General features: G+C 38.9%; 1 pseudogene; it reads right to left on the bottom strand.

Moving 5' to 3' along the window:
* Window positions 1-44,700: 44,700 nt before the first annotated feature.
* LOC101323704 (eukaryotic translation initiation factor 3 subunit E pseudogene) lies at window positions 44,701-46,792 on the bottom strand (annotated as a pseudogene).
* Window positions 46,793-72,089: the final 25,297 nt, after the last annotated feature.

Raw genomic sequence — 72,089 nt, 5'->3', positions numbered from 1 at the left:
ATAAAGGTATGGCAACATAAGAAATGTTCAATCAATATTAACTATAAGTTCCAGAGAAGGAAAGGGTATTTCTTGAAGTCACATACTTGTCGAAGAGCAAGTTTAAGGCCAGCTCACTGTCAAATTGATTTTTATGTCAATGCTCTTTCAATTTCCTGAGATCATTAAACTATGGCCCACGGGCCAAATCTGGCCTCTTGTCTGATTTTGACAAGAGCCACACTCATTCAGTTAGGTACTGTTGATGGTTGCTCCAGTGCCAACATGGCAGAGTTGAGTAGCTGTAAACTGCAGAGCCAAAAATATTTACCAAAAATCCTTTACAAAAAAGTTTGCTGAGCCTTGTGACTAGGACTTGATTTCAAGTCTAGATCACTTAGGGAGACTGAGTTAGCTTTACTATAATCCTTCCTCTACCCTTAGCGGTCTTAGTCAAAAAGGTAAAGGTTTAGTGGTGAATTCTTACCTTCCCAAGTCTTAGTTTTGGTAGCTTAAACCAAAAACAAAAATAAAACAAGCAGGAGAGTAATTTGTTTCCTGTAATGAATAGACTTCAGATTCAAAAGGGTGTTCAGAGTTCCTCATTCAGGTCTTCCAATTCCATGCAAATCTCAAATTTCTACCCTATTTTGCTCTCTACCAATTTGAGAATCTCTAAATGCAGTTAAAATTTATAGGCACCCCTCCTCCCCATGCAGCTATGTTTTCTTTATCAGGGTCAAGGAATGACAGTGCTAAATCTGTCCTTAGCACCCTCTTTGCCCAGATGGAGAAACTGATGTCCAGACAGGGACACTCTCTTGTCATAGATCCCAAGCACAGTGTTTTTTTTTTTTTTTCATTAAACTAAAACTTCCCCCATGATTTACTTTATGTTGCTCAACTATTTAGAGTTTCAGTGGTGGCAAGTAAGATCACAGATTTAGAATTTTACAGTAAGAATTGTATCCTTTATTAATTTTTTTTTTTGGCCGCACTGTGCAACTTGCAGGATCTTATTTCCCCTGCCAGGGATTGAACCCTGCCTGGGTAGTGAAAGCACCGAGTCCTAACCATTGGACCACCAAGGAATTCCTATTAAATTATTTTTTAACTGCTTTGCTGGGAGAATGAAAGTCAGTGCTCACCAGCCAGGGATGAGAACCAACCACCTTATTTGAGTTCCTTAAAATATTAAAGTTATAGACTTACTTTCACACACAATTATAAATATTCCTCTGAGATTGCCTTTTTCGCCAAGAGGTGAGAAGAGGCCCTAATGGACTCAAAAGTAAAGGAGACCGCATGACACTGGGAAAAGGGAGAGGAAGGAGGTCCATGCAGCCATGAGCAGCAAAATTCAAAGAGGTCCTTGGAAATGTTGCTAATATACATTTGGAAGAAATGGTGAATTTATCTGGAAAAAAAATTATGATCTATAAAAGGGTTACATTACATTTGACCCTTGAACTGCAAGAGTGTGAACTGCATGGGTCCACTTATATGCAGATTTTTTTCACTAAATTTGTACTCCATACAAATTATACTACATAATCTGAGGTTAGTTGAATGTGCATATGCAGAACCACGAATACAGAGGGCCAACGGTAAAGTTACACATGGATTTTTGACAGTGTGAAGGGTTGGCACCCCAGCCCCTGCATTGTTCAAGGGTTAAATGTATTTATTAAGGATATATCTTTAGTTGGGACTTTAAACTCCAGCCCCTCAACCACTCCCCCCCTCATTATTGACAAAAGGCACTGTCATATATTCTGCAGGGCTGATGGATTGATTGCTTTCTCTGTGATTCACCGGTCTGTGGATATACAATAACATATTCACATCTATATGTCCACTAGGCTATCAATTTTATAGTGATGATATAATTGTTCATCATCCCAGTCAGGTCCTCCTCTGACTCCTGAGCTCTCTTAGGGTCAATCAACAAAGCATGAACACTTGAGAATCTCTCCTGTCTCTGGTATCCAGATTCAATCAGTGACCAAATCTTTTTAGTGTTTCCCTCTGAGTTATTTCTTAAACCTATCCTCCGCTTTCTATTTCTATGATATCACTCCAGTTCAGACTACCAGTAGTTCATGTCACGTTATTTCTCATCTGCGTATGGTCCCTCCTAATTCTAATCCTGTCAAACTACCACCAAACCAATATTCCTAAAAACAGTTTTGATCAGGTACCTCTCCTGCTTAAATACCTACAATATATCTCCTTTAAAGTCCAAACTTTTAATCAGGCATTCAAGCAACATTCTTTCCAATCCCATTTCTAGGATTTTGTTTTCCTCTTTGAAAACAAGGAGGAATAGCCTGCGTTTCATATGTCTGCATGTGTTGGGGAAGAAGAAATTTTCCCTTCTAGATTCTTTTGGCTGGTCTAAAAATTAAATTGACATGAGAAACATCAAACAAAAGTCGAAAAACATGAATATACAGGAGAGACCCAGGTAAAATGAGTAACTTGCCCAAATGGTCAAAGACCGCACCTTAAATATCATCTTTAGCTAAAGGCAAAAGAGGATGTTCGGGGTTGTAGTTTGGGACTTCAAAGGGGAGGAAGGTAATTTACATGGAAAAGCAAATGTTAAGTAAAAAAATGTTTGCTGGCCGTGCAGAGACAATTGGACACAGACTGGACTCTGATATCTAGGTCTTGCCTGAGTTTCCCCCTCACCACACCTAGCCCATATTCTTTGCAGACATCTCTGATGATAGCTCTATTCCTGGAACAGGCCTTTTATCTAAATTAGTTAGGCAGCCAAGGGGGAGGTAGAAAGAAAGGCCTCCTTAGTCTTCTGGTTCTTAAAAATAATCAGCCTAAATCAATCCTCATGCCAAAGAGGCACAATTTGGGCTGGCAAATTTGGTTCTCCTACAGGGACAATTGGAGGAGATGGACATAGTGAGAAGTGAGGAAAAACCATCTGTCTTTGGTGCTATTAGATTTGTGCTTTTCCTGATCAATACCACAAGTCCTGAAGTTATTTGTTCTGTCACTAAACCTTGATTGGCAGTACCTTGAGATCTGCTATAGAGGCCACAGAATAATAGCTTTTCTCTCTAAATTAAAATTGCCTCAGGCAGTAAAATCTTAGAGGTTACCTTTGAAGCAATTAATTTGCAAATCTGTTGTTCCATTTATAAAACATTTTAAATTACCCATATTTTAAAAATCACTTTGTCAACTGAAGGAAAAATGCACAATATTAAGAGCTGTAGGTTTCAGCTTTATTCAAGGAGCTTACTGAGGACAACAGGCTGGGAAACAGCCTCTCAGTAGCTCTGAGGGAATTGCTCCAAAAAGGTAGGGGGAGAAGCCAGTATATATATGATCTCTGGCTAGGGAATACACTCAGTCAAGCACACATCTTGGTAAAAGAAAACTGCTAGTCACAAGGAACAGATATCTCAGTCAATGATTTCAGTTCTTTTCTATGTATGGGAAGATGAATGAATTTGGGTTTATTAAAATTCTTCCTGAGATATACATCTAACTATCTAAGGGGCCTGTTTTTCCAAAGCACGGAGTGCCTCATTCTGCTTTTCATTTTGAATTCCTTTCAGGGTGCACTGTCTGTCAGTGACTGCAATAGCTTATGACTTAATCCTTGCAGAACTGGATGGTGGGCAACATTCTTTATTTTACAGCTTTAAAACAGCCTCTGAAAAATACTTGATTGATAACTTTTTAAAATGTAGTCAATTAAATACCCTAAAATTTTGAAAACTACATTTACAAACTTAATTTCCCTTTCAAGTATTTTAATTGTTTGATTTAACAAATAAATAATTTTTCAGTACTAATGAATTTTCATAAATTTAGCAAAATTGATAAACTTATCTGTCTTAGATATTGCAATTCTGAGAATAATATAGCAAAATATCAACATGAAGGGATAAATGTAAATCAATTATTCAATTAACCATTTCAAATCTATTTATGAGGTTATAATTTCAATTAACTAAACTTCCTTGTTTATTATAAATATATGAAATTACAAATATGCACACCCTACTCTTTCTTTTGAGATGTAACTGGCATACCCTAAATATTTTAAATGTACAATTTCATAATTTTGGACATATGTATACATATGTAAAACCATTACCACAATCAATGAAATAAACATGTCCATCACCCCCCAAATTTTCTCGTGCCTCTTTGTAAAGAATTCTCAAAACTCAATAATAGAAACAGGATTTCAAGCCAAATTGAAAAATGGGGAAAAGATTTGAACAGATATTCGACCAGAAAGAAACAATTAGCACATAAGCACATGAAAAAATGTTTGGCATCATTAGTAACTGGGGAAATGAAAAGTACAACCACAATTAGATACTCTCACACACCTAATCGAGTGACTATACAGTAAGTCCCCTACACACGAACCTTCAAGTTGTGAACTTTCAAAGATGCGAACGTGCGTTCACATGTCCAATCACATAAGTTGGTTCATGTGTCTGGTGTACATTGTCACATGTGTGCATCCTCTACAAATGGTTGTGCTTTTGTGTACTTTACTGTACATACTGTATAGAGTACAATAATATAGTATCTTTATTTCAAGCCCAGGATGTCTGGAAGCAAGTGTAAAAGCAGCAGTGATGTAGCTGGTACTGTATTGTACTTTTCAAGGTACTGTACTATAAGATTAAAAATGTTTTCTTTACTGTTTGTGTTTGTTTGTTTTTTATGTATTATTTGTGTGAAAAGTACTATAAACCTATTACAGTACAGTGCTATATAGCTGATTGTGTTAGGTGTGTATCTAGGCTAACTTTGTTGGACTTACCAACAAATTGGACTTACAAACGCACTCTCCGAACGGAACTCATTCGTATGTACAGGACTTACTGTAATTAAAAAGATTGACCATACTAAGTGTTGGAGAAGATGTGAAGGAATTGGAACTCTCATATACAGCTTCATGATGCACAGTGGTACTGCAGAGTGGAACACCACTTAAAAAAAATAATTTGGGGGCTTCCCTGGTGGCGCAGTGGTTGAGAGTCCGCCTGCCGATGCAGGGGACACAGGTTCATGCCCCAGTGTGGGAAGATCCCACATGCCTCGGAGCAGCTAGGCCCGTGAGCCATGGCCGCTGAGTCTGCGCGTCCGGAGCCTGTGCTCCGCAATGGGAGAGGCCACAACAGTGAGAGGCCCGCGTACCGCAAATAATAATAATAATAATAATTTGGCAGTTTCTTTAAATAGTTAAGCTTACACCTACTATTTCTAGCCATTCTCCTCCTAGGTACTCAAGACAAATGAAAGCATACTTTTATGTAAAGACTTGTGCTGGAATGCTCAAAGCAGTTTTATTGTAATAGCCAAATACTGGAATCTACTCAAATGTCCAACAACATTTGATGGAATGTATCAGTAGTCTGGGGAGGGAGGGAGGAGTGGGAGAGATAAGTTACAAGGGCCTTACAGAAAAGTTTGAAAGTTATGGAAATATTCATTGTTTTGATTGAGGTGACAGTTTGATGGGTGTATGCATGTGTCAAAATCTACCAAGTTATGTACTCTTAACTATGTGCAGGTTATTGTCTATCAATTATGCCTCAATCAAGTTTTTAAAAAATAAAACAATTGATCCAGTGCCAGTTAAAAAGCCTTTCATTTTTATTGCAGAGGATCAAGAAGATCCTCATTTTTTGGCTGTCAAGGAACACCTATAAAAACAGATAAAATTTTAAAAATAATTTATGACTCATGTCAAAATTAGACCTTGTTTCATATATCTGTTACTACCATTCTCACTTTTTAGATTATATAGAAACCACATGTATCAATGCGGATATGGCAGGTGATGCTGCATTGCAAACAATCCTAAAATCTCAGTATCTTTGAACTATAAAAGTTATTTTTTAAAACATCACATGGCCATTGTGGATCAGGGACTCCACTTATTTTATGACTCAGTGACCCAGGCTGAAGAGGACTCACAATACTGAATGCTGCCAGGTAATGCCCAGGCAGGGTGCTCTGGAGGGAACTTACAGTGAAATGCTCAGCCCAGAAATGACAAAGCTCATCTCCACTCGAAACTCTTTAGACAGAGGAGCTAAGGCGTAAGGTCCCACTCAAGTTCAAGGGCTGATTCACACCCAGAGCGTGACAGAGCAGGACTGTGAGGTTTCATCACACAACTCAGAAGAGCCTGCAATTTTAAACTTATGATTTATTTATGGAATTTTCCATTTAATATTTTTGGACTGCTCTTGAAATAGTTCACAATAATCCTCATTTATCTGTCATGATAAAGGAGTACTACAAAGAGAAGATAGCCTTCTGTTTTTGTTTGTTTGCTGTGTTTTGTTTTTCATTATGTTTTGCTTCACTGTTCAAAAACTAAAATTCTCATTTATTGAACTGAATGTCAGGGACCTTCAGGGTTAGTGTATACTGATGAAGAATCATGCCTCCCTTTCATGTTGGTCACCAGTTTCATTCACCTACCATATAACATTCTTTCCTTTCTTTCACTTTGAGCACACCTCAATTTAACAAAGTCCTGTTAACTCAAACTTAAGATTCTCTTTGGAATCCAGCACCTACTCTTTACTGCCATCAACACCACGTTAGTTCACATCCTCATTCTTCTCAAACCCGGGTCATTTCAATTGTGTCTATACTGATTTCTGTGCTTCCAGTCTCTCTCCTCCTTCTCATCACACACAGAAGCACACACAGGGTCATCTATTTGACATGAAAATATTATTGTTTCACTATTTTCTGAGTAATAAAGAACTGTAAAGGTCTTGAAGTAAGGGAAAGTTCACAATCATTATGATTGCATAAATGTTCCTCTTAATCTAGTCCAGGAGACCCTGCCAGTCTCCTCTCCAGTAACTGTCCCTCACAACAACAAGCTACACCCTCACACTAGTCTTTCCCCAAATCCAGTAATTTCTTACAGGTCTCCTTGTCTTTGTTTGTGCTATCACCTGTGCTTGGAATGATTCCCTCCCCTCTGTCCATTTGACAAATTGTCCATTTCCTGCTTAACTACTCAAATGTCTTCTTTGATGCCTCTTGACTTTCTGAAGTAGAGACATCTCTCTTCTCATGCCCATAAAATTGTGTGTTTTCTCTAACATGATATTGGTGATATGACACCTAGTCACATGTGTGAGTGTATATAGAGGTCTTCTTTACTAGTATTAGCTTCTCAAAGTCTTCACTATGTCCTTTTCATCATCTTGCCCAATATATGTGATACCCATATATATGATATGCAGTATATGTGTTATAATATGCTTCCTATATATTATACACAGTGCCTTGCCCAGTGGCTCGTAATGAATGGATACAAGCAAAACATCCAGTGAATGTTTGTGGAATGAAAAAATGGGGTCGATGGCATTAATCCAAAGAAGTACCTGAACCATAAAGATCTTTATTTGAAATCCTAGGTGCATTCTATAGGTAATGGGTTGGGATTTGGAGTATTTAAGAAATCTAAGCAAGAAAAATACCTGATTTTATTTATTTTCTTTAGAATTTAACTTTGACAACTTTGCCAAATATGGATTAAAGAGGAAGGGTGAGGCTGGAGACCCAGGCGAAAAGCAATAGATCAGACCACTTTCAATTAAGTCAAGTAACCATGGAAATGGAAGGAATAGAGACAATGGTTATTCAGAAGGTAAATTTAATAGAATTTAGTGATTAATTGGATGTAGAGAGTGGGGAGTGAAAAGGCAGAAAAGATTAAATTCCAGAGTTCTGGCAAGTTAGAATGAGTAGATAAAGATCCACAACAACACCAGGGATATACAAGGAAGGGCATATTTTAGGGGTAAAATTATCAGTTTTGGAAAGGTTGAATGAGAGATTTCTGAGATAGGCCTAGTTACTAAGTCACAACACCAAAATATTACAAGTGCTATACTAGGAATATGAATAAGGAAGGTTTTTGTTCAAAAATGAATTCAACATATGGCAAAAAGCATGACACATCCAATTACCTATAATACCATGTAATAAATATTACTCTAACAGCTTAGAGTGCAATAGAAACAAAGGGAGGTAACAATTAAATCAAATCAAATCTGATGAGAACTTCACAGTGCACGTTAAGTTAGAGCTGGAGTTTGAAAAGTAAATTCATTTTTGTAGGAGACAAAAGGGACCTGGTTCTGTCCCCACAGGGCTTGCAGTTGCTCAGAGTTGGAGATAGGTAATTAAACAGAAATGTCATTGGAATTATAATGCAGTGTAATAATGACAATATCAGTGCTGGTTGGGACAGGAGACATTTTAAAGAAAAAGGTCAATAAGAACAAAAATATTATAAGGCATACTTCTCTATGACCATTCACATAGACATTCAGAAAGTAGACATCCAAGTCCTATATCTGGTATCCACCATCGAAACTAAATATTAAGAAATGTTATCCCATCTGTGGAGACATTTGGGGAATACAGTGCACTGGGAAACATACAATGCTAGCAACAGAAATTAATCGTTAGACTTTTGCTGAGCTTCCTTCACTTCTTGTCCAACCCACCAAAATAACACAGGCATCTGGTGAGTTCCTGCTTTTAACCACATGATATACAATTCTTTCACTGTAATTGCAATAATTATTCCGTGAAAATGATTTTAATAGGCATCACATTCTCAGGAAGATGCTCGTTGAGCATTTCTTGAACATGAAGTTGAAAAAACAAAAGTTTTAATCTCATTTATCACGCCTTATGATAATCTTTTACTTTCTTTCTTTCTGATGGATGATTTCTCATATAAGTGTATTTTGCATTTTAAATCAGTACGTTTTTCCCATATCTGACGGGGATCCACCTGCAAAGGGCACTCAAATTTCTCTCCAATTGGGAAATGATGGCACATTTAAAGTTTGCAATGCATCCATTTTCTTGTAAAATAAGGTCTGATTGATCATTCATGAGGCAATCTGCTCAAGTAAGGAAAAAGAATGAAAGGATCACAGGGGCAAGTGGCATGTCTGCCCCTCTGTCTCACTTCTGTTGGGCTGGCCATCGCAGAGGGGCAAGCTATCTGGCTTTCTGCACATGCAGCCCTTGAATCTGTATGTACTGGTCACACAGGTGCTCCTTCAGGCTTATCCTGCCCAGGTTCTGGGCCAGTCATTGTCCTAGTCAAGAGAAGTATAAGGCTAAGGGACCAAGGGAGCCGTCCTGCTCCTACAACCCTAGGCTCATTTCTAGTAGAGCATAATATAAGGGAAGTCTGAGCCTTCCACTCCAGTTCTGCCATTGCTTGCTTCCCCATGGAACTTAATGAGTAACTCCTGCATTTGAACTTTAGTTAGCTTTTCTATAGAATCAGAAAATTGTACCACATGGTCTTTCAGTCTCTTCTGAACTGCAACATTTCTAATAGTTAAGAGTAGACGTGCTACAGTAAAATAAAAACAACCTGGATTCAAACCTCACCTCTGCTACTTACTTACTCAAATGTGTTGATGAGCAAATTATTTAACATCTGCACCTTGCTTCATACATCTTTAAAATGAGGATAACAATAGCACCTGTTTCATAGAGTTACTATATAGGTTAAAAGACACAATGCATACACAGCTCTTAGCACAGCGGCTGGTGTACAGTATTTGCTCAATAAATGTTGGCCATTATTAATATTATGATTACCTGTTCTCCAGGGTTTTCCCCCACATGTCAACTCATATTGGTTAGCCCTGTCTTCTGAAGCTACCCACAAACCTCAGTATAGTTCTACACCCTGTATGTGGCCAGAGCACCTAGACATATCAGAGCCCTCTTTTAAACTACCTTTGCGGCCCTCCTAGATTGTGTGCCCAACTCATCACAGGTATATTAAGTCTCAAAATCTCACCTCTTCCTGCTCTACCCTGTTTCACTGAGAGCATTAGCCTTGGTTCTGACATAAGTCTGTGATGAATCCATCAGCTGGGCTCCTGGTAATGACTTTGACCACAAATTGACATCATCTATCTGACAAACTGGGCTTTGTACCGAAACAGGTTCTGGCAGCCAAGTGGAACTGTTTACTTCAGACTGAAAGAGCAGGGTTTTAGTTCACGTTCCCTGAACCGCGCATTCCCATTCAGTCTTTTGCATTTCAGCTCCATGCTCTTCATCTACCCACTGCTCTCTGATGTTGTGCCGTCTGCTTTAGCACACAGCATTCTCTCTGTGTCATGGGAAACTTCCAATGAGCTCCTACGAGTGCTCTCAGTAGGGCTGGCCTCATTATACACTAAGTCCCCTAATTTCTATTGCAAAAAATCCTTTCAGAAGCTACTTCCCTCTGAGGGGTTAGAACTGGCATGTATCATTTCTGTATTAGTTCTATAATCAGTAACTTTAAATTCCTGACACTTCCCTTGTCAGTCTTCACGAGTAAATCTCTTATTCATCATCACCAAGCAAAGTATAAAACAAATTGATCTAGCCTGCCTATTTCAGAGAAAGTTGACAATAATGATAACGGTTATGTTGAAAATTAGTAGGTAATACTTATAAACACTCACTATTTTCCAATCTGCCAAGCTCTATGTCAAGCCCTTTTCCTTCATTTTCATTTAATTCTCAAGTAACACTAGGCAGTAGCTACCACTTTATCCCCATTTTAAGAGTGAAGAAATAAAACAGAGGGCTAGTGAGTTAAATTAGTGAAATTAATTCACCCAAGGTAACACGGCTAGTTAGTGAGTACTAGGATTCAAACACTGTTCTGTTTGACTTTAAAACCCACAAAGAAAAAGGAAAAAACACACACGCACATGCCTAATTCTGACACAGATAGGTATTACTAAGAGGCATAAGAGTAGTATTGGTAGAAGTTTGTAGGTGTCTAAAGAAGAACGAAACACCTTCCCGCTTAAAGGGAGAAAGTGGGAATGTGCATCTTTGGTATTTGAGCTTAGCTTTGAAGGATGGAGAGAAATCAAAGGACTAGGACAGAAAAAAGAGCAGGGACATCATGGAGATAGGAAGCCATAGGACATATAAAGTGAACATCTTTATTTTTGACTGGAGCCAAGCTTACCCATAAATAATTGATGAAAAAACACTTTTGAAAGAAATACTGGGACCAGAATGTGGGATACCTTTAATATTAGGCTAAGGATGGCTTCTGAGTAAAGTTTTACGCAGGAAAGAAATGCATTATCATATTATCATATTTGTGTTTCAGGGAGAGTCTTCAACTAGGGAATGAATGATGTAGTTTGAAGAGGGGAGAATATAGGCTGGGAGATGAGCTAAGTTATTTCAACAGTTTGGGTAAGACTTATGAGGGTCTAAACTGGGGTGGGGTGGGAGTGGATGACATTAGGAATGGAGAAGAGAGAACAAAGATGAAAGATGCTTGCTTCCAACATTGTATTAAATATAAAAGACTTTGTCTTCAAAAACTTCATAAGCTTCTTGGGAAGAAAAGGTGTATAAAAAACAAAATCAAATTATTTAAAATTTGGCAGTAAGTGGCACAAGAATACAGTGGAAGAATATATCACCTAAGGTTGAAACTTCTGGGCAACATTTTTAATAGAGGAGGTAAATTGAACTTAACCAGGGAAACTTTGACAGTGTCTGTAGACCTATTTGATTGTCACAGCTAGAGGGGGAGTCCTACTGACACCTAATGCATAGAGGCCAGGGATGCTGCCAAACATCTTAAAAAGCACAGGACAGCTTCCCTCAACCCTTACCCAACAAAACAATTACCCAGCCAAAAATGTCTATAGTGCTGAGATTGAGAAAGCCTGCTTTAAATGATTGCCAGGAATTTGATAGACACTGGGAAAGTTGACCCTGCTTCCTCATTGTAAAATGGAGCAATAAGAGCAACAGTATCTCCTTCATAGGGCTCATGACAACTTTAAAAAAGATGCTGGGGCTTCCCTGGTGGCGCAGTGGTTGAGAGTCAGCCTGCCAATGCAGGGAACACAGGTTCGTGTCCCGGTCCGGGAAGATCCCACATGCCACGGAGCGGCTGGGCCCGTGAGCCATGGCCGCTGAGCCTGCGCGTCCAGAGCCTGTGCTTCGCAATGGGAGAGGCCACAACAGTGAGAGGCCCGCGTACCGAAAAAAAAAAAAAGATGCTGGTTAACTATTTATCATATGGTAAGTGTTTAATAAACCTCTATTGAATATCATCAGTTTTTTTTTCAAAAATGGGAAACTGAAGGGACAATAAATGAATTCACAATGAAAAATTTCAGCTCATCTGAAGTCACCCTCTCTGCTACCAAGTCTAAAATATGTAACCTCAGTTCTGACCTCCCTACCAGACTCCCTTCCCACCACATGCCTGCCATTTTCATTTGACTGTCTCACCATTTTTCCAAACCAAACCTATATAAAATATAACTCATAATCCCCTTACTAACTCACCTCATTGTTTGTAGCAAAGACACATTCCCTTAGTTACTGAGTTAAAAGAAAGACAATGAGTGTGATTCAGGAAAACTGTCTTCATGATTCCTGTCTGTTACTAATATGGTGTATGCTGTGCAGCATTAGCAGTTCTGTTTCTTTTCTTGGCCTCAACTTCCCAACTGTAAAGTTGAGAATGTTACCTGAGATGATCCTATAGGCTCCTTCCAGAACTAATATTTTATCACTTGTAGTGAGACTTACTTTCTTTCTTTCTCTCTCTCTCTCTCTCTCTCTCTGCCAGATAATGCCAACAGTAATGTCAATTCTTTTCTGGAAATATCACTCACATCTGCCCACTCTTCCCCTGTCCCAATGGAAGCAGACCGAAGCAGGTGCTTGATGGTTTTTAAAAGGTAATATTGCAACAAATTCCTAACTGGGTTTCCCCCCTCCAGCCTTTCTTTTCCAATCCACTCTACATGCCACATGCATCCTCTTTACACAAATCATTTATGCTCCACACCTGCTCAGAATGCTTTGATGGCTCCCAACAACATGAGTCATTCACTAAAACGCTTCCACCTGGTACCCAAGGCACTCCATGATCAAACCCGTCCCCCTTTCCAGTCTCATCTCCTATGGCTCTCCTCCATATACTACTCTCTGATCCAGACATTCTTTTCTCCTCATCAACACTCTAGCATGACATATTCATTCCTTACATGTTTCTTACATTGTTATGCCCTCTGAAATGCTTTTATGCATATCCAACCATCCCACAAATCATTCGGAAATATTAATCAAAGGCCCACTCAGACATAGCAAACACATAGAACACTATAGTGAGCAAAAAAAAAGCATGGTTTCTGCCCTTACAGAGCTGGCAGCCTAGAGGGAGAAATGGACATTTCTCAAGTAGTCTCATAAGTAAATGTGAAATTGTAGCTCTGTCGAGTACTCTAACTAAGAGGCACATTGTGCTATTGAGACAGGCAGACAAGAATGCAGCCATTTTAGAAAAGGACCAGGGAATGGCCTTGGACAAAATAGGCCCTGGAAGCTAAAAAAACAAAGGCCCACGGGGCCTGAGACCCAGAGGAAAAAAAGAAACGGGCTCGAAGGAGTAAAAGATTAACTTTACCTCTGTTGCAATAAGGAGTATACCTAATTGCCACAAGACAATAAGCTCAACTACAGATTTTAACTTTATCCATTCCTATGCTCTCTAGAAGAAAATTCTCATGCATTTCTTTTCCCAAGGAAAATCAGTCCCTATTCCTGATAGCTACCATGGAGCCACAGGCTGCTGATCAAAAACGTTTGATGATTTCTGAAAATTATCAGTGATCAATGAGAGAAACCCTCCCTACTGTTATTAAAGCAACTCGTCCCTCCTATTCAGGGAACTGGCATTTCTCCCTTGTGCACAAGCGATCGCTTTTAATAAAAAGCTTGCTTGCGGCTAGAGAGAAAGATGGCGGAAGAGTAAGACGCGGAGATCACCTTCCTCCCCACAGATACATTAGAAATACATCTACACGTTGAACTGCTCCTATAGAACACCCACTGAACGCTTGCAGAAGACCTAAGACCTCCTAAAAGGCAAGAAACTCCCGCACGTACCTGGGTAGGGCAAAAGAAAAACACAGAGACAAAAGAATAGGGACGGTACCTGCACCAGTGGGAGGGAGCTGTGAAGGAGGAACGATTTCCACACACTAGGAGCCCCTTCGCGGGCAGAGACTGCGGGTGGCGGAGCGGGGAAGCTTCGGAGCCGCGGAGGAGAGCACAGCAACAGGAGTGCGGAGACCAAAGCGGAGAGATTCCTGCACAGAGGATCGGTGCCGACCAGTACTCACCAGCCCGGGCGGGCAGGGACTGGGAGCTGAGGCTCGGGCTTCGGTCAGAGCGCAGGGAGAGGACTGGGGTTGGCGGCGTGTACACAGCATGCAGGGGGTTAGTGCACCACGTCTAGCCAGGAGGGAGTCCGGGGAAAAGTCTGGACCTGCCGAAGAGGCAAGAGACTTTTTCTTCCCTCTTTGTTACCTGGTGCGCGAGGAGAGGGGATTAAGAGCGCTGCTTAAAGGAGCTCCAGAGACGGGCGCGAGCCGCGGCTAACAGCGCGGACCCCAGAGACGGGCATGAGACGCTAAGGCTGGTGCTGCCACTACCAAGAAGCCTGTGTGCGAGCACAGGTCACTATCCACACCCCACTTCCGGGGAGCCTGTGCAGCCCACCACTGCCAGCGTCCCCTGATCCAGGGACAACTTACCCAGGAGAACACACGGCGCGCCTCAGGCTGGTGCAACGTCACGCCGGCCTCTGCCGCAGGCCCGCCCCGCACTGCGTGCCCCTCCCCCCTCCCCTCCCCGGGCCTGAGTGAGCCAAAGCCCCCGAATCAGCGGCTCCTTTAACCACGTCCTGTCTGAGCAGAGAACAGACGCCCTCAGGGACCTATACACAGAGGCGGGGCCAAATCCAAAACTGAAACCCTGGAGCTGTGAGAACAAAGAGAAAGGGAAACCCTCCCAGCAGCCTCAAGAGAAGCGGATTAAATCTCCACAATCAACTTGACTACCCTGCATCTGTGGAATACCTGAATAGAAAACAAATCATCCCAAATTGAGGTGGACTTTGGGAGCAAGATATATTATTTTTTCCCCTTTTCCTCTTTTTGTGAGTCTGTATGTGTATGCTTCTGTGTGAGATTTTGTCTGTATAGCTTTGCTTTTACCATTTGTCCTAGGGTTCTGTCCGTCCGGTTTTTTTGTTTGTTTTTTTACTTAAACAAATTTTTTTTCTTAATAATTATTTTTATGTTAATAACTTTATTTTATCTTACTTTATTTTATTTTATCCTCTGTCTTTCTTTCTATTTTTTCTCCCTTTTATTCTGAGATCTGTAGATGAAAGGCTCTTGGTGCTGCAGCCAGGACTCAGTGCTGTGCCTCTGAGGTGGGAGAGCCAACTTCAGGACACTGGTCCACAAGAGACTTCCCAGCTCCACGTAATATCAAATGGGGAAAATCTCTCAGAGATCTCCATCTCAACACCAAGACCCAGCTTCACTCAATGACCAGCAAGCTACAGTGCTGGACACCCTATGTCAAACAACTAGCAAGAAGGAACACAACCCCACCCATTAGCAGAGAGGCTACCAAAAGTCATAGTAAGTCCACAGACACCCCAAAACACACCACCAGACGTGGACCTGCCCACCAGAAAGACAAGATCCAGCCTCATCCACCAGAACACAAGCACTAGTCCCCTCCACCAGGAAACTTACACAACCCACTGAACCAACCTTAGCCACTGGGGACAGACACCAAAAACAAGGGGAACTACGAACCTGCAGCCTGCGAAAAGGAGACCTCAACCACAGTAAGATATGCAAAATGAGAAGACAGAAAAACACACAGCAAATGAAGGAGCAAGGCAAAAACCCACCAGACCAACAAATGAAGAGGAAATAGGCAGTCTACCTGAAAAAGAATTCAGAATAATGATAGTAAAGATGATCCAAAAGCTTGGAAATAGAATAGAGAAAATGCAAGAAACATTTAACAAGGACCTAGAAGAACTAAAGAGGAAACAAGCAATGATGAACAACACAATAAATGAAATTAAAAATACTCTAGATGGGATCAATAGCAGAATAACTGAGGCAGAAGAACAGATAAGTGACCTGGAAGATAAAATAGTGGAAATAACTACTGCAGAGCAGAATAAAGAAAAAAGAATGAAAAGAACTGAGGACAGTCTCAGAGACCTCTGGGACAACATTAAATGCACCAACATTCGAATTATAGGGGTCCCAGAAGAAGAAGAGAAAAAGAAAGGAACTGAGAAAATATTTGAAGAGATTATAGTTGAAAACTTCCCTAATTGGGAAAGGAAATAGTTAATCAAGTCCAGGAAGCACAGAGAGTTCCATGAGGATAAATACAAGGAGAAACACACCAAGACACATATTAATCAAACAATTAAAAATTAAATACAAAGAACACATATTAAAAGCAGCAAGGGAAAAACAACAAATAACACACAAGGGAATCCCCATAAGGTTAACAGCTGATCTTTCAGCAGAAACTCTGCAAGCCAGAAGGGACTGGCAGGACATATTTAAAGTGATGAAGGAGAAAAACCTACAACCAAGATTACTCTACCCAGCAAGGATCTCATTCAGATTTGATGGAGAAATTAAAACCTTCACAGACAAGTAAAAGCTGAGAGAGTTGTTCAGCACCACCAAACTAGCTTTACAACAAATGCGAAAGGAACTTTTCTAGGCAAGAAACACAAGAGAAGGAAAAGACCTACAATAACAAACCCCAAACAATTAAGAAAATGGGAATAGGAACATACATATTGATAATTACCTCAAATGTAAATGGATTAAATGCTCCCATCAAAAGACACAGACTGGCTGAATGGATACACAAACAAAACCCATATATATGCTGTCTACAAGAGACCCTCTTCAGACCTAGGGACACATAAAGACTGAAAGTGAGGAGATGGAAAAAGATATTCCATGCAAATGGAAATCAAAATAAAGCTGGAGTAGAAATTTTCATATCAGACAAAATAGACTTTAAAATAAAGACTATTACAAGAGACAAAGAAGGACACTACATAATGATCAAGGGATCGATCCAAGAAGAAGATATAACAATTGTAAATATTTATGCACCCAACATAGGAACACCTCAATACATAAAGCAAATACTAACAGTCATAAAAGGGGAAATTGACAGTAACACAATCATAGTAGGGGACTTTAACACGCCACTTTCACCAATGGACAGATCATCCAAAATGAAAATAAATACGGAAACACAAGCTTTAATTGATACATTAAAAAAATTGGACTTAATTGATATTTATAGGACATTCCATCCAAAAACAACAGAATACACATTTTTCTCAGGTGCTCATGGAACATTCTCCAGGATAGATCATATCCTGGGTCACAAATCAAGCCTTGGTAAATTTAAGAAAATTGAAATTGTATCAAGTATCTTTTCTGACCACAACACTGTAAGAGTAGATATCAATTAGAGGAAAAGATCTGTAAAAATTACAAACACATGGAGGCTAAACAATACACTTCTTAATAACGAAGTGATCACTGAAGAAATCAAAGAGGAAATTAAAAAATACCTAGAAACAAATGACAATGGAGACACGACAACCCAAAACCTAAGGGATGCAGCAAAAGCAATTCTAAAAGGGAAGTTTATAGCAATACAATCCCACCTTAAGAAACAGGAAATAACTCAAATAAATAACCTAACCTTGCACCTAAAGCAATTAGAGAAAGAAGAACAAAAAATCCCGAAGTTAGCAGAAGGAAAGAAATCATAAAGATCAGATCAGAAATAAGTGAAGGTAACGATAGCAAAGATCAATAAAACTAAAAGCTTGTTCTTTGAGAAGATAAACAAAATTGAAAAACCATTAGCCAGACTTATCAAGAAAACAAGGGAGAAGTCTCCAATAGAATTAGAAATGAAAAAGGAGAAGTAACAACTGACACTACTGAAATACAAAGGATCATGAGGGATTACTACAAGCAACTCTATGACAATAAAATGGACAACCTGGAAGAAATGGACAAATTCTTAGAAATGCACAAACTGCCGAGACTGAACCAGGAAGAAACAGAAAATATGAACAGACCAATCACAGCACTGAAATTGAAACTGCGATTAAAAATCTTACAACAAACAAAAGCCCAAACCAGATGGCTTCAAAGGCGAATTCTATCAAACATTTAGAGAAGAGCTAACACCTATCCTTCTCAAACTCTTCAAAAACATAGCAAAGGGAGGAACACTCCCAAATTCATTCTACGAGGCCACCATCACACTGATACCAAAACCAGACCAAGATGTCACAAAGAAAGAAAACTACAGGCCAATATCACTGATGAACATAGATGCAAAAATCCTCAACAAAATACTAGCAAACAGAATCCAACAGCACATGAAAAGGATCATACATCATGATCAAGTGGGGTTTATTCCAGGAATGCAAGGATTCTCAATATATGCAGATCAATCAACGTGATATACCATATTCACAAATTGAACAAGAAAAGCCATATGATCATCTCATTAGATGCAGAGAAAGCTTTTGACAAAATTCAACACCCATTTATGATAAAACCCTGCAGAAATTAGGCATAGAGGGAACTTTCCTCAACATAATAATGGCCACATATGACAAACCCACAGCCAACATCATCCTCAATGGTGAAAAACTGAAAGCATTTCCACTAAGATCACGACAAGACAAGGTTGCCCACTCTCACCACTATTATTCAACATAGTTTTGGAAGTTTTAGCCACAGTAATCAGAGAAGAAAAAGAAATAAAAGGAATCCAAATTGGAAAAGAACAAGTAAAGCTGTCACTGTTTTCAGATGACATGATAGTCTACATAGAGAATCCTAAAGATGCTACCAGAAAACTACTAGAGATAATCAGTGAATTTGGTAAAGTAGCAGGATACAAAATTAATGCACAGAAATCTCTGGCATTCCTATACACTAATGATGAAAAATCTGAAAGTGAAATTAAGCAAACACTCCCACTTACCACTGCAACATAAAGAATAAAATATCTAGAAATATACCTACCTAAGGAGACAAAAGACCTGTATGCAGAAAATTATAAGACACTGATGAAAGAAATTAAAGATGATACAAATAGATGGAGAGATATACCATGTTCTTGGATTGGAAGAATCAACATTGTGAAAATGACTCTACTACCCAAAGCAATCTACAGATTCAATGCAATCCCTATCAAACTACCACTGGCATTTTTCACAGAAGTAGAACAAAAAATTTCACAATTTGTATGGAAACACAAAAGACCCCGAATAGCCAAAGCAATCTTGAGAACGAAAAACGGAGCTGGAGGAATCAGGCTCCCTGACTTCAGACTATACTACAAAGTTACAGTAATGAAGACAGTATGGTACTGGCACAAAAACAGAAATATAGACCAATGGAACAGGATAGACAGCCCAGAGATAAACCCACACACATATGGTCACCTTATCTTTGATAAAGGAGGCAAAAATATACAGTGGAGAAAAGACAGCCTCTTCAATAAGTGGTGCTGGGAAAACTGGACAGCTACATGTAAAAGTATGAAATTAGAACACTCCCTAACACCATACACAAAAATAAGCTCAAAATGGATTAAAGACCTAAATGTAAGGGCAGAAACTATCAAACTCTTAGAGGAAAACATAGGCAGAACACTCTATGACATAAATCACAGCAAGATCCTTTCTGACCCACCTCCTAGAGAAATGGAAATAAAAACAAAAATAAACAAATGGGACCTAATGAAACTTCAAAGCTTTTGCACAGCAAAGGAAACCATAAACAAGACCAAAAGACAACCCTCAGAATGGGAGAAAATATTTGCAAATGAAGCAACTGACAAGGATTAATCTCCAAGATTTACAAGCAGCTCATGCAACTCAATAACAAAAAAACAAACAACCCAATCCAAAAATGTGCAGAAGCCCTAAATAGACATTTCTCCAAAGAAGATATACAGATTGCCAACAAACACATGAAAGAATACTCAACATCACTAATCATTAGAGAAATGCAAATCAAAACTACATTGAGGTATCACCTCACACCGGTCAGAATGGCCATCATCAGAAAATATGCAAACAGTAAATGCTGGAGAGGGCGTGGAGAAAAGGGAACCGTCTTGCACTGTTGGTGGGAATGTAAATTGATACAGCCACTATGGAGAACAGTATGGAGATTCCTTAAAAAACTAAAAATAGAACTACCATACAACCCAGCAATCCCACTACTGGACATATACCCTGAGGAAAGCATAATTCAAAAAGAGTCATGTACCAAAATGTTCATTGCAGCTCTATTTACAGTAGCCTGGACATTGAGGCAACCTAAGTGTCCATTGACAGAAAAATGGATAAAGAAGGTGCAGCACGTATATACAATGGAATATTACTCAGCCATAAAAATAAACGAAATTGAACTATTTTTAGTGAGGTGGATCAACCTAGAGTCTGTCACACAGAGTGAAGTAAGTCAGAAAGAGTAAAACAAATACTGTATGGTAACACCTATATATGGAATCTAGGGGGAAAAAAAATGTCATGAAGAACCTAGGGGTAGGACAGGAATCAAGACACAGACCTACTAGAGAATGGACTTGAGGCTATGGGGAGGGGGAAGGGTAAGCTGTGACAAAGTGAGAGAGTGGCATGGACATATATACTCTACCAAACGTAAAATAGATAGCTAGTGGGAAGCAACCGCATAGCACAGGGAGATCAGCTTGGTGGTCTGTGACCACCTAGAGGGGTGGGATAGGGAGGGTTGGAGGGAGGGAGACGCAAGAGGGAAGAGATATGGGAACATATGTATATGTTTAACTGATTCACTTTGTTATAAAGCAGAAACTAACACACCATTGTAAAGCAATTATACTCCAATAAAGATGTTAAAAAAAAGAAAGGTTGCTTGCTTAAGTGTATTTTGGAAGCAATATTCATTTCTATGGTATTGCTGTCCAAGAATCTGGAAAGAGTCCGGTAACACCATAAGAGAATAATGTGAGATTTGACCTATTTGAGGAGGGTTGGGGGGCGGATTCCAGCAGAAGGTCAATTGATCTGATACCTGCATAACAAGCTAACCAGGCCAGAGGGGCTAGAAAGCCCATTGTGACAAAACAGAGGAGGTTTAAAATGCAAAGTTGACTTCTTATATATGTAGATATCAAAAATTTTTTAAATGGCATTAAGCTCAGTTACTTGGCGTTCCTTTAATTTATGCAGAAACAATATATGCTAACTCATTTGATCTTGATGGGAACTCTGTAATCATTAATAAGAGCCATTTTATAGATCAGTATGTGAGTTCAGACTTGTTAACTGGCTTGTCCAAGGGACAGAATCTGGAGTAAAACTATGGTCTCTGATCCCTAGTGCAGGACTTTTTCTCCTCAACTACTGTCACTGCCCCTGCAGTTTGCAAAACCCATTTGTCTCTGCTCAACAGGCAGACCAAGTGTGACTTTTTTCCTGAGGGCTTCTCAGTCCTTTTTGACCCACAATCAAATATAACTAGAGGAAAACAATGGTATCTTACAAACCAGAAAAATACCTGTAACATAGATGACAGATAGGAAAGGGTCACCATAAAAAGAGCTCATAAAATTGATGGGGAAAAAAAAATGAGAATCCAGTTAACAAATAAATAAAATTCTTGAAAAAGAACTACAAGGGGCTAAACAAATACAAAATAAAATGTCAACCTTTGCTAGTAATCAAAGTGCAAACAAAAGGGATAACTTTTACCCATTAAGCTAGTATTCTTTAATATATAACAAAAGGAAGAGCTGTCAAACTTGCCACAAAAATGGCATTAATGGGTTTCCCTGGTGGCGCAGTGGTTGAGTCCGCCTGCTGATGCAGGGAACACGGGTTCGTGTCCCGGTCCGGGAAGATCCCACATGCCGCGGAGCGGCTGGGCCCGTGAGCCATGGCCGCTGAGCCTGCGCGTCCGGAGCCTGTGCTCCGCAACGGGAGAGGCCACAACAGTGACAGGCCCGCGTACGGAAAAAAAAAAAAAAGAAAAAAAAAGAAAAATGGCATTAGTGTACATTGTTGGTGGGAGCACAATAAAAATAGCGAACAGTTACACAGAATGTGCAGTACCTTCCATACATCGCCTCAACTCTATAAAGTAGGTACATTGTGATTCCTGTATTAGAGATGAGGATGCTGAGGCACAGAATGTTTAAGTAACTTTCCTAGACCCAAATAAAGTAATACAACCATACTGACGATTACTGAGACTCTTTACAAGAAAATGTAAAGTATCAAAATTTGACCTAGTATCGATATAATAACTTACTGAAAAGATTTATGGACGAATGTATTCAAGACAGTGTTAGCATTCACATTGTTCCTGATTTTTCTCACTGTTATAAATGTGAATAGTAAAATGAAAGCGGGAAAACTTGGAATAATAAGAGAGGAACTGTTAAATAATTACAGTCTATCTGAACGGCAGAATATCATTCACCCCTCCAAAATAATATGAGTAATAAATTGTTGATCGACAATAAGAAAATGTTTTGGAATATTACTGAAAATGTTAAGGGAGAAATATAATACAAAATCATATACAGTATAATGACTCCAACTTTGTTTTGAAAAAGTAGTCAGTAAATATTTGAAATGCAGTAAATATTTGAATGCAGCTTCAAAGACAGATACATCATCCTTGGCTTGGAGAAGAAAAACGTATGTATAAATGTATAAATAAGAATATGGTACATCTCCTTTGAAGGAGCAACACAAAATTTACTGATTTAAGAACACTAGGGAGAATCTTGTTTTAAAAAGAGAATTGTGATGTATATTATATTATTATCTTCGTAAAATTGTTCAGAGTTTACAAATTGGAGGAACCTAAACCTAAACTTACTTTACACTTAAATCTTTCAAAAATGAATCACATTCATGAAGCTTTTTCAGTATTACATGAACAAAACTTAACTAAATCTGAACTACTTGGCCAGAACCCTGCTCTTCAGGTTTGGCCAGTCTCCTTGACCAGCTGGGGTTAGGTCCAGCTGACCCTCTGAACCCAGGAAGTGAGATTTAGGTGTCCTGTTGACTCCTTAAAGTATAAGAGTTCAGTAGAAAGAGCCTCACCCTCTGGTCCACCCAAAGGAAAACCTGCAGCCATCTCCAAACTCTAAGAATCTTCCTTCCTCTCCTGAGCCTGTATGGTCCCCTGAGATTCCAAAGCTAGCTACTGTCAACCCTATCTCTCTTCTTTTACTCAAGGCCTGAATATAATCCCCATGCCTCAGAATGCTCCTCACTGGGTTTGGAGACTGCACTGTACTAATGCAATACTAACAGAGCCTGGCCTGGTTCAGACCCTAACCACAGAGATCAAGGTCCAGCAAGACCCAAGTTCCTAGGATGTGGTGAAGGAATCCTACATCTCCACTTTCTCCTGCCCACCCTCACAATGAATGCAGGCTATAAATTTGGTCCAGTTACCTTGTCTATACATCTCCACTTTCTCAGCTGGAAAATGGCTATAATAATAATACTTATCTTGTTAGAAATATGCCATTAAAAAGTTTTTAGCACATAGGCACCAGGTCCATAAATGCTAACTACTATTATGGTAATGAGGAGGTAATGATCACCAAGAAGAGCTGGCCAATTCCCAGCCAGAGCAAGTACAGAAATTTAGCCAGACTGTAAACTCTTGGCTGTTTTAACCCATTATTTTATCTTCAGTACGTATAGTATAGTGAAGGCACATAGTTGACCCTTGAAAAAATATAGATAATTGAATAAGTAAATGGATTTGGCAAATCCCTTCCAGTAGCCCAGATTTTAGGCATCCCTGAGGAGTAGTGAGCTCTCACATATCTGGATCAAGACCATGGGATGTCTGGGAGGGGTATCTTGGTTTCCTAGCTGCTTCCAGAACCAGTGTCTAGGTATACTTTTCCTCAAGTGGCTGCCTTTTTTCCTAGATCTCTATATAACTCTAGGCAGAACTAAAAGTTCCAGTTAAAACTGAAATTTGTGCAAACACTGTCTGAGGTCACTCCCTCAGTTTGGGCAAAACAAGCTGGCACTGTTAGAATTGGAAGTCTGGCTGTGCAGACACATCCTGCCAGACCCTTGTCAGTGGAGAAGAGATTATATGAATTGCTCTGATTCAAGAAGCCACTCCCTGTAACAACCATCTGAGAAGTCCTGCAGCTTCTCTGTATGGGATGAACCTCATTAAACTCCATGAGGCAACAGCCACAGATTCAAGCAATCAAAATCTTAGGTTTACACAGCAGAGTGCAAGGGAGGGACTGTACATGGGTGGAGAAAGCTGCTTCTAAAAGTACCTTCCCTACCCACCTCCTCCTTGCCTAATTCTCATCTGCCCTTCTATCCCTTAGAATAAGAAATTCAGTAGCACAGACAGGTCCCTGTGTGCCTGGACAGGAAATTTCAGAAACTGGGTTTCTATTTTTTGATTCCCAGAAGACAAGCAATGCTACCACGTTAGCATTCCTAATTACCTAATATGCCATACTGTTTGTATTATGGACACAGATTTTAATGGGTATTCTTCAAAAGCAATTTGGCCCATTGGTTTTCAATGTTTAGTCCCTTGAACTGTATATACAGGAATAACCTAGGCAGCTGATTAAAAATTCAAATTCCTTGTCTCAAAACCCAGATATTTCAATTCGGTAGAGCTTAGATGGGGCCCAGGTATTTCCTTCCTTTCCTCCTTCCTCCCTTCCTTTTTTGTCTTTTTTTAAAAAAAAAAAAAAACTAAGTTAGAAGATGATGTTCAGTCAGGGCTGAAAGTCACAGATCTTCCAAATTCTAATTTCTGGTTTAACTCTTGAATCCTCTCCAAAATAGTCACATCCAATGATTATCAAATCCATGTTTGAAAACTACTAGTGATGGGAAGCTTGACTTCTAGAACTAAACCATCTTTTTACATAGTTATCCAGCTCATCATAATTTTACACTTTCAGTCTAGTTTTATCCCTCTTGGGACCTTGAAAAGTAAGTACAATCCTTCTTTCACATCCTAAGTTTCTTTGTTTGACATGGCTCTTTGTACAAAAATTAAAGGAGTATTCATAATTCAGTCTTTCACAAATTATGTTCCTGAGAACAGTGCTGCTAGGATGTGTTCCATGAAAAAGGTGGTCTGTTGTCAAAGAAGTTTGCTGCTTATCAAACACATAGGCTACATTCAGTGGTAGCAAATACATGCTATACAAGCAGAAGAAAGATGGTGATCCCCTCACACATGCACTGGAGGGGATTTTCACACTGGATGAAAGGACTAACTTTAATCTATGATCTCTACTCCCTTCATCACTGATATCTTTATGAAGAGGATAGAGTAATTCCTTCCTGCTCACAATACCCCAGTCCCATTTGAAACCTCATAGAAAAGCAGGGAAAAGTGAGCATTCCGTGTGTAATTCATCCCCAGTCATCAAGAGTCAGCCCTAGGTCACACCCCATCAGGAGGGTTTGTCAATTAGTCATGATCTTGAGGGATGGGTGGGGTCTGTCTACTCCCAATATAATTCACTTAGTTCTCATCAATGGCAATAGAAGAATTCACCCTTCAATTAGTAAAGGCTCAGCAGATTTCAGATGAAAGAGGATCAGAAGTCAAGGAGGTCCACACCTACTCTTTCCCAGACACTTGGGAAACTGACCTAGTTTTGTTTTATACCTTGTATACACCTTTTGGTAGTGTTAAATAAATTGTTTAAGAATGTGCACGTGTTATGACAACCTGTTTCATCAACGGCTACTGTTTTCTCACACATTATTATAATCCTACAGCAACCACATACATATTTTACATAGCTGTAATCATAGTGCACATATAATTTTGTGCTCTTTATTTCACATATATTGTACACATCTTTCGTATTTTTATGGTAGTCCTATTTATCATACAATATATATTCGGGAAGTTCACACTAAGTTCCTTAACATTTCCCCAACTTTGTGATTTGAACTCACTTCAAATATTCACTATGATAGAGTTTTAAACATTTTTGTACATAAGAATTTTTCCTTGTCTTTAACCCTTTTCTAAGTGTGGATTTTTATGAGTGGGATTATTGACCCAAAAAGCATAAACAATTTAAGGCAAACTAATCTTTTACAATGTTACACTAATTTATAATGATGCCAACAGGTATTAGAATTAGTGTTTTAGAATACACATTTTCATTACAAATTTACCACTACGGTACAATATATTTTTCTTCTACATTCATCTACATATACAGAGCTTTTACAAAACTTTTAGAGAGAAGTAATGTACCGCTAGAATTTCTTTTCAAACATCACAGTACATATTCATACAGAAAGAAATTCTCAAGTAAGTCTTAAAAAATATTTCTCAAAAACCATGCAAAATTTGTATGATTTAAATTAGGTGTTGTGGTGGCAGAATTCTAAGAAGGCCCCACGATTCCTGCCCTCTGTTGTACATACCTGGTGAGTGCCCTTGAGTGTGGCAGGTCCTATAAATAGGAGAGCAAACAACCACCAAGATTACGCTATGTTATATGACAAAGTAAAGGAATTTTGCAGGTGTAATTAAGTTCCCTGATCTATTAACTCTAAGTTAATTAAAAGGTAGATAACTAGGTAGGCCTGACTTAATCAGGTGAGCCCTTGAAAGGTAGTCTAGCAAGAGGTCAGAGACATAAAGTCAGAAAGTTTCAAAGCAGTAACATACACATTTCTGCAGATCTTGGAGAATAATACTGCCATATTTTGAAAAGGACCATGTCTCAGGTAATAAAAGGTGACCTCTAGGAGCTGAGGGCCTCAGTTCAACAGCTGTGAGGAACTAAATTCTGTCAACAACCAGTGACTTGGGAATAAACCCAGGGCCTCAGATGAGATTTCAACATCAACTGACATCTTGATTTCATCCTGTTGAGACCCTGAACATGGGACCCATCTAACCCTTGTCTGGATTCCTAACACACAGAGACCGTGAGATAATAAATTCATGTCATTTTAAGGCAGTAAGTTGGTGATAATTTGTTACTCAGTGAAAGAAAACTGACACATTGAATACTAAAGGTAAAAAAATCTTACAGGGCTTCCCTGGTGGCACAGTGGTTGGGAGTCCGCCTGCCGATGCAGGGGGGCACGGGTTCGTGCCCTGGTCCGGGAGGATCCCACGCGCCGCGGAGCGGCTCAGCCTGTGAGCCATGGCCGCTGAGCCTGCGGGTCCGGAGCCTGTGCTCCGCGACGGGAGGGGCCGCAGCAGTGAGAGGCCCGCGTACCGCAAAAAACAAAACAAAACAAAACAAAAAATCTTACAATAATCAAAGAAGCCAACCAACATTAGAGAAAGAATAAAATAAAATAAAGCATTAACTGCAAAGGGAACAGTTGGAGCTAATAAATATCCCAAATTAATGTAATGTTTTGAAGAAGTCTAAGTCATGATGAAAAAATAAAACAAAGTAGTTATAGATGGTTTCATTCTCCAGATTAAACAAAACAAAAAAATGCCAATAAGAACGGTCTCTTTGGGCTTCCCTGGTGGCGCAGTGGTTGAGAGTCCGCCTGCCGATGCAGGGGACACGGGTTCGTGCCCCGGTCCGGGAGGATCCCACATGCCACGGAGCGGCTGGGCCCGTGAGCCATGGCTGCTGAGTCTGCGTGTCCGGAGCCTGTGCTCCGCAACGGGAGAGGCCACAACAGTGAGAGGCCCGCGTACCGCAAATAAAAAAAAAAAAAAGAAAGAAAAAAGAAAAGAATGGTCTCTTTTTCCTATAAAATTAAGTTTAAAATTTATTTTATATGAGCATAAATAGATAATTTTATGGTTAATAATGTTTGAAATTATATTAGGAAATAACTAATGGCATAAAAAAAACCTTTCTCCTCACACAAAATTTTAAATGTAAAATCAAAAAAGGAGATCATCTGTGCACTAATAGTCAATCAATATAAATAAATCCAAGGAAGTAAGCAAAAAGATAACAAATATCAAATTATGAAAAATTATTCAGTGAATATAAAGGGTAAATATTCCTGATCAAAGGCAAGCAGTTTCCAACTGCACCTGAAAAGAAATTTAGTAACACTGCTTTTAAGAGACATTTCTAAAACAAAATTACAAATTAATTAACTACTATTTAATTAATTTAAAAGGCTGGGGGTGGGGGTGGGGTGGGGAAAATGTTTTAAAATAATGTTTAAACAAAAGAAGAACAAGGTTGCCAATATCAATCTCAGAAAAAAATATATGAGAAAATTAAAACATAGTAAGCAAGTTTCAGAGGCTTATTTTATAATAATTAAAGTTATAATAATTTAAAAATATATAAAAACATTATGAATGAAAGGAATTATAAAGTGTAATATGTTATACATATTTTTAAGTGATTAAAAACAAATATAATGTTTTATGTTAATGCAAGAAATGAATCTATAGCAGATGAAACAGAAATTTGTGACAAAAGCAGACCACTGAAAAATATTTAAAATAATAAAAATTTAAATCCTACATACTAGTATTTATAGAATCTGGTCAAAGAATTACTTAGAGCAAAAAATAAAATAAAACTGCACTACAAGAAAATTAAAAAAAGAAAATCAATTACATAAAAGTTATGTAATTGTTATGTAATAAGAAAAGTTGTTATGTAATAAGAAATTAGAAGCACATTTAAATTAATCAAGCCCAGCTCCTTAAATATTACTAGCAATATAGACCAAAAAAAATCATGGAATCTAATCAAGAAAAAAGCAGTAGCATAAACTTTGTAATATGGGAGAATATATTAGTAAAATGGTCATTTAAAGGAGTATGAGTTTTTTAAATAGTGCCATCAACATGAATGACGTTATATCAAAACTTTCAAAATATCAAAAATACAATGCTAGAAGAAAACTGAACAAGGCTGAAAATAATAATAATAATAATAAAGGAAATGTAACTTTATCAAGATGATTTTCTTTTCTTCTTTATGTTTTATGATAGAGGCAGTAGTCATATTTAAAGACCTTCCTAAATTAATACAAGGGCCTTTTTGTGTTAAGCCTCTTACATGGTTTATACTTCTCTTAAAACTCTTACTTATACATACACTTTTTTGGACAAAAGAATTTTCATTATTCCCTCCTGTGTGTGTGTTTAGACTTAGCACCAAATAAGGATACTCCAACATCCTCAGTGTGATACTAGTAAAGCTCTCAGAATCGCACTGAGAACACTGAAGTGTCCTCACTTCTTCTATGAAGTGTATTTTGGTAGAGGGTAGATTTTTATAAGGTCAGATATATGTTAGGCAGTCATTAAAAAAAGCTTCCTTCAAACAACCTAAGCATCCATCAACGGATGGATATGGAAGATGTGTACATCTCCTCCTTTCTCACTCTCTCTCTCTGTCTGTCTCTCTCTCTCCTACAATTTGCTCCTCATCATGTGAAGAATACCACACTGATGCTTACCTAGCAGCTGATGAGGGGAAGAAATACAGACCTGGCATATAAGGAACAGGCTTGCAAAATGATTAAGAGCTCTGGATCTGGACTGCCTGCACTCAACTCCTGAACATCTACTGTGAACTTGGGCAAATTGTGTAAGTCCTCTCTGCCTCAAATATAAAATATAAAAAAAAAAAGAACAAGAAGGAGAAGAAAATAATAGTAGCTCCCTCATAGAAATGTTATATCACATGAGCTAACATATGTAAGCATGTAGAAGGGAGGGTGACACAGCTAATAATGTTCAGAGTGTTAGCAATTACTGATATTATAGCATAAGTAGTATCTGAATGTATGTTGAATAAAATGTCCATAGCTAAGTATAATCTACATACTCTAGGCTTCACCAGGATGTGACAATAAAGTGAGGGTATACTTCCTTTTCATAACCAAATTGTGATGGGATTAATGATCCTCTGGTCAAAAATCATCCATCCTTACAGGTCCCTCAAGTATTTCCCAGATTTTCCCCATTCCTGCTATTTATGTAGTTAGGAAATAGAACTTCTAGTTCACCTGCCCTCAGCTCTTTATCAAGCTGCCATTCTAAAGTCTCTGTTGCTGGTGACCCTTGGAACTTAATATTTTGTTGGTTACATTGTTGTCCGGAGGAGGTCAGCATTGCTACTCTCTTTGCTATCAGCTGGAGAAGGTGGTTTCCCCAAACTGTTGTGCCTTTGCTATTCAAAACATCCCTGAACAAAGGCTCTACTTTTTGACTGGAATTTACTGAAGCTTTGTGAATAATGAAAGGAAGGTAAAATACTGAGAATAACTTTAAAAGGCTTTTTGCATGGCTGGTTCCTCTTAATTTAAGGGTCATTTCCCCAGAGCGACCTTCCCAGATTATTTTCCCCTAACACATTTTCCTATGCAATTATCTTCTCCTCCTCCCTCCTCCTCCTTTTTATTCTTTACCAGAACCTGAAATTATCTTATATATTTGTTTACTTGTTTATTTATTCCCTTGTTTTAGAAAAGAAGTGCTTGTTCATTCCTGAGTTCTTGGAACCTAGAACATGGCATGTCTCACTGTAGGAAAACAACACACGTTTGTCATAAAAAATGATGAGTGAATGAATAAATAAATGAATGCACAGAACCAGACCTTCCTTAGGGTGTAGCTAATTTTTGTTCATTTTTTACGTATCAACTTGCACATGACTTCCTCAGGCAAGGTCCTCCATGACCCACTACACAGGATGAACACTCCCTGCTACATGATCCTTCTGTACCCTTTATTTATCTAAAATCATTCATTTCATTATCTGTCTTCCCTGCTTGATTGTCAGGTCAAGAATTATGTCTGTTTCATCTCATAATGGGTCCCCAACTCCTAGACAAGTGCATCCCATACAGTTGGTGTTTAACAAAACTTTTCCAAAAAAAAACTATTAAAAGATTATTCATCTTGATGAAATAACATACAATTAAGAAGTAGCCTTCTTATTTAATGGAAAACACAAAATTGAAACTATGTGAAGAAATCATTCTAATATAAAGGTGACCTGCCCAAGTTTTTACAAATTGCTCTTTTCTTTCTTGACTCTTAACATCTCTCACTCATGAGTCATTCTGTTCCCACCACGAATAAATATTACAAATTCTTTCACTGTCATTATAAAGAACTTTTCAGAATACCACTCAACAATAAATGCATCATTTAACCAATAAAGTACTAATACCTGCCACTAACAAATCTAATGACTAAGGAAATAGTTTCCCAATGTATACTTTCACATTATTCTGTAAGGGGGAAAAATTGTAATGGTCAGTGCTCATATTTCTTACATTTGGTGTCATCAGAAGAGAGCCACATTCAAAGTGACGTGTCTGGGAGTCAACCTGCTTAAGGATTCTCAGTCCTCAGGAATGTGAAGATGGTAGCATATTCCTACCCAAATTTCCATGGCCAAAGCAGTAAAACAGTCACTCGGCTATTTTAAACAGTCACTCGGCTATTTTCATGCTTAGGCTTTTTTTTTTTTTTTTTTTTTGTGTGGGTTGGGTCTTTGTTGCTGTGCTCCGGCTTTCTCTAGTTGCGGTGAGCGGGGGCCACTCTTGGTTGTGGTGCGCGGGCTTCTCATTGCAGTGGCTCCTCTTGTTGCAGAGCACAGGCTCTAGGCGCTCAGGCTTCAGTAGCTGTGGCATGCGGACTCAGTAGTTGTGGCGCACGGGCTTAGTTGCTCCATGGCACGTGGGATCGTCCCTGACCAGGGCTCAAATCCGTGTCCTCTGCATTGGCAGGCGGATTCTTAACCACTGCTCCACCAGGGAAGTCCTGCTTAGGCCTTTTTTTGTATTGTTTTTTGTTTTTCATGCTTAGGCTTTAAACACTACTTTTCACATATGTTCACACAACAGCAAAAAACACCATTTAATTAAAGAAAAAAAATCACAATTTAAATAAAAATTAAATATACAAGTATATAAAAACAACATTATACTATTTAATTTTATGGCAAAATCTCTCAGCCTAGAAGCACACTTTTTTTCTGCTTTGGAAAAAAATATGTATTTTTTACAGTGCCGCAGTTTCCTCATTTGTAAAATGGATATAATAATGGCCATAGAGTTCAGAGAATTGCCTTATGGTTTAAGGGAGTTAGTAATCATGAAAACATTAATTATAGCTCCCAATTATGGTTTAAGAGAGTCAGTAATCGTGAAAACAATAATTATAGCTCCCATGTATGGTTTACCATGTGCCAAGTATTGTGTTAAATATCTTATCTAGATAACCTAAATAAACTGTACAAAAACACTATTTTATTGATAGATTTCAAATGAATAAATAAGGAACCAAGACACAAGAGATTAAATAACATGTCAGTGAGAACTGTCATAGTGTAAAACTCTAGTTGGCACCATTGATGTTGTAGTCTATATGTATGGCAATCCCTGGAATCACATACTCTGAGTGCCAGAGCCAGGATTAAGTATGGGGACAGATGGTTACTAGACTTACTGTGGTGAGCATTTTGTAATGTATCTAAATGTCAAATCACTATGTTGTACACCTGAAACTGACATAATGTTGTATGTCAACTATACTTCAATAAATAAAAAAGCTCTTAAACATAACACTCTACCACTTGGTTAACTATAAAGTACAGCACTAATGCAACAATATTAGCTAGTATCTCCATAAATGATTATAAATATTAAAATAATTTTATTTTGAATGTCTTGTTTAGACTTTCAAAGTACGCTAATTAAATGTATTTAAAAGAGAAAAATGGTTACAAAATTTACCAGAAATGAATTCAAGAGAAAGAGCATCTGATATGGGCTTGGAAGAAGCACAGGTTGACCCAAATAGGGTAGAAGAGAGTAGACCACTGGCTGAGTTTAAATTAGCATGATGGTACCATTCCCTTTCTCATTAACATCATGTAATGAGGTATAATTATGTTTTGCGGGTTCAGAATACAACAGCTATAGAAGCAGCAATATCACATGTGCTTTATGCAAAGAAAAACTGAGATTCAAGTCATATCTTATAAGGATCCATTGTATTTTCTGAGCAAAGTTTTTAGTCCAAGTTTCAGGAAACTAGTGTGTATCTTAAAACAAATCTTAATACGAACTTAAAATCTCTTTTGTTTCCTTAAGAATAATACAGAATGATTTACTAATAATAACTAACAATACTTATACTTAGTGAGGGCTTACAATGTTCCAGGCTCTGTGCTAATAATGTCACATTGATGACCTAATCTAATCCTTCCAACCACTCGAACAGTTATTAATATTATTATAATTTCCTTTTACAGATGCAGAAACTGAGGCATGAAAACAGTATGTTGCTTGCCAAAGGTCATAAGCTAGATGTTCATTTTTTGAAATGAACATCTTTACCAGTCTATGCCAAAGAGAAAAATAAGGCAATCATTTTAGGGAATAACAAGTTTCCAAAGGAGAAACTTCAGGTTCTTAGCTATTAAAAGTAGCCCCAAAATTACCAGTTTGCTAAACACTTAACCTGTATTACCTCAACTCAGTGAGAAGTGTACTGTTTTTTTATTTCCAGTTTGTACTTTACAGAGAATTTAAGCAATTTGCCCAACTACACACAGTTAGTGATAGAACTGGAATTTGAACCCAGCTTTGCCTGATCTTAAAGTCACCTCTTGTAACCACTATGTTTTGCTGACTCTCTCCACTCAATCTTATAGATGGTTCCACCAGCTGTCCCAACTATGCCCATGTGTCATTTCTTCTCTAGCCTCTTTACTGGATGAGTATCATCACCTTCCTTGTTTTTCTCCCTATTCATCTAGCTTAATTCACTGAATGATTTTGGAAGAGGCTATAGACAAAATTTTATTCTTTTGTTTTTCTCATTCATAATTCCCAGAACCCACAAGCTTCTTCCATTTCTAGAAGCTTCAGTGAAAAGGAATAGAGAATCAAATCCTGACTCTAATTCTGGAAACTTCCTCCACAGACCAGGGAGGTGCAAACCCCAGAAATGATGTTCCTTCCTCACACAAGTGATCATCTCTGCTCAACTGTCCCATAATAGGGACTGTCACTCAGGCAAGAGTCTCCAACCATCCACACATATGCACAGAGTGAGTTTTATTATTAATAACAAGAACAATGACAACAATTAGCATTTATTAGAGTCTTCTATTTTTCTCAGTACTTGCTAAATGTTTCTTATACTTTACCCTATTTCATTCTCATTTCCACACCCTAAAGTAGGTATTACTATAACCACTTTGCAATTGATGAAACTAAAGTTCATGCAAATTAAGTAATTTTGTCACAAAGCCTGTAAGCTGGCGTATGAACACTGGGCCTTCTGATTCCCAAGCCCTTGCTCTGAACCCTTGTTCCATATTACATCTGATCCCATCCCATCAAAATATAGTAATGTTTGAGCATAAATATAACACTGATGTATTAGTACAAACAAATGCACGCATGCATACACATTAAATCACCATATTTACACATTATGCAATTCCACACCTACAGGTATTTTCTCACAGTGTCTTTCAAGTTTCACTTAGCAGCGCTGTGACCAAGCAAGCCATATGAATCCACAAATAGTATTGCTAGTCTGATGCAATTCAGTGGAAGCCCTACTATTATAATAAAACTGTCTGTGGCTTTTTACAGTTTACAAACATTTTATCTAGTTCTTACTTGATGTTCATATCAGTCATAAAATGTGCAATTATCTCATTTTGCAGAAGGGGGTACAGCTTCTGATAATTAGACAACAACCTGAAATTAGAGGCTAGCAGAGGAAAGAGTGGGGAATTTAATCTCAGCTCAAACTTTCGTATCACTTCCCACTGCCTTTCTTCCTGTGTTTCATGGATTATTAAATCCTAAGCTATTCTCTTCACTCTGTAGTTGCTGATACTGGTCATCTTGTGGAGTCAAATATTTCCCAGATGGAAATCTCCAATCAATTGTGTTACACCAGAATGCTTTTACCTGGATGGAGTGCTTATTTCTTCCTCTAAGTATTTTACTTCCCAGTGAAATGCCCGCATACAGTCCAAAGTAAAATGAGTTAAATGGCCCCATGTCCTCTAATGCTGAGTCAGCTGAAGTGGGGTCTACGTGACTGAAGACAGTCTATCTCCAAAGGCAGACCTCTTTATCTTCTGGGTAGTCCCAGGGCTAAGAACCCAACAAGCCAGCACTTTGTCTGGGATGGTTTCTGGCTTCTACACTGCAGCACTTTTGTTTGTGACCTCTGTTTTCTAAGTGGATGAGTAGGAAAGATAAAAGCCCTCTCCCGTCTGAAACCCTGCATCTATAGTTATTCAATGCCTGCACATGTTCTGATTCCATACACTCATATGAATAGGACATTCAGCAATAATTCCAAGATAGGACTTCTTGTGAATTAATGTTAACTCCTACAAACCACTACCTGTAGCCCCATAAAAAAACCTACGGTCCCAATCCAGCTAAGAGAAGCCACTTATAGGATTTATAAGCAATTCCACAACACGGCGCTGCCAAGGCTGGTAAGCAAGCTAGATAGCATGACCTATTCTTTATGTCCCATAGGCCAAACCACCATATGGCCTGCCTACACTACTGCAATAGCCACCAAACTATTCTCGTATATATTCTCGTACCCTTACAGTCTAATCACCAAAGATCAGCCAATGTGATATTTGAAAACATAAATTATATTATGTCACTCCCCTTCTTGCCACCATCTTATGGTTTCTCCTCAGTCTTAGAATAAAATCCAAACTCCTTACAATGCTGGTTAGATTTTATTCAGAGAACATCCTCAGAGGGACTCTTGGTAAATTCAAGAAGATCATCAGTCTATGAACACTCAGCAGAGAAAATATTTCCTATAAAATATTTGAATTCATGGGGAAAACCTGAGTGCTGCAAGACAAAGAGATCTTTACAATGAAAAGTGACAGATTGAGAGATAACCACCCAAAGAAAAAAACATGTTTCTAATGGAGATCTGAAGAAAAGCATTAAGAATCTATGCTGTACAATCCCACTACTGGGCATATACCCCAAGAAAACCGTAATTCAAAAAGAGTCATGTACCACAATGTTCACTGCAGCACTATTTACAATAGCCAGGACATGGAAGCAACCTAACTGTCCATCGACAGATGAATGGATAAAGAAGTTGTGGCACATATATACAATGGAATATTACTCAGCCATAAAAAGAAATGAAATTGAGTTATTTGTTTTGAAGTGGATGGACCCAGAGTCTGTCATACAGAGTGAAGTAAGTCAGAAAGAGACAAACAAATACCATATGCTAACACATATATATGGAATCTAAAAAAAGAAAAAAAAGATTTTGAAGAACCTAGGGACAGGACAGGAATCAAGATGCAGACGTAGAGAATGGACTTGAGGACATGGGGAGGGGGAAGGGTAAGCTGGGACGAAGTGAGAGAGTGGCATGGACATATATACACTACCAAATGTAAAACTGATAGCTAGTGGGAAGCAGCTGCATCGCACAGGGAGATCAGCTCGGTGCTTTGTGACCACCTAGAGGGGTGGGATAGGGAGGGTGGGAAGGAGGGAGACGCAAGGGGGAGGAGATATGGGGATATGTGTATATGTATAGCTCACTCACTTTGTTATACAGCAGAAACTAACACACCATTGTAAAGCAATTATACTCCAATAAAGACGTTAAAAACAAAAAAAAAGAATCTATGCTGTAGTTAGGTTTTTACCAAAAAGGATTATTTGGCTGGAAATCAAGCAATGGATCTTTACTCAGTCATTTTTTATTTAAAAAAATGTTTTAAAGATTCTTGGGATTATGGGACCTGTGAAGCTAAAATGGAAACTAAAAACCAGCTATGCAAAGACCTCTAATTCATGGATGAGGAAAGTAATTCCCAAAGGAGAATGAGCGGCCGAGGGTCTCATATGAGTTGGTGTCAGGGCAGGGCTAGAACCGATGACTCCACACTGCCTCAGCACTTTCAAACAATTAGTTACAGAGAACCAACTTCTTTTTATCTTCTTTCTTTTCTTTCTTCTTGTTTGTTTTCTATGCTTCACAAAGCTTTAAATTAAATGAAACATACACAGCCAACCCTCCATTTCTGTGGGGGATTGGTTCCAGGACTCCTCATGAATACGAAAATCCACAGATAACTCAAGTCCCTTACCATGCATATGCCAAATGTGAGTCTACATTTCTCTACTGGTAGATTTAACAGACATAAAGCCACTCTGTAAGACTGATAAACAGCTGTTTAAATGCTTATTCCCAATCCTACAATCATCACATGCAGATCAGTAACAGTTTGAGGACCAGCGGCAGACTGCACTTTGAGTAGCGATGTTCTACGTGTCGTGCCTCAGCCATCACCCTTCCAGGTTCACAAGATCCCTCTCAGTAGCAAGTTGGCACTCAGCTTGCATAAACCATTACAAACCAGGCTGTTGCCATCTCCACATGCAATCTTTGTTCCTTAGAAATTAATCTCATCGTGAACTCACTTCCTCTGAGGAGAAATCCTGAACCTAGAAGTGACTTCAGGTAGAGGAGAGAAGGCCCCTCACGCTGAGCATTTTGGTCATCTTTAAAAAGACTCAGAATGACCGATGTTAAAGGACATACCAAGAATTTCTTCAGACATTTATTTCCCAAGGAAGATCACTGAGGAACATATCGTTTTTCCAAAACTGCCCTGTGGCATTTTCCTGTTCCTACCAACACTTCTCAATCTGTCTTGTTTCATTTTTTTCCACATAACCATTCAGTCTTCAACATATTATATTTTATTTGTTTTCTTATATCCTCCAATAAGAGCAATATACATAAGTAAATTCATCAGTTACTATCCTAAGTGCTTTATGCACATTCATTCATTTAATCCTTAGAACTGTGAAGTAAACACTATTACTATCCTTATTGCAGATATGGGGCATAGAGAGAAAATGGATGGGTTCAATTTTGAACTTGGTGAGATTAAAACACCTGTAAGATACTCATGCATAGATATACAGCAGGCTGCTGTACGTGATCCTGGAACTCAGGAGAGCAATGCCATTTGAATTAGACATTAGAATCCTCAGTCATTTGCATATGCAAATTAGGGCAGCAGACCTGGAGGAGATCTCTTAGGATCATTTGCAGAGTTCAAAAGGGGGCCAGACCTCTAAAGAGCACCAGATACACCATGATCTGTCATTAACAGCATCACATAAGGACAGTTACTAGATCCTGTGTAACTGAACTGCTACTGAGAGCATCTCCCTTTATAAAGAAAAAGGGGCCTAGTTTCCACAATCTTTTGCCTTCAAAAAAGGACAGAGACAAATTATATTAGAACATGATGTCAATGACTATGCTTGACAGAAACAGTGTATCTGTGGGAACAATGAAGAATGGCATGGAAATCAATAACAACAGGGCAAACACTCCATCAGCCTGCAGCCTTCTGAAGGATTCCCATTGGAGGCAATGGGGAGACTTGTTCTTTGTGGTTGAAGGAGATGAAACTAGGACAAGTGGGTGAAAGCTACAGAGAAACATGTTTCAGCTTGTTTAAAGAAGTGTTTCCCATAGCTCGAGCTCTCAAGGTGGACCTGATTGCCTGTCAGCAGTCACTATTGGGTAAAGGCCAGGTTCCAGTTGAGGGTTAGACAGGATGGGTCCTCTCTGTACCCATGAGAAATGCTCACAGCCTTTCCCACGGTTGTGAGGACAGAATGGGTATTTTTCCTGGTTGAGCAAGAACTATGGGACAATAGCTGTGTGGTTCTCTGACAGCTCTCCTTGACAGTGACGTGGGTTGTGAAAAGGTCAACAATAGTGCTCACCGAGCAATGGCTCTTTGAGTCCTGTTGAGCAGTACCTTAAGTGACCTCCCAACATGTAGTAGGAAAACTCTAGTTGCAAGTCTCTCTTGCATCCTGGAATTCACTAAAAGGCAGACTCACAGAAATCTCCCAGCTGGAATGACCTCAAAGTTCTAGCTGACCTCCCACCCACATAGGAATCTCTCTTGCAGCATCCCTGACAAATGCCTGCCTAGTCCTGTTTACATACCTTCCATGATGAGGAGCTTTCTGCTTCACAAGGTACCTGCCCATAGTTCAGCAGTTCTCATTTTTGTTGATAAAGATAAAAACAATAGCTAACATTTATGCAGTTCTCACTATGTGCCAAACTACGCCGAATACTTTCCATGCATTGAACTATTAATCCTTGCCACAAACTTATTAAACAGATGAGGAAATTACAATGGTAAGAATCAGAATGTTAAGAATATTTCCAAGTCCATGAAAAGTGATAGAGCTAGTTTCAAAGAATATGATTTTCACAAACTTCAATCACTCATCTATCATTTCATTTGTACATGCCTGAAAATTCACCCTTGCTGTTATGCACCAAAAATTTCTCTTTAAATGATTTTGTTTCATTTTTTTAAAAAGTAAAATATCTACTTTAACCACTTCTTATATATCTGAAATCACAAAATTTGTCTACTAGTTATATATTTTCCCTAGTATGTATATTTTCCCTATATATTTCCCTATATTAAAATAAACTCAGAACTAATGAAAAATTTCAAAATGTTCAATCATGTCCTAAATAAAAACATCTTTCTTAGCACCATTTTGTGCTAAGAAAATACACTGTATTTTGGTAAACACTGTTCTAGGCTGTATTACTTCTCTTTTTGTAAATATGTATTTTTGAATCAAAAACTTGATTTTTGCAATTATTTTTCACTGTTGGTATTAACTCTGCCCTGTAAGCTTGCAGAGAAAAAGTCTTGGCAATTTTGTCTTTAAGACTGGTTTTCAAGCATCTGAGAAGATTATATCTCCCTGAAGTCTTCTCCAGGTTGGTCATTTCCTGTTCCTCTAACTCTTGGACAGGGTTTCTAGCTTCCTCTAGACCCTCTTAGGCTGGTCACTCTTGCTTGAACTACCCTATTTTGTAAAACAGCCACAGTTGTTATTATATAAGGGCCTATACAACCCTAGATGTAGAGCCCAGAATCTTTACACCTATATCCAGTAGCTGCTTCTGTGCTCAGGTTCAGATCTACCCAGGGCTGGGGACGGAATACATACCCAGCTGGAAAGAACATGGTCCCAGCCCAGAAGACATGAACTATTTCACAGCTCTGCCTACCATTTGGCAATCACTTGATTTATAGGAGTTTGAGTTTACTCAATGGAGAAATGAATATGTCTTGTCTTGCCAGCCTCCCAGCATGGTTGTGGAGATAAAATGGACAAGTGACATGTAGATTTTTGTAAACTATGAAGAGTTACAGACAATAGTTATCATTAAAGTAGACCACACGGCCTCAGTACACCATTACTTAACCCTATGAGTGACCTGTGAACCCAGGCCGCCTTATAGATCTTTTAGAAAATATCGAGTTCAAGAAAGCATATGTGGACAACACTTGATAGTCAAGTAAGTCACCATGTGAGGGATTGCTATATGCTAGTCACTGTTCCAGGCCTGGGATATAGTGTTGAATATAGGAGACAAGTAGGGTTGATATTCAAACAGTACAAACTAATGGTCATACTGATTGCTAAGATCAGTATGCTAAGATTTCCACAATAATGGGCACATAGTTCACATGCATTGCTTAGTTAATAGGCATTGCTAATTAACATGCATTGCTTATGTACTCCAACCCCTCCCTCAGGACTCCTGGGCCTCCCCACACACCAACAATTTAAAGGTCGGAGGGCAGGTTAGGGGGCCTCCTGGACCCTGTCCCAGGACTTTGGCCATGGTCAATTCTGATTGATTAGTGCCATGTGATACTGGTTGCTAAATATTTGGAATATCACCCTGGGAAAATGGGTTCCATTCTACGGAGAAGATACAGAGTAAACAAGTGAATGAAACAATGTATAATTCAGTTGCAGATTGTGATAAGAACTATAAAGGAATGAGATGGTGATGTGGGTGGAGCGGGGGGTGGACCTCAGATTGCATGATCAGAAAAGGCTTCCTTGAGGAAGTGAGATGTGTGTTGAGACAGGAAGAAGGAAGAAGGAATGAGAGCCAGCCATGCAAATATCTAGGGGGAAAGCATTGCAGGCAGAGGAAAGAGTAGGAGCAAAAGCCCTGGGGCAGGAGTGGGTTTGGCATGTATGGAGAAGAGAAAGAAGGCCTATGTGTGTTGCCCAAAGTAGGCCAACGGAAAAGCATGCGAGTGCTGGCAGTCTCCAGTAACAAGTCTGGGTTTTATTCCAAGTGCGAGGAGAAGTCATTAGAATGACTTAAGAACATTGAAATGTGGTTATCATATTTACAAAATGCCTTGTTCTGAGAAATTCAAATCTTGGAAGAGAGTTCATTTCCTATTTTCTCTCAACTACAATTGCAAACCTGAGGCTGATGAATGATCTGATAGATGTATATGTGGTGGATGATAACAACCAATTCACCAGCCTAGAGGGACCAACTTAGGAGGGAAATCAGACACCTAGAATTCTTGTCATGCAAGGCGGGAAGAACAGGAAATGACCAACCTATAGAAATCTTAATGGGAACATAGTTAATCTTTTCAGACACTTAAAAGCCAGCCTTAGAAACAAAGTTGCCAAAATGTTTTCCTTTCTTTTTTTTCTTGAAGTATAGTTGATTTACAATGTTGTGTTAATTACTGCTGTACAGCAAATGATGACCATCATTAAAAAGTCTACAACTAACAAATGCTGGAGAGGGTGTGGAGGAAAGCGAACGGTCCTATAAGCCTGGTGGGAATGTAAATTGGTGCAGCCACTATGGAGAACAGTATGGAGGTTCCTCAGAAAACTAAAAATAGAACTACCATATGATCCAGCAATCCTACTCCTGGGCATATATCCGGACAAAACTATAATTAAAAAAGATACATGCACCCCTATGCTCATAGCAGCACAATTCACAATAGCCAAGACATGGAAACAACCTAAATGCCCATTGACAGAGGACCGGATAAAGAAGATGTACATATATACAATGTTTTCCTTTCTATAGTCTGATTTCCACAACAACAGGGTAAAGTGATTCAAGCAGAAGTTATCATTTCTTACCATTTTATAAGAAGTATCCGATTCTGAAAAGAAAATTACATTCGTGCTCTACAGAGCCATCAGCAGGAGTTATTTCACCTACTTTGCTTATTGAGAAAGAAATCAAGAATATTTGCCTGATGTTACATACAATTATCACCGTTGGGTTAACACTAGAATACGGGTGCTCTGAGCCTCTTTATAGTACTCTACTACCTCCTTATGACATTTGGGGAGCAGGAGAATTTTGTAACTTTTGGGCTAGTCAGTTGAAGAATGACCCAGCCAATTCCCAAGGTACTATTCAGCCCACACATGTGATGACAATCTGGTCAGGCATTCAGACAAGCTGCATGCTTTATCTAGTGTAGAGAAGGCATACATGCATTCAGTTTGGCATACATACACTGCAGTTCATTTTCATTTTAAATGTTAGAGATGGCTAAAATCTGCCCAGGAAATTACCTGTGATTGAACTGCCATCCAGTCAAAAAAAAACAAAAACTAAGCTTTCTAAAGATGACCCAGACAATCACAGTGGTGTAAGGGAAAGACAGGTGGATGAGGAAGAAAGAAACGCTTCTTTGTTCATTTTCCTAGAGACCCCTAACTCACCCATGGGTATCCAAAAAGTACAGCATAATAGAGGCATACATGTTCATGGTCATGATATGGCACTACTGAATAAGAGAATCTCAGAAACATGGGGAAAGGCTGTTGCCCGCAGGATGGAACTGTATGTCAAGGCGGCCTTTCCCACACCTTTGCAATGGAGTTTCCCTCTGGACCCTCCTCCATGCTGCGTAGGTCTAACTTCATCTTCATTCAGTTCTTTCCCCATAACTTTACCACTCCTTCACCCATTCCCTTTGCTTACTTTGGTATTTTCTCTCTCCCATTAGTCTGCAATGTTCTTTGCGGACAGGGACCATGTCTCCTTTTCCTACTTCCATAGTACCAAGCGTGGTATTTTTCAGCACATCTTTATTAAATAAAATAAAATATAACTATGACTGCCATTTATGGAGCAACATGTACCAGGTATGACATTAAGTGTTTTACCTAGTTTTATTTTATTTAATCCTTTTAGCAATCCAGTGATGTGGGTGTCTTCAGTCTCATTTTACAGAGGAGCAGACAGAAGATTGAGGAAGTTAAATAACTTGCCCAAGGTCACATAATTAGTAAGTAGCAGAACTGGGACTCCATCCACATTTTTTCTGATGCAAACACAGAGTAACTTACACACTAATCTTGGCTGCCTCTCTGTACAGATTATTTCATTATAATATTGAAAGAAAAGAGCTGGAATGGTGAGACAGAGTTAGACAAGCAGCCACTTGCATTAAGGAAGCTGGACCAGTCGAACGGCCAGCAGAGTCCACATTCTTGCTGTGTACCTGGGTATTAGAGGGTGGGCAGGTATCTGTGGGAAAGAACTCATTCAGACCTTAAGCTAGTTGTCATGCCCTTTTAATACCAGACAAACAAACTGAAAAGGAGCTGCCCTGTGCTGAGGTGTACTACATGGTAATCTGCTAATCCTGTACTCCTTGGAAGAAGAGAAGGAGTAGGAGATGTTTTCTACAAGTCCTTTGCTTGGCAGAGAGCTGAGTCAGAGACAGTTGGCTGAAATTGTGAAAAGGCAGACCAGCAGCTTAAGAGAGGGTGGTGCAGATCTCTTGTTATTCAGCCTTTCCCAGGAGCTAGAAAGCAGGATGCTCTCACCACAGTGAGAATGGGGATTTAGAAAGAGTGGGAGGTATCCTGGTGAAGGGGAAATATGCCAATTTGGAAATCCAAGGTCTTGGAGTTGTTGAAAAAGTTATTGAAATGAATGAGGTAAAGGCAACACAACGGGGTGTGGTTTAGTAGAAATGAGCACTAGCCTTGGACTTAGGAATCGTACCTTTGAACTTCAATGTTGGAACAAATATTAAAAATTATGAAGATGGATAATATTTTGAAATATTAATTGTTTGTTTCCAGAATTTGCTTCATTCCTTGTTCCTTCCCACATTCAATCAGCTAAGCATTCTCCATAATTGCCTTGGAGGTGAACTGACAGAAGAAAGCAAAGAGAGTTGGTTGCTGGTTTTGAGTTTAGCAACCTACATATTATGACTCAGCTATAGACACATGAGATTTTGAGAGAATATATGATATGATGATGATATAAATGATAAGAGAAAAATTACCTTAAGGCAAAGGATGGGTTCCCAAGGCTGAGAAGAAAAAGATAAGAGAGACTTAGAAGACAGTTGGACAAAGAATGAGGAGACGTCGCCAGAGGGACCATAAGAACAGTATTGAGTCAATATCCAGGGAAAGGCCAGTCTCCATCAGAGCATGATCATATGTAGCTAGGGCCCAGGGACAGAAGCTACTGCCTTCAAACATGAAGTCTTATATGCTGCCTGGACTGAGGAGCTATGATGAGTTCCTTCCTTTGACGGAAGTTAGCATCTGGCACACTGCTCATCAAGCAGGAGTGATAGCCATTTATACCTTGACCCTTAAGATTGTTCTGTTCCCATCCAGCATACCCTACCTAGAACTGTCAAGTATTTTGTTTTAATGAAAAACAGCCAATTTTGTTCAAATTCTCCAAAATTTATACTCATTATGTTGTTTCCAAAATGCTTCACGTTTATATAATGGTTTTATTATTTCACCTTTCTTTTATAGTTTTTATATTTTTTCTGTACAGTTCTTCAGTAGAAGCCAAAGTCCTGAGTTGCCCAGTTAAGAGCCTCTGACCTACCATTCTGATTATGTTTCTTCTCAATATTCATGACCAATATCTGGCTTCTAAATGAAAGGCTTTTGGCCTTTTCAATCACTTGCTGATAGGATGAGACTACACTGTCACCCATAACCACATGACCTAATTTAGAATCAATCTCAGCATCCAGTCTTGCATTTCTAATCAAATTTACAATCCACCTTTCAGCTTCTTCTGGAGTCACGATCAGTTTATCTGCCAACATGTTAATGCTGATACACTGATGAATGCAACAAAAAGTCTCAAATACAAAGAGACAGGTATTTTCAATGGACTCCTCCGGACAAGCCACCGAGAAGAAATCATTCACTAGCACTGATTCATAGTCCTTCAGCTTTTTCTGAGCCCCATAAAAGTCAAAATTAACATATAAGCACTCAACGAACTCTGTAATGGGTTTTTTATATGTGTAAGACTCCTATTGAATAACTTTGACCAGATCATTTAGCACGTGCCGGCGTTTTCAAACATCTTTGTTTGTTATGACTGCTGTGGTCAAATAGCCGAGAATATGTGGACACATCATCTGAATTACATTAAGGTACTGTGGCTGGTAGAGGAAGAGATCAATAATGTTATCACGTCCTTTGGGGTGATTGAAGAAAACATAGAGACTAATGAATGAGCATGTTTGCTGCTGAAGAGACTAGAGTGGCAAACTCACAGAATTATTATCTATGGTCTCTTTTAGCTACATAAGGTCTTCCATGGCTGCATTCCAATTCTGCATTAAGATTTCAGAGACCAGTTTTCCCCAGAGTGAACTCAAAGCATTTCTGTCCATTGTGGGAACCAACACTCTAAAGAAGTAAAGATATTCTGCTGCTCCAGAGTAGTTTCCACATTTATATTGGAATTTTGCATAACTTTAGGGTGTATCTAAATATAGAATTGTCAAGTCTAAATCAGCCTGCTGGGACACTTGTATACCAAAGAAATAGACACTTAGAGGGGTGGTAGTGTAGAAGAAAAATCCCCCAACACATGGACTTACTAGGTGGGAATGAATGAAGTCATCTAGGGATTTCTCGTGTAGCTGACAGTCCAAAAAAACGTTATCCTCTATGATTTTCAGGATAATGACCCCCCAAACGTACCTACATCCTAATCCCTAGAATCTGTGAATATGTTGCTTTACACGGCAAAAGAGACTTTGCAGATGTGATTAAGTTTAGAATCTTGAGATGAAAAGATAACCCTGCAATATCCTGGAGGATCCAATGTAATTATAAGGGTGCTTATAACAAGGAGGTAGGAGGGTCAGAGTCAGAAAGGGAGCTTTGTCAATGCATGGAAAAGTTGGAGTGATGTAGGGCAGTGAACCAAAGAATGTGGGTAGCCTCTAAAACCTGAAGAAGGCAAGGAAATGGATTCTCTCCTAGAGCCTCCAGAGGGAAACAGCTTGTCAATAACACAGAATCTTGAGCCTTTCCCTAAATCTACTAACTCAGATTATCTGCATTTGGGCCCAGACTTATGTATATTTTAACACTATCCGAGGCTATGCTATACAGCCAGTCTGTACTAGCCCATGCACAGCAGGTAGAGAAACACTGGATCTGAACTGACAAATGGGTCTCTGAGACCACTATCACATTCAGAAATGTTAATGTCCTTACCACATGAACACCAAGTGGTCACTCAGTTTCATAAGAACACTTAAAGGGATTATGATCTCATCACCTCTTGAATATTACTAACAACTTCCATTTATTGAACATATCCTAAGACAATCAGTGTGCTAATATTCTTATGCATTATCTCATTTAACTTCAGAGCAACCTTATAAAATAATTATTAATGTTATAATTTACAACAACAGCAAAAAAGGTCTAGGAAAGTTAATTGTAACCACATGGAAAGTCAAAAGTATCGTTAACATGTAACTGGAATTGCTGTTTTTAATGCAACTGGGTTGGAGCAGACAGGATCTCAAACCAGTTCTATTCATTCCTACCAAGGTACCGATGTGAGGATTCCCTTCCACATGATCTCTCCTCCTACAGGTGTTCAGGAGACATCCTGTCATCAAAGCAACACCTTAGAATATACCTAGTGAATAAGAGTTGTTTCCACACAGGGAAGGTAAAATAGAGCTGAGCAAAGTTTTGGTCCCAAAGAGCTGCAACTCTCATAGGACAAAGACCAGCACTCTGCTAGTGTTTCATTAGGAGGTCTTTTCAAGATGTAATGAGGACAGCTGTATGGCATTGATGATTTACGACACTGGTCCAAATGCCTAATGTGATCCCATGATATCCATTAATGAGCTGACTCCCACCTTGTGATAGATGGTGTCTCTCTATTGGTAGTTGATGAGTCTTAGTGCCAGTTCCACAGCTCTCCCCCCGGTTCCCTTAGGCGTGTTGAGTCCCAGGCAGGCTAGGCTCCACCAATCTCCTCCCTCAACATTGTCTTTCCTCCACACATTAACTTCCAGCCCATGGAATTTTTATTTGGTCTTAGTGGGCAGTGCTGTGTGACTCCTACTTTATATTTCCAAACCTACTATTTCAGCATATACTTTGTGTTCTACTTCCTTCCAGACATTCTGGCCTTAGATTCTAAAAGCCAGACTCAAAATTCCTTTTCTCAAACTATTCTCTCAGCCTTGAATTTCAAAATCCTGACAGTATAAACTGGCAGTTGGCTGCATGAGGTTCAAGGACATGTAGGAGAGGGAAAAAAGAGGTCTATACATACAATATTGCAATATATTATTCTTCTCCATAACCATAATCCCCAGGGTCAAACAGGCAAGAGATGAAGCCAGGAATTATTCTCACTTCTCTCTGATGTCAAAGTCTATACGACACCCAGTTCATCATTGGACATCTCTAGCTAGTGAACCCAAGCCTAAATCCCAGCAAATTCTACCATAGGTCCTAGATCTGGGCTTATGAAACAGCTAAGTTCCTCCTTTTCCAGGACAGTCATTAAGATACTTGAAGATAATTATTTGGGCACCTGAGTCATTTCTGAGCTAAGTTACCACCCAGTTTATTCTACTCTTCTTCACAGACACGGTGTTTCTTATTTTTCATTATCCTGGACCTCGTTTTGAATGTGCACAATTTTGTGTGTGTGTGTGTCCCTCTTGACTTGTGACTTTCCTAAATAAGCTGCATCATCCCAATTAGTGAAGTCCAAAGTCAACTACAGAAACATTTCTGATCTTGTTCCTGACACCACATTCCTAAAGCAAAGGATATTTGTACGATGCAGCATGTGTGCAGATTTCTACTTCATCTGTCTACAAGATACGTACAAGCTCAGGGAAGACATTTGGGATGAATTTAGGGTATGCCTCAATCTCTTGCTTCAGCCCAAAGAGCACTCACATGGCCAGCACATACCAAGGTTCATAAAAAGACTAGGAAAAAGGCTTGTGAATGTATTACATAGTAGTAGGTCTAGTGCTAGAGAGAATCTGAAGTCACCACAGGTGAGCCTTACTTCAGAAACCCCAAGCTGGAGGACAGCAAAAGATGGGGTGGGCAGTGAAAGGGGCAAGGAGCCTGTAGCTTATCTGCCAATAACTTGCTCTGGGATTTTGAACAATCGTTTCATCACTCTGGATTTTATTTTTCCCACAAGTAAAACAATACAGTTAGACTAGAGTGGTTTCCAAAAGTACTTGATTACACACTTTGATCAGAAAAACATTTCTGCACATGCACATGAAATTATGTCTATTTTATTTATTTATAAAGAATATACATTCAACCCCAATATATAATATATAGTATAAAACATAATACAAAATATTTCTAAATAATTAGACTTCTAAAATGTAGTCAAAACCTTAATATATTTTCCTGTATCCCAGTGGGTCATCATAAGCATCTAGAACAGGAGTTAGCAGATTTTTTCTGTAAAGGACCAGATAGTAAACACTTCAGGCTTTGTAATCCATATATACGCTGTCCTAAAGACTATTTTGTCTGATATTAGTATAGCCACTCCAGCTTTTATGGTTGCTGTTTGCATATTACATCTTTTTCCATCCTTTTACTTTTAACCTATTCATATCTTTGAATCTAAAGGTGTCTCCTGTAGACAGAATGTAGTTAGATCTTGTTTTCTAATCCAGTCTGACATCTCTGCCTTTTGACTGGATTGTTTAATCCATTCACATTTAATGTTATTATTGATATAGTTGAATTTATATGAGTTATTTTTTTTCTATTTGTTTATATCCTTTTGTTCCTATATTCTTACTTTACTGCTTTCTTTTGCATTAAGTAAATGTTTGGTAGTGTAACATTTTAGTTCCTTTATGTTGTTTTTTTTTTTTTACCACTTTTAGGGTTTCTTTTGTTGTTTGTTTAGTGGTTGCTCTAGGGCTTACTATATACATTTTAATTTATCACAACTTACTTCAGATTTATACTAATGTAATCAAAGTGAGATAGAAATGTTACTCCTATATAGCTCTATTCCCTCTTTCCCCTTTTTGTGCTATTATGTTATACATATTATATCATATCTGTTACAAATCTAATAATACTTTATTATAATTATTACCTTATATTATTTTACATCTATTAAAGAAACTGAGATACAGTGTCCATTGCAACTACTCAACTCTGAAATTATTGCATTAAAAACAGCCTTCGGCAATATATATATGAATGAACATCACTGTGTTCCAATAAAACTTTATTTATGGACACTGAAACTGAATTTCATATAATTTTCATGCATTATAAAATATTCTTCTTTTGACTTTTTCCCTGTTATTAAAAAATGTAAAAACTAACTCACAGGCTGTGCAAAAACAGGTAGGGGGCAGGCTTTGATTCAAGAATGCAGTTTGCCAACCACCTGACTTTCAGCAATGATTTTCCAAACCCTTTTATGTGGCACCTTGGGGTTAACAGACATGCCTCCGGGCCTGCCATGGTGGCAAAGGTAAGATCAGAGACTGGGCTTCAGCATTCTACCTCCATTTCAAGAAGAACAGTTCTGCTTATATTTGCTTATTTTTTCCAAACTGAAAAGATTCTGTTTAACAAAGTGTCCCTGGAAGGAAGAAGGAAGGAAGGAAGGGGGGGAGCAGGGGAGCAGGATAGAAAAAAGGAAAGGTAATCTCAAATGTTCTTTCTAGCTTTGAAATTCTATTACATTCATCTAAAATTGTACAAAATCATCAGCGACACTGGAACTATACTTCAGTTAACCTTGAAATCTAAACATTTGATATTATGCTGTACTTTCATTATTTCTATTAAGTTTTTCCTGAGTTTTGTAATCAAAGTTCTTTTCTGAAAATGGAATGAGCATTAAAGGAAAGAGAACGTTCTACACCTGGGCCTAAAGAACCAGAAGAGAGATCTTTTAGCACTGTCTTGTGTCCATAATTAGTGATAACAGCAACCCTGCTAAGTATTGGGGACATCTAATAAGGCCTAAGGCATCAGGGTGAAATGCATGGAACAAAGAACTTGAGGTAGTGACAGGGTTTGTCATTCCTTTTTCATACTGATCTGCTCTATTCAAATAAGTCTTCTACAAACAAGAATCCCTTACAAAGAAAAGTTCTTCCTTCCTCCTCTTTATCAAAATGCTACCCACTCTTTGAGAAAAAGTTGATCATCTTGAGTTCACCATAATAATTTCTTCTCTGCATAATTAGAGAAGTGAAGATTACTGGTTTTATTTATTTTCTCACATTCAGTTCCTTTATTAGCTTAGATAGCCAAAGGTTATTTGGAGAGATTTTTTTTTTTTTTCTTTTTGCGGTATGCAGGCCTCTCATTTTGTTGTGGCCTCTCCCATTGCGGAGCACAGGCTCCGGACGCGCAGGCTCAGCAGCCATGGCTCAGGGGCCTAGCCACTCCGCGGCATGTGGGATCTTCCCGGACCGGGGCATGAACCCGTATTCCCTGAATGGGCAGGTGGACTCTCAACCACTGCGCCACCAGAGAAGCCCATTTGGAGAGATTTTTAAGGTAAGATTACTGGTTTTAACATCAGGTATAAGTCTCAACTCTGCTCTTTACTAGCTGTGTAACACTGGGTACATCAGTTAACCTTCTCTCCTAAGTGCTTCTGCCACCACTTATCAATGAATGGAATCCCACACACCTAAGCATCGTAGCTTCCCCTATGATTGAACTAAGCAAAGTCACCTCCCCTCAAAAGTTAGAATTGGAGGCATAAGCCACAAAACAAACATTAAATTAGTCTTCGTCAAAATGAAAAACTTTTATGTGTCAAAGGTGTAAAAAATTAATAAACTAAAACCTCAATTGAATGGAGTTGGGAGACCAGAAGGGGGAGCTCTCGTGCCCCGCAACAATAGCAGAGACCAACACAAAGTAGAAAGACTCTTCTTTCCTGGCAACAACTCAGTCAATGAAAATCCATGGACTCTTTGTTTACTACGGCCCTCCCAACTTCCTTTTCCCCTCTATAAAAGAGTTCTTCTCTCCTTGCTGTGTAGGGACTTGCATGTGGCTAGCTAGCCATGGTTGCAGGCCCCAAATTGCAATTCTAATCCCAAGTAAGTCCATTTTTACTGGAGAAATAGCTGGCCGTCTGTTTATTTTAGGTCAACATTTTGGTGGCACATACAGGAATTTAGAGGAGACCCCCCAATGACTCCAGAGCTGGTGAGAAACAGGTGCAGTACCCACACTGAGCCCATTGTTGCTCATTGATTTTCTCCCTGACCGCGGAGTTCAAACGTATGTCTTTCTCCTGGATCCAAGCTTCCCCGCTCTTTGGATCTTGAAGTTCTCTAGGGTTTGTTTGAGATCTGTTTGAAGGTTTCAACTTTTCTAGTTAAGGCCTTGTTCTATCTGCGAGTGCTCATTTAGCACTTCGATCTGATTTGAAATCAGATTGTTCCAGTTGGGACTGGTTCAGCCTTTGGCCATATATATTTGGAATATATATATATATATATATATATATATATATATATATATATATATATTTGGAATATATATATATATATATATATATATATATATATATATATATATTTGGAATGAGGGCTGTTCTATGGGAACTGAGCTGAGAAGGCTTCAGCTAGGTTCCTCTAGGACCAGACTGTTCTCTTAGAAATGGCTGGTATTAGGCCTACAGGTTGGTAGAGATATCTGAACTGTTTGAGCTATAAGCTGTTTGAGCTGAAAACTGTTTAGGTGGTTTGAAAATTATTCTGAAATAATTTTCAGAATAATAATAAATAAAATAATAATAAATCATAAAAGAAATTAATAAAAAGAAAATTATTCTTTTTCTGGAGGAAAAATTATGAGAATGGGACTGCAGTTATCTAAGTATTTTGAGGGCACTCCCCTACAGGGATTTGAGCTGATTTTATGTTTAAAAACCACGGTCTTTCCTCAAGTGCATTTCTAACGAAAGAAGCCAACATAACCAAAGGCAATTTAGAATATCAGTGGCCATTAAGAGGAATTTTGAAATCCCCAAACTTACTCTTCTTAAAAATAAACTGGACTACCATAGTTCTAAAATGTCTCAAACTAAATAGAATGTCTATTTCGATTTGTATTTTGAGGATTCCAAACTTTATCAGAAGGCTAAAATTGCCTTTCTGCAAAATAAGATTTTAAGATTAACTGATGCAAAGAAAGGATTAAAGAAAGTGAAAATGGCCCCAAAAGCCACAGGGCCTTCCTCCTTGGCTCCTTCGCCCCTGGTTCTTTCTCCAGGGCCGTCGTGTCTCTCCCTCCATTCCTTGTGCCCAAGCCCTGCCTCTGGCGCCATCCTCCTCCTTTCTTTCTAGGCCACCTACAGCCCTATACCCTCAGTTCCCCCATCGAATTCTCTCACTGAACTTCCTTTTTTCTCAGAAACTGACCTCACTTCCTTTGCCTCTGAACTTATCAGAATGTGTCCCTTTAAAAATTAAGCTTTCTGAGGATCCAGAGACTAACCCTTAATTTCTTATATTTCCTGGACTAAAGCTAAACTGTAAGCCACAAAGATCTTCCCAAAGCAACTGAAGATCCTCGCCAATTTGCTGAGGAATTTAATGCAGTCATTCAGACCTATCAACCTAGTTTCTGACTTATGTCAGCTAGTTCATATGCTTGTCAATGAAGGCCAGACAGCATTGGATGAAAATCACTAACTGGGAACATTCTGAAAAGTCTCTAAAATTACAACTGGGAGACCAGCCTGCTAACTTATCATACGATTAGGCTCAGGCAATGGGTGGGAGACTTCATCCAGTAATTTTTAGGGTGTTTCCAAAGCCTACTGACTGGTACAAAATTCAGGATTGCACATAAATTCTGATGAATCTTGTCGTGACTATTACAATGAACTTCAGATTATTTTTAAAGAAAATTCTGGTCTTCCTTCAGATGTTGATTCCACCCAGGTAGCTTTTACTTTTTTTATTTTTATTTTTTTTGAGTTTGGTGATGACTTTTATTTTATTTTTTTTACACCTTTATTAGAGTATAATTGCTTTACAATTGTGTGTTAGTTTCTGCTTTATAACAAAGCGAATCAGTTATACATATACATATGTTCCCATATCTCTTCCCTCTTGTGTCTCCCTCCCTCCCACCCTCCCTATCCCACCCCTCCAGGCGGTCACAAAGCACCGAGCTGATCTCCCTGTGCTATGCGGCTGCTTCCCACTAGCTAGCTACCTTACATTTGGTAGTGTATGTATATCCATGCCTCTCTCTCGCTTTGTCACAGCTTACCCTTCCCCCTCCCCATATCCTCAAGTCCATTCTCTAGGAGATCTGTGTCTTTATTCCTGTCTTACCCCTAGGTTCTTCATGACATTTTTTTCCCCTTAAATTCCATATATATGTGTTAGCATACGGTATTTGTCTTTCTCTTTCTGACTTACTTCACTCTGTATGACAGACTCTAGGTCTATCCACCTCATTACAAATAGCTCAATTTCGTTTCTTTTGATGGCTGAGTAATATTCCATTGTATATATGTGCCACATCTTCTTTATCCATTCATCCAATGATGGACACTTAGGTTGTTTCCATCTCCGGGCTATTGTAAATAGAGCTGCAATGAGCAGCTCATACAGCTCGATAACAAAAAAACAAACAACCCAATCCAAAAATGGGCAGAAGACCTAAACAGACATTTCTCCAAAGAAGATATACAGACTGCCAACAAACACATGAAAGAATGCTCAACTTCATTAATCATTAGAGAAATGCAAATCAAAAGTACAATGAGATATCATCTCACACCAGTCAGAATGGCCATCATCAAAAAATCTAGAAACAATAAATGCTGGAGAGGGTGTGGAGAAAAGGGAACCCTCTTGCACTGTTGGTGGGAATGTAAATTGATACAGCCACTGTGGAGAACAGTATGGAGGTTCCTTAAAAAGCTACAAATAGAACTACCATATGACCCAGCAATCCCACTACTGGGCATATACCCTGAGAAAAACATAATTCAAAAAGAGTCATGCACCCAGGTGGCTTTAAACTTTACGTCAAAATGGGTTATTCATGGGCTGAACCAGGACCTTGCACTTCTAGTAAAAAGAACCAGGATGGAATGGGAAACTATGTCCACTCCAGATTTAGTTAATCTGACAGACCAGGTCTCTCTCACTGTGGATGAATCACCTCAAAGGAAGACAGCTAAAATTCTCTATTTTCTTTTTAGGATTTTTTTAAATTGAAGTATAGCTGATTTACAATGTTGTGTCAGTTTCTAGCATAGAGCAAAGTGATTAAGTTATACATATATGTATATATATATACTCTTTTTCATTATAGGTTATTACAAGTTATCAAACATAGCTCCCTGTGCTATACGGTAGGACCTTGTTGTTTACCTATTTTATATAGAGTAGTTTATATCTACTAATCCCAAACTCCTAATTTATCCCCCCTTTTCCCCTTTGGTAACCATAAGTTTGTTCTCTATGTCTGTGAGTCTGTTTCCATTTTGTAAATAAGTTGTTTGTATCATATTTTGGATTCCACATGTAAGTGATATCATACGGTATTTGTCTTTCTTTGTCTGACTTACTTCACTTAGTATGATAATCTCCAGGTTCATCCATGTTGCTGCAAATGACAGTATTTCATTCTTTTTTATGGCTGAGTAGTATTTCATTATATATAGTATACATATTATATGTATTATTACATATATTATAAATTATATATACATATTGTATATGTATATATATTATATATGCGTGTGTGTATATATATATACCACACCTTCTTTATGCATCCATCAGGACAGATAAAATTCTTAACCTTCAACTTCAGCAAATGAAGGTCCCTAAAAAATATCAAAACCCTCTTGGTTTCTGCTATTATTGCAAAGAGCCAGAACAATGGAAAAAAAGATTGTTACAAGTTTAAGCACTTCAGGTGCCTTCAGCCTTTCTAACATCCTCCCAGTTTTAAATGACAGGGCTTTCCCCATTCCCTTCTATTCATCAGCTTGGAGAAACATTTTTCCAGATTAGGGATGAATCTCTTCCAGTTCTAATTGACACCAAAGCCACACTCTTGGTGCTCAACCCCACTATAATAAAGCAGCCCCTGCCTTGGAGTACTAAAATAACTCAAATACAGAGGATCTCTAATGAACCTTAAGAGGTTCCTGTCCATGAACCTGTTGTCTTTTGTTTAGGTCCCTTGAGAGATACATACCCTTCTCTCTTTAGTCCTGCTGCCCTTATCCATTTATAGGCAAAGACTTCTTAGAGAAATATCATGCTGGAATTTCTTTCTCCCAAACAGGGAAAATAAGTCTAGAATTTGACAGTAAAAAATCAAAGCAGCCAACCAGATGAATTAAATGATGCTTTTACGTCTTTATTTTCTCCATTTCTGACTATACTAGAGCTCATTCTGGAAACACTGACCACGTGTCTCTATTGAATCAACAACTACCTTTCTTATGGGCAAAATCTCCAACTGATATTGGCAAAATTCATAGCACATCTCCCATCAAGATTCAGATAGATCCCTCAAAAGCTCTCCCCAGAATGAATCAATGCCCTATGAGTTGAGAAGCCCTTCAAAGCATAAAGCCCATAGTAGAAGATTATAAGGCTCAAGACCTCATTATCCTTGGTACTAGTCCCTGTAATACTCCCACAACAGTGAGAAAACCTAAGGGCCAGGAGTGCAGGTTTGTTCAGGACCTCTGAGCTATAAACATTGTTATCCCTTGATACCCTGTTGTTCCTAACCTTCATATGTTATTAACATCCATTCCCACTGGAAGAAAATTCCTTACTATAATTGATGTATGCAGTGCATTCTTTAGTATTCCAGTCGATGAAGGTAGTCAATACCTTTTTGCCTTCACTTGGGAAGAAAAACAATTCACCTGGACAGTAACACCTCAGGGTTTTACTGAGAGTCCTTATTTCTCACCAATCCTGAAGGCTGATCTGGATGAAATAAAGTTCCCTAGAGGTTCTACTTTTTGTAATATGTGGATGATTTACTTCTTCACTCTCATTCTCAAGCCTTCTCACAGAGACAGTATCCACTTTGTAAAGCTTTTAGCCTTAAAAGGACATAAGATCACCAAGGAATAGTTGCAGTTTGCCCAAACCTAGGTTTTATATTTATGGCATCTGCTATCAGAACAAGGACTTCACCTAGATCCAGATAGCATGGTGTTCTAAGTCTCCCAAACCCCCAAACTAAGCACCAACTGTGAAGTTTTCTCAGGCTCGTTGGTTATTGCTGGAACTGGATTCCAAATTTCTCTCTTATGGCTAAACCTCTGTGTGTTTTACTGAAGAATAAGAATGCCAACACAATTTTATGATAAGAATCAGTGACATCACCTTTAAGGCTTTAAAGAAGAGTTTGGTGAATCCACCTGCCCTTGAGCATGCCAATTATCAGATTACCTTTTTCCTTTTTGTATATAAATAAAAAGAATTGGAATGCCCTTGGGATACTCATCAAAAACTCGGGGACCAAAGACAAAATGAAATATCAAGGAGGTTTGTGCCTGAGATCATGTTGATGTGAAACCATGGATGGCCACCTTGTGCCAGATACACCAGAAATACATCTACACGTGGAACAACTCCTACAGAACACCTACTGAATGCTGGCAGAAGATCTCAGACCTCCCAAAAGGCAAGAAGCTCCCCACATACCTGGGAAGGGCAAAAGAAAAAAGAATAAACAGAGATAGAAGGATAGGGACTGAACCTGCACCAGTGGGAGGGAGCTGTGAAGGAGGAAAGGTTTCCACACACTAGGAAGCCCCTTCGCGGGCGGAGACTGCGGGTGGCGGACGGGGAAAGCTTCGGGGCCGCGGAGGATAGCACAGCAACAGGGGTGCGGAGGGCAAAGCGGGGAGATTCCCGCACAGAGGATCGGTGCCGACCGGCACTCACCAGCCCGAGAGGCTTGTCTGCTCACACGACGGGGCGGGCGGGCTGGGAGCTGAGGCCCGGGCGTGTCGGTAGGAGCGCAGGGAGAGGACTGGGGTTGGCAGCTTTGTTTCCTGGTGCGCAAGGAGAGGGGATTAAGAGTGCTGCTTAAAGGAGCTCCAGAGACGGGCGCGAGCCCCGGCTAAAAGTGCGGACCCCAGAGACGGGCATGAGACACTAAGGCTGCTGCTGCCGCCACCAAGAAGCCTCTGTGCGAGCACAGGTCACTATCCACACCCCCCTACCAGGGAGCCTGTGCAGCCCGTCACTGCCAGGGTCCCGGGATCCAGGGACAACTTACCCGGGAGAACGCACGGCACGCCTCAGGCTGGTACAACGTCACGCCGGCCTCTGCCGCCGCAGGGTCGCCCTGCATCCGCATCCCTCCCTCCCCCCGGCCTGAGTGAGCCAGAGCCCCCGAAGCAGCGGCTCCTTTAACCCCATCCTGTCTGAGCAAAGAACAGACGCCCTCTGGTGCCCTACACGCAGAGGCGGGGCCAAATCCAAAGCTGAGCCACGGGAGCTGTGAGAACAAAGAAGAGAAAGGGAAATCTCTCCCAGCAGCCTCAGAAGCAGCAGATTAAAGCTCCACAGTCAACTTGATGTACCCTGCATCTGTGGAATACATGAATAGACAACCAATCATTCCAAACTGAGGAGGTGGACTTTGAGAGCAAGATTTATGATTTTTTCCCCTTTTCCTCTTTTTGTGAGTTGTATGTGAATGCTTCTGTGTGAGATTTTGTCTGTATAGCTTTGCTTCCACCATTTGTCCTAGGGTCCAATCCGTACTTCTTTTTCTTTTTCTTAAAAAAATTTTTTTTTTCCTGTAATAATTATTTTTTATTTTAACAACTTTATTTTATTTTACCTTACTTTATTTTATTTTACTTTATCTTCTTTCTTTCTTTCTTTCCTCCTTCCCTCCTCCCTCCCTCCTTTCCTCCTTTCTTTCTTTCTTTCTTTCTTTCTTTCCTTCTTTCTTTCCTTCTTTCTTTCTTCTTTTTCTCCCTTTTATTCTGAGCCATGTAGATGAAAGGCTCTTGGTGCTGCAGCCAGGACTCAGTGCTGTGCCTCTGAGGTGGGAGAGCCAACTTCAGGACACTGGTCCACAAGAGACCTCCCAGCTCCCCGTACTATCAAATGGCGAAAATCTCTCACCCATCTCCATCTCAACACCAGCACCCAGCTTCACTCAACGACCAGCAAGCTACAGTGCTGGACACCCTATGCCAAACAACTAGCAAGACAGGAACACAACCCCACCCATTAGAAGAGAGGCTGCCTAAAATCATAATGAGTCCACAGACACCCAAAAACACACCATCAGATGTGGACCTGCCCACCAGAAAGACAAGATCCAGCCTCATCCACCAGAACACGGGCACTAGTCCCCTCCACCAGGAAACCTACACAACCCACTGAACCAACCTTAGCCACTGGGAACAGACACCAAAAACAACGGGAAATACGAACCTGCAGCATGCAAAAAGGAGACCCCAAACACAGTAAGATAAGCAAAATGAGAAGACAGAAAAACACACAGCAGATGAAGGAACAAGATAAAAACCCACCAGATGTAACAAATGAAGAGGAAATAGACAGTCTACCTGAAAAAGAATTCAGAATAATGATAGTAAAGATGATCCAAAATCTTGGAAATAGAATAGAGAAAATGCAAGAAACATTTAACAAGGACCTAGAAGAACTAAAGATGAAACAAGCAACGATGAAGAACACAATAAATTAAATTAAAAATACTCTAGATGGGATCAATAGCAGAATAACTGAGGCAGAAGAACGGATAAGTGACCTGGAAGATAAAATAGTGGAAATAACTACTGCAGAGCAGAATAAAGAAAAAAGAATGAAAAGTACTGAGGACAGTCTCAGAGACCTCTGGGACAACATTAAATGCACCAACAGTCGAATTATAGGGGTTCCAGAAGAAGAAGAGAAAAAGAAAGGGACTGAGAAAATATTTGAAGAGATTATAGTTGAAAATTTCCCTAATATGGGAAAGGAAATAGTCAATTAAGTCCAGGAAGCACAGAGAGTCCCATACAAGATAAATCCAAGGAGAAATACGCCAAGACACATATTAATCAAACTGTCAAAAATTAAATACAAAGAAAACATATTAAAAGCAGCAAGAGAAAAATAACACACAAGGGAATCCCCATAAGGTTAACAGCTGATCTTTCAGCAGAAACTCTGCAAGCCAGAAGGGACTGGCAGGACATATTTAAAGTGATGAAGGAGAAAAACCTACAACCAAGATTACTCTACCCAGCAAGGATCTCATTCAGGTTTGATGGAGAAATTAAAACCTTTACAGACAGCAGAAGCTGAGAGAGTTCAGCACCACCAAACCAGCTTTACAACAAATACTAAAGGAACTTCTCTAGGCAAGAAACACAAGAGAAGGAAAAGACCTACAATAACAAACCCAAAACAATTAAGAAAATGGGAATAGGAACATACATACTGATAATTACCTTAAATGTAAATGGATTAAATGCTCCCACCAAAAGACACAGACTGGCTGAATGGATACACAAACAAAACCCATATATATGCTGTCTACAAGAGACCCGCTTCAGACCTAAGGACACATACAGACTGAAAGTGAGGGGATAGAAAAAGATATTCCATGCAAATGGAAACCAAAAGAAAGCTGGAGTAGCAATTCTCATATCAGACAAAATAGACTTTAAAATAAAGACTATTACAAGAGACAAAGAAGGACACTACATAATGATCAAGGGATCGATCCAAGAAGAAGATATAACAATTGTAAATATTTATGCACCCAACATAGGAGCACCTCAATACATAAGGCAAATACTAACAGCCATAAAAGGGGAAATTGACAGTAACACATTCATAGTAAGGGACTTTAACACCCCACTTTCACCAATGGACAGATCAGCCAAAATGTAAATAAATAAGGAAACACAAGCTTTAAATGATACATTAAACAAGATGGACTTAATTGATATTTATAGGACATTCCATCCCAAAACAACAGAATACACATTTTTCTCAAGTGCTCATGGAACATCCTCCAGGATAGATCATATCTTGGGTCACAAATCAAGCCTTGGTAAATTTAAGAAAATTGAAATTGTATCAATTATCTTTTCTGACCACAACGCCATGAGACTAGATATCAATTACAGGAAAAGATCTGTAAAAAATACAAACACACGGAAGCTAAACAATACACTTCTTAATAACAAAGTGATCACTGAAGAAATCAAAGAGGAAATTAAAAAATACCTAGCAACAAATGACAATGGAGACACAACGACCCAAAACCTATGGGATGCAGCAAAAGCAGTTCTAAGAGGGACGTTTATAGCAATACAATCCTACCTTAAGAAACAGGAAACATCTCGTATAAACAACCTAACCGTGCACCTAAAGCAATTAGAGGAAGAAGAACAAAAAACCCCAAATTTAGCAGAAGGAAAGAAATCATAAAAATCCGATCAGCAATAAATGAAAAAGAAATGAAGGAAATGATAGCGAAGATCAATAAAACTAAAAGCTGGTTCTTTGAGAAGATAAACAAAACTGATAAACCATTAGCCATACTCATAAAGAAAAAAAGGGAGAAGGCTCAAATCAATAGAATTAGAAATAAAAAAGGAGAAGTAACAACTGACACTGCAGAAATACAAAAAATCATGAGAGATTACTACAAGCAACTCTATGCCAATAAAATGGAAACCTGGAAGAAATGGACAAATTCTTAGAAATGCACAACTTGCCAAGCCTGAATCAGGAAGAAATAGAAAATATGAACAGACCAATCACAAGCACTGAAATTGAAACTGTGATTAAAAATCTTCCAACAAACAAAAGCCCAGGACCAGATGTCTTCACAGGCAAATTCTACCAAACATTTAGAGAAGAGCTAACACCTATCCTTCTCAAACTCTTCCAAAATATAGCAGAGGGAGGAACACTCCAAAACTCATTCTGCGAGGCCACCATCACCTTGATAGCAAAACCAGACAAGGATGTCACAAAGAAAGAAAACTACAGGCCAATATCACTGATGAACATAGATGCAAAAATCCTCAACAAAATACAAGCAAACAGAATCCAACAGCACATTAAAAGGATCATACACCATGATCAAGTGGGGTTTATTCCAGGAATGCAAGGATTCTTCAATATACGCAAATCAATCAACGTGATACACCATATTAACAAATTGAAGGAGAAAAACCATATGATCATCTCAATAGAGGTAGAGAAAGCTTTTGACAAAATTCAACACCCATTTATGATAAAAAACCCTGCAGAAATTAGGCATAGAGGGAACTTTCCTCAACATAATAAAGGCCATATATGACAAACCCACAACGAACATCGTCCTCAATGGTGAAAAACTGAAAACATTTCCATTAAGATCAGGAACAAGACAAGGTTGCCCACTCTCACCACTCTTATTCAACATAGTTTTGGAAGTTTTAGCCACAGCAATCAGAGAAGAAAGGGAAATAAAAGGAATCCAAATCGGAAAAGAAGAAGTAAAGCTGTCACTGTTTGCAGATGACATGATACTATATAGAATCCAAAAGATGCTACCAGAAAACTACTAGAGCTAATCAATGAATTTGGTAAAGTAGGAGGATACAAAATTAATGCATAGCAATGTCTGGCATTCCTATACACTAATGATGAAAAATCTGCAAGTGAAATCAAGAAAACACTCCCATTTACCACTACAACAAAAAGAATAAAATATCTAGGAATAAATCTACCTAAGAAGACAAAAGACCTGCATGCAGAAAATTATAAGACACTGATGAAAGAAATTAAAGATGATACAAATAGATGGAGAGATATACCATGTTCTTGGACTGGAAGAATCAACATTGTGAAAATGACTATACTACCCAAAGCAATCTACAGATTTAATGCAATCCCAATCAAGATACCACTGGCATTTTTCACAGAACTAGAACAAAAAATTTCACAATTTGTATGGAAACACAAAAGACCCAGAATAGCCAAAGCAATCTTGAGAACGAAAAACGGAGCTGGAGGAATCAGGCTCCCTGAATTCAGACTATACTACAAAGCTACAGTAATCAAGATAGTTTGGTACTGGCACAAAAACAGGAATATAGATCAATGGAACAGGATAGAAAGCCCAGAGATAAACCCACGCACATATGGTCACCTTATCTTTGATAAAGGAGGCAGGAACGTACAGTGGAAAAAGGACAGCCTCTTCAATAAGTGGTGCTGGGAAAACTGGACAGGTACATGTTAAAGTATGAGATTAGATTACTCCCTAAAACCATACACAAAAATAAGCTCAAAATGGATTAAAGACCTAAATGTAAGGGCAGAAACTATCAAACTCTTAGAGGAAAACATAGGCAGAACACTCTATGACATAAATCACAGCAAGATCCTTTTTGACCCACCTCCTAGAGAAATGGAAATAAAAACAAAAATAAACAAATGGGACCTAATGAAACGTCAAAGCTTTTGCACAGCAAAGGAAACCATAAACAAGACCAAAAGACAACCCTCAGAATGGGAGAAAATATTTGCAAATGAAGCAACTGACAAAGGATAAATCTCCAAAATTTATAAGCAGTTCATGCAGCTCAATAACAAAAAAACAAACAACCCAATCCAAAAATGGGCAGATGACCTAAATAGCCATTTCTCCAAAGAAGATATACAGAGTGCCAACAAACACATGAAAGAATGCTCAACATCATTAATCATTAGAGAAATGCAAATCAAAACTACAATGAGATATCATCTCACACCAGTCAGAATGGCCATCATCAAAAAATCTAGAAACAATAAATGCTGGAGAGGGTGTGGAGAAAAGGAACACTCTTGCACTGCTGGTGGGAATGTGAATTGGTTCAGCCACTATGGAGAACAGTATGGAGGTTCCTTAAAAAACTACAAATAGAACTACCATATGACCCAGCAATCCCACTACTGGGCATATACCCTGAGAAAACCATAATTCACAAAGAGTCATGTACCAAAATATTCATTGCAGCTCTATTTACAATAGCCCGGTGATGGAAACAACCTAAGTGTCCACCATCGGATGAATGGATAAAGAAGATGTGGCACATATATACAATGGAATATTACTCAGCCATAAAAAGAACCGAAATTGAGCTATTTGTAATGAGGTGGATAGACCCAGAGTCTGTCATACAGAGTGAAGTAAGTCAGAAAGAGAAAGACAAATACCGTATGCTAACACATATGTATGGAATTTAAGAAAAAAAATGTCATGAAGAACCTAGGGGGTAAGACAGGAATAAAGTCACAGATCTACTAGAGAATGGAGGATATGGGGAGGGGGAAGGGTAAGCTGTGACAAAGCAAGAGAGAGGCATGGACATATATACACTATCAAACGTAAAATAGATAGCTAGTGGGAAGTAGCCGCATAGCACAGGGAGATCAGCTCAGTGCTTTGTGACCACCTAGAGGGGTGGGATAGGGAGGGAGGGAGAAGCAAGAGGGAAGAGATATGGGAACATATGTATATGTATAACTGATTCACTTGTTATAAAGCAGAAACTAACATACAACTGTAAAGCAAGTATACTCCAATAAAGATGTAAAAAAAAAACAACAACACGGGGACCACTATCGACCCATAACAAACAACTGGACCCTGTGGAATGGGGATAACCCCCTTGCCCTAGAGCCATCACTGCCACTGCCCTTTTGCTTAAGACCACTGAGAAAATCTTTGTGTGATCTCCTTTAACCATTTTTGTACCTCATGCAGTAGAAGGCTCCTAAAGTCCCATTACACTCAATATTTCATAACCAGTCACCTCACCTCCTATGAAGTCCTTTTTTCAAACTGATGCTCACATAACTCTTTTAATAATAACACTGTAATAACATTGACCCTGCTACTCTTCTCCCCTTTGTCACCAATAATGTCCCTCACAACTGCTTAATGCTGATGGATCACTTCCTTACTCCTAACGATGACCTGCAGGAAATACCTTTTGGTAACACTGACTTCTCATGATTTACTGACGGTTGTTATTTAAAAATATGACAATGATAATTAATATGGTATTGCCACTCCTTTTGATATTCTTGAGACAGCATCTTTACCTATGGCTACTTCAGCCCAACAGGTTGAATTATATGCTTTTACATGGCCTTTCACTTTAGTTAAGGGCAAAACTGCCAATATTTTACTTACAGTAGATATGCTTTTGGAGCAGCGCATGGTTTTGGAATGTTGTGAGAACAATATGGCTTCCTTACTTCCGACAGAAATAAAATTTTAAATGGCCCCTATGTTCAAGAATTTTTAGATACAATACTTTTACCTGCCACTTTCGCTATTATGAAGATTCCAAGGCATTCTAAATTTGGATCTCTGGAAGCTGAAGGAAATCACCTAGCTGATGTTCCTGCAAAGAATGCTGACCTTAAAGGGACCAACAGCAGCCAAAACTCTGCAATGGTCCAGAGGGATATTTCCCCAAATGATAACTTAGAAAAATTGACTAGAGAAACCCAACAATTGGCCTCAGAAAAGAAAAAAACAAGATTGGAAATTCAACGACTTTTGGTTTGATACAAAGAAAAAGCTCTGGTTTGGGCCAGATAACAATTCAGTCCTGCTGGAGACTCTAAAATTACCACTTCTAACCACTCTACATGCATTAAACCATTGGTCTACTGACAAAATAATAGCATTCATGAATCAATATTGGTAGGGAAACATGAACAAAGCCGCAAAAACTGCCTTCCTTACTTGTCCCACTTGTCCAAAGTACAACCCAGGGAAGCATGTTGGTACTGCTTCCTGACATGCTACATTGCCTAATGGACCATTCATGGTCTGGCAAATGGATTTCATACAACTTCCTCCATCTCACAGATATAAATATGTGTTAGTCATGGTCTGTATGCTTTCACACTGGACTGAAGCCTTCCCTTGCAAATAGACTACTGCCTCTTCTGGGGTTAAAGTCCTTTTGGAAAAGATTATCCTTACCTGAAGAACTCCTCTTAAACTCTATAGTGTTCAAGGAACCTATTTTACTGGTCATGTATTCAACAAGTCAACATTATTTGACCGGTTTTACACTTCCACTGTGCCCTCAATCCTCTGGTGTCGCTGAACACAATAATGTCATTTTTAAGACTCGGCGGGCAAAATTTGTAAAGGCCCTCCAAATACCTTGACCAAAAGCATTGCCATTGGTCCTTCTAAATCTTAGATCCACCTCTTTTGGAACTCATAAGCTCTCGCCCTTTGAGATAGTCATAGGACATCCAATGCACTTGGTCCCTGCCTCTTATGACCTACAACTGATAAAAAGAGAGATACTCCACTATTGCAAACGTCTAATTGCTTCTATTAAAAATAATCATGTTCGGGCTTCCCTGGTGGTGCAGTGGTTGAGAGTCCGCCTGCCGATACAGGGTACACGGGTTCATGCCCCGGTCCAGGAAGATCCCACATGCCGCAGAGCGGCTGGGCCCGTGAGCCATGGCCGCTGAGCCTGCGCGTCCGGAGCCTGTGCTCTGCAATGGGAGAGGCCACGACAGTGAGAGGCCCATGCACCGCAAAAAAAAAAAAAAAAAATCATGTTCTAGTAGAGCAGTCTTTTCAGAGTGCACTCTCAGGAGATAAAGACCTTAAGTATCACACCTTGCAACCGGGAGATTTCATCTATTGGAAAAAACATCTCCAGAAAGACTCTCTTCAACCTCACTGGAAAGGCCCTTATCAGGTCCTGCTAACAACCCTCACGCCTCCAAATTCCAGGGAATAGACTCTTGGATTCACACTTTAAGAAAGCACTGAAGCCTGACTAGACTTGTATGTCATCCGGCAACCTGAAAGTAAAGATTTCCTTGAATTGAAGCAGACAACATTGGATGAGACCACTTTCCCAAGATATCTAGACCAGGCCTGTTGGAAATTTGTCATCAAACCTTTGATGATGACCTAGTGCTTTAGATGATCTCCAATATCTATGATCTTGACAACATATGGACTTTAGATAAAAAGTAGAGAGTTTTTACTGAGAGTTCTCCCTCCTACCCTTCCTAGTTACTCATATGTGACCTCAATAGGTTTCCAATCTGTGCACCAACATGAGACACTATGCCTAAGAAAGGTCCTTCTTGGCATGAGAGAGAAAAAGCGACTAAAAATGTAAAACCTGTCTCTTGATCAGTGATGCTTCAGAGAAAGATCTTGATCAAAACGGGAAATGTAAAAAGAAATTAATAAACAAAAAAATCAATTAAATAGTCAGGAGACCAGAAGGGGGAGCTCTCATGCCCTGCAACAAGAGCCCAGCTAGAAGGACTTTTTTCCTGGCAAGGACTCAGCCAATGAAAAGCTATGAACTTTTTGTTTACTATAGCCCTCCCAACTTCTTTCCTTAAAAGAATGCTTTTTCCCTTGCTCTGTAGGGACTTGCAGTGGCTCTGTGGTTGCAGACCCCAAATTGCAATTCTTTCTGATCCCAAATAAACCCATTTTTGCTGAAGAAATATCTGACAGTCTATTTATTTTAGGTCAACAAATGATACTATTAAGAAAGTGAAAAGACAACATAACAAATGGAAGAAAATATTTGTAAATCATGCAGTCTATTCTTGCAAACAATGAATTAGCAAAAACTGAAACACTGCTCCTAGGTATAGATAGATAGATAGATACATACATACATAGATAGATAGATAAACAGATAGACAGAGCTCAAGATAGAGAGTAAGATATATATACATGAATGGTATATATGGAGAAGAGATATATACAGAGAGAAGAGATCCCTTCTATCGCTCTCTCTCTCTCCATATACATGTATATATACACACACATGTATAATGTATGTGTATCCTTTCTCTATATTTTTAAAAAGAGAAAACAAAGTTCACAAAAGTTTAGTGACTTGCCTGAGGCAAATGCCAGAGTTGGGATTCAACTATAAGGGACTATTATCAGAATATATAAAGAACTGTTATAACTCAACAAGAAAAAGATAAACACACAATTTTTTTAAAATGGGCAATGGACTTAGAAAGATATTTCTCCAAAGAAGATACACAAATGGCCAAAAAGAACATTAAAAAGGAGATCCATATCATTAATTATAGGGAAATAAGAATCAAAACTTCAAGGAGATACCTTTTTACACCAACTAGGATGACTATATTTTTTAAAGAAGAAAGAAAATAAGTTTTGGCAAGGATGTAGAAAATCAGAACCCTCACACATTGCGGATAGGAGTGTAAAATGGTGCAGCCGTTGTGGAAAACACTTTGTCAGTTCCTCAAAAAGGTAAACATAAAATTACCACATGGCCCAGCAATTCTACTCCTAGGATATACTCAAAAGAATTAAAAATAGGTATTCAAACAAAAACTGCAGCACTATTCACAATAGCCAAAGTGTGGAAACAAGACCAATGCCCATCAACAGATGAGTAGAAAAACCAAAGTGATATATCTATACAAAGGAAATTATTCAGCCATAAAAAGTAATAGTGTATCTATACAATGGAAATTATTCAGCCATAAAAGGAATACACGCTACAACATGGATGAACCTTGAAAACCTTTGCTAAGTGAAAGAAGCTAGGTACAGAAGTTCACATACTGCATGATTCCATTTATATGAAATAGAATGGGTACATCCATAGAGACAGACAGCAGATTAGTGACTGCCAGGGCCTGGAGTCAGTGAGAAGAGGAGTGACTACTTAATGGGTAAAAAGTTTCTTTGGGGGTGATGAAAATATTTTGGAGCTAAATAGAGGTGATGGTTTTACTCTGTAAGTACTAAGTGCCATTGAATTATACAGTTTAAAATGGTTAACTTTATATTACATGAACTTTACCTCAATAAAAAAAAGTGTATAACCAAAAAAGTTGAAATTGAAACCAAAAGAAAGCTTTATCTTTTTTTCAAGATTGCAGCATCTGTTGACATGTCGGTTCAGAAACAATCAAATGGTTATCTACCACCTGCCAAGTGGACAGAGGAACTGAGAGAAAGCTGTTCTAGAGAAAAGTAAAGAAGAAAGAAATATAATCTACAGGCAGGAGCATAAATTCTGGATGGAGAGAGAAGACAGATGACATTCCAGACTCTAGTTTCAATTCTTTCTTCTGCCTATGGACTTCTTGAGACACCTCCTGATTCTTATAATTCACTTTTTTTTTCTTCAGAGTTATTATTCTAGTACCTGTAATCAAAAGTGTCCTATCTATTGCACAAATCCAGCTGAAGGATTACTTCTGCCATGAAGCCTACTGTGGTCCAGAGAAATTATTGCATTTTGAAATGTACTATAGAAATGTTGACTCTTAAGATTTGAAAATACCTTAATGGCTCTTCTTAGTGAGACACAATCCCTACACTACCTCTTGCAGTTATCAGCAGACTCTGCTTAAGAAAGCCAACTAATGAAGACATTATTTCCAAGGGCAGATGATTCCATATTTGGGCAACTCTGGCTATTAGACAATTATTCTGTATAAATGGGCGGAAATTTGTTCATCTAAAATATTATAACATTTGGAGTCATTTGGAAAAAAAACATGGAATTCCCTCCCCTATGACAACTATTTAGCAATTTAAAGACAGAGACCATACCTCCACCATACCCCTTCCTCTTTCTTCCTTTGTGTGTAACACGCATATACACACAGACTTCTCCCTGTAAATATTATTTCCTTTCCTACCCCTGTCACAATATCTTAGAATGGCTAAGATGATGTGTTGTAACATCAGACTTGGATTTGATTTCAACTCTGCCTTTCCTTAGATGTGTAACTCTGGACAGATCAGTTACTCAGTCTCAGTTCCCTCATCTGTGAATTGAGCATACTAAGAGTATTCTATACAAAGGACTGTTGTGAAGAGTAAATAAAATAATTCAGCGTCTGCCACAAGCAGGCATTCAGTAAATGCTAGCTATTATTATCTTATTAATAATATTATTAATACTTGCTATTATCATTGCTCTTATCTAGCAATCTAGTTTTATTTGATAATGTCTTCAAACTGTGATATACAAAGACATCCTTTTTGAGCTCTCTGTGATTACTATAATACCAGGTACCATAGGACTGGTAGAATATCCCCTTTTACAGAGGAAACTGAGACAAAGGTTAAGTAGCTTGCCCACGTCACCCAGCTAATTCTTGGCACAGTAAGAATTTGAATCCAAGAATTATGGCCCAAACACTGTTGTAACATGCCAGCTACACCAGCATAGCTCATTATTTATCCACAAGGTGATGTTCAGCAATACATTATGGCTTGTTCGGCTAAGCCCTCTCATGAAAAGTACAAGCAACTCAAAAGGAGGCCCCTGGTGGTGAGTCAGTATTTTCAACAAAGGCATTTTTCCTCCAAGGGCAAGACTTTAAGTTAGTTTTTAAGGAGAGTAAATAAGTCATGGGGATGTAATTTACAAGGTGACTATAAATAATAATATTGCATTGCATATTTGAAAGTTACTAAGAGAGTAAAAGTAAAATAAAAAATAAGAAGATTAGGGCTTCCCTTGTGGCGCAGTGGGTGAGAGTCTGCCTGCCGATGCAGAGGACAAGGGTTCGTGCCCCGGTCCGGGAAGATCCCACATGCCGCGGAGCGGCTGGGCCTGTGAGCCATGGCTGCTGAGCCTGCGCGTCCGGAGCCTGTGTTCCACAATGGGAGAGGCCCGTGTACCGCAAAAAAAAAAAGAAAAAAAAAGAAGAAGATTAGATAGGTGGTTTGGTCAGTAGCACAAATTTAGGCACAAGAGAGGCAATTAAATGCTTGAAGAAAATATGAAGGAAAAACTTTTATGAATGTTAACCAAAAAATAAGCAACTTTCTGCAACTACCTACCCTACGTCTGGGTCTCATACGACAAATTTCACATCCCCTTATCTGCTCTATGAATTCAGTCATTCCCTTGGAGAGATGAAAACAAACTATAATAAATTTAAACTATGTATGTATTAATTCATGTGTTCATTATCTTTCATCCTTTCCCACTGTATTAAAGAAAATTCTGCCTTATTCTGGGTTTTTCACTACACCTCAATCCCTCCTCAACTTCAAAAGGCAGATTCAGCATGCTCCAGTTCTGCTTCTAGCCCGTTTTTGACATAGAATTGGCAAATGAGAAGAGAGAAAAATAGAGAAGTGAAGTGAGAGAAAGGCAAATACTTAACTCAAGAGCATAAAATATAGAGGCTAAAGGATAAGAGAAGAAAAACAAAGAGTTACTAAGGCTTAGTTTTGTTTTGTTTTATATTTTTATCAAGACGAGTTTCGTGGAGGATTGAGGTACCTGCAGAGTTTGAGAGTTGTGAAGACTGGGAGGAACAGGGACAGAGCAGGACTGTAGATGGACTAAGTATGAATTACATTCCTGTTGATGTTTGCCAAGAGATTCAAGTAAAGATCGAATCACTTTCAGGACTTCCCTGGGGGTCCAGTGGTCAAGATTCCACACTCCCAATGCAGGGGGCCAGGGTCAATCCCTGGTCAGGGAACTAGATCCCACATGCCACAACTAAGAGTTCGCATACTGCAGCTAAAAGATCCCATGTGCCGCAACTAAAAGAACCTGCATGCTGCAACTAAGACCGGTGCAGCCTAAATAAATAAATAAATAAATAAATAAATAAATAAATAAATAAAAATAAAATCTTAAAAAAAAAGATTGAGTAACTTTAATTACTTTTGGATATTGAACTTTATTCCGTGGAAGATGAATGCACGGAGAACTTCAGCCAGCTGGAATCCTCAGGTTTATTCTGGCTAGAACAACACTCAGAGATATCCACACATGCACCCACCTTGCTGGAATGCACAATTCTTTTTCTTTTTTAATTGTGGTAAAAGTCATATAATATGAAACATACTATTTTAACCATATTTAACTGTACAGTTCAGTGGCACTAAGTACAATCACATTGTTATGCAACTCTCACCATCAACCAACTCCTGAATTTTTCACCTTCCTAAACTGAAACTGCGTCCGCGTTAAACACTAACTCCCCCTTCCCCTCCCCAACACCCCCACCCCCGGCCCCTAGCATCTGCCAATGTACTTTCTGACTCTATAAATTTGACTATTCTAGATACCTCGTATAAGTGGAATCAAACAGTATTTATCTGCACCTCATGTATATTGGAATGCATTTTTAAAGTTAACTTTATATTTATATAAAGTTAACTCTATATTTATATATAACTTTATATGTCCTGCAAAGAGATTGTACCTTCTTTTTTGTTTCCCTCTGTGCTATACAGTAGGCCCTCACCAGCCATCTACTTCATACATAGTAGTGTACATAGTAGTCGATCCCAATCTCCCAACCCATCACACTGCCCTGCCTTGGTGTCCATACATTTGTTCTCTACATCTGTGTCTATATTTCTGCTTTGCAGATAGGTTCATCTGTACGATTTTTCTAAATTCCACATATATGTGCTAATATATAATATTCGTTTTTCTCTTTCTGACTTACTTCACTCTGTATGACAGTCTCTAGGCCCATCCACATCTCTGTAAATGGCACAATTTTGTTCCTCTTTATGGCTGAGTAATATTCCATTGTATACATGTACCACCTCTTCTTTATCCATTCCTCTGCTGATGGACATTTAGGTTGCTTCCATGTCCTGGCTATTGTAAATAGTGCTGCAGTGAACGTGAGGGTGCATGTAGCTTTTCAAATTATGTTTTTCTCCAGGTATATGCCCCCAAGTGGGATTGTTGGGTCATATGGTAGCTCTATTTTTAGTTTTTTAAGGAACCTCCATACTGTTCTCCAGAGTGGCTGTATCAATTTACATCCCCACCAACAGTGTAAGAGGGTTCCCTTTTCTCCACACCCTCTCCAGCATTTATTGT

Source organism: Tursiops truncatus, chromosome 3 (genome assembly GCF_011762595.2).
Source record: "Tursiops truncatus isolate mTurTru1 chromosome 3, mTurTru1.mat.Y, whole genome shotgun sequence".
Lineage (NCBI taxonomy): Eukaryota > Metazoa > Chordata > Mammalia > Artiodactyla > Delphinidae > Tursiops > Tursiops truncatus.
This window is presented reverse-complemented; position numbering and strand designations above follow the sequence as displayed.